The sequence below is a fragment of the Myxine glutinosa genome, chromosome 8 (genome assembly GCF_964187855.1).
Source record: "Myxine glutinosa chromosome 8, kmMyxGlut1.1, whole genome shotgun sequence".
NCBI lineage: Eukaryota > Metazoa > Chordata > Myxini > Myxiniformes > Myxinidae > Myxine > Myxine glutinosa.
This window is the reverse complement of record NC_136268.1, coordinates 1,581,011-1,653,099: the sequence shown is the minus strand read 5'-3', so window position 1 is coordinate 1,653,099 and position 72,089 is coordinate 1,581,011. Positions and strand designations below refer to the sequence as shown.

Sequence of the window (72,089 nt, the reverse complement as noted above, 5' to 3'; positions counted from 1 at the left end):
GGTTTGGCCGGAGGAAGACCCCGGGTAGTGTAAAGTTGTTAAAGTCATTTAGGAAATAGTTAGGATTGATGAACCTGTCGCACCATACGCAGCCACTTGCCTGTGGTGATGATGATGACTCCACACCTGTGTTTTCTTTGTTTGTGTGCAGGAAATGAGAATTGCTGTGAGGATTTGTGAGACGCATCACGACGTGGATGAGACATTGGGGTGATTCCATCTCTCCCTCCCTAGGAGGGACTGATGATGAGTTGGAGATGGCAAATTTTGATGAAAGTTGAAGATGGCAAATTTGATTGGTTAGGAGGGAGAGAAGACGAATTTGGTTTATGGGAGGAACGGGGAAGACAGTAGGGATGTTTGTTGATTTGTAAAGTAGATGTTTATGGGTAGTGTTGTGTTTTGTGGATACAGTAAGGGGTAAGGGAGGGGCCATGTAGGTTACCTGGTGGGGGGGGGGGGCGTACGGTAGGAACGTACCTGTCTCACCTGGTTCCCATGTGCCCCCAGTGTGCATTACCTTATATTGCGTGCACTTTTGCGCCCTTACCACCTTACTCACTTGTCTTCTTCTTTTGTCTCCCACCTCCGAGGATCTGGCTTTGGGGTAGCGAGAGAGGAGAGAGAGGTGCTGGCTACGCAGTTGTGGGCCTGCACTTTCGCTGCTTGCTGCCGGGATCGATACACCATATGGACCGCAATTTTGGTGGCCACCCACAATGGACCGCAGTTCTTTTGCGGCCAAGCACCACCCATGGATGGACCTATGGGTCAACGTGGCACCTATGCCATACAAGGTGAACCACTAACAGTTGGCCCCCTGACGGCCACAATAAAGAAATGGATGCGGTTGGCGCCTTTCTTTATTTTTCTAAGGAAGTAAGAAGGCCAAGTGCACCACACGAAGGCAAGACCAGCGGCAGAACATCGGCCGGCTGCGACACCACACAATAATCACTAAACACTTTATTGGTGCACCGGATGGTGCTGACTGTGTGATGGGGTGGTGCTTTTGGTGCTGGGAAGGGGTGCTCTGCACATTATTAAAGGCCGTAGGCCACAGAGCACTCGTGGGTTGGTGTATCGATGCTGGCATGCGTGCTCTCTCTATGCATAACATCTGCATGTGTTCCTCCAGAAACAGGTCCTGGATCGTAGTGTAAATAGCAGCGTAGTCGTGTAAATAATGCTCCCTACCGGCTGTATGTTTAGTTTGCGAATTCTTTCCGGATTCGGTTATCCTGTGGGGGTGTTTCTGTGAGGAGAAGGGTGCAACGTCGCAGGGGGACATATTTACTCATTTGTGAATATCTGTAAAACTGTCGCACTCAGGGTAGAGTTAATAGTAGAGGGAACTACATCTGCGTGCCACACTAAAATAGGTAAAAATTTATCGGGTCGGGACGCCCCGAGGGTAGAGAAGGGTGCAATGTTGCGAATATGGAATTTGGCCTCCATATCCGCTTGTAAATATTCCCCTATTTCCCCAATACTCCCCAACTATCCCCAATCCCCCATTCCCTAGTCCCATTGTCTGTAAACAACACTCTGTAGAACCGACCTTCCCCTCTTTCCCCCATTAAATGTCGTGCCCAGGTCCACCGCATCTCACGTAGACAACTTTCGGACATCTTGCTAGTTATTCTTAGTCTATGTCAGTTAAGGACTCGTTTCCATTAATTCTGACTCTTCGTTGCACCAGAATGTGATTATATGGCACCAGTAGTGAGTTTAGGACCTTCCCATACCTCCTCCCATCTTCTTCCCCAAACAACAACAACAACTACAACTACAACAACAACTACAACAACAACTACAACAACGGCGCGCGCGGGGAGTGTGCGTCCTCACTCCGGCTCGGTTAGCCGCCATTACCCATGCGCTCCACGGGGTTACCACGAAGGGGCTGGCTGTCAGCTCCTCGTCAAGGGCGGAGCCTGGTAAACCCCCCGCACCCAATAAGAAGGGCGGACCGATTCCATCTGGGGCGGAGCTAACGAGCCGAGGGCGTGTCACTCCCCGCCGGATATACGCAGCGACTTACCGGATGTGACGTCAGATGCGCCCCCAGCTTGAGAAGACAATCACCACATCCGAGCGCTGCGACCTCCCCGCATCTCTAGACCGGACCGGGTCGATCCTGCCCTGAGCCCAGGTGCACCTGGAGCCATCGATTCTGCCTTTCCTTGCCATCAATCCCCGTGTGAGTCAGTTTTGTCCTGTTTATCTGTCGTCTGTCAGGGAATAAGATAAGTGTGTCTAAGTGCCTGTCTTTCTATGCTGTCCCTCTCATTCCTGTAATCTAACCTTCCGCCCTAATATAACCTCCTCCGGAGGTCTTGAGAACCGTATCCCTGGTGTCGTGTCATTTTAATCCCAGCCGTTGTGTCCTTTTCCTCAATTGATCTAGCGTAGCGCGATTAGTCAACGTTCGGGTGGAATCGGGTAAACTGTGCAGACGTGGTCATACCAAACCGCTCGGTAAACCAACATCCACAACCGCGTCTGTAACACTATTATTACTTGCAAAATCGAAGATTTTTCAAGTGTATTGGTTGGTTTCGTTTGTTATTCTGTCTGTCTGTTTGTTTGTTTGTTTGTCACCAGTCTGCATGTCACAATTCTAAACCAATCATCACAAAACTTCACCAAGCTGTGAGAAGCCATACACGAGCCTCGATCTTGTATACAAAAAGAAAACCACTCTTCCTGTCCTCTCCCTCCAACTCCCACTCCACACCTTCCTCATCCCAAACCTTCTCCTCCTACTTCCTCCCACCACACCTCCCCCCTCCAAACTCTCTCTTCTCATCCGACACACCCCACCCATCCCTTGTCCCCCCTCCCTCTCATCTGCTCCCTCATCTCACCCACCCCACCCCCACCCCTCCTTCCTCCCACCCCTTCCCCTCCCTCCTTCCCCCTACGCCCAGGCACGGACAGTGAATAAAGCGTTTTTGAGCATGTTTGGGAAAAAATAAGTAATTAAAATAAGATCCACTTCGGATTCCTACCAACCCGTGTTTCGGCATTGCCACCTATTGTGTCAAAATCTTCCCCTTGAGGGACAAACTCATCGATATGGCTGAAACAAGTCATGGTATAGATGTTTATCCTCATCACCATGAAATGAATCTGGAGTTTGTTCATTTACCAAGTTTATTGTAGAGCACTCCCCAAGTTGCTTAAGCACTCAAGCCAGCACTCCATTCAAAACCGTTGATAAGGAACGGCTGGCTTGGCAAGCGCAAGCTGGCTGCTTTGTAACTGAACACGACCCTGGACATCTCGACGGCATACAGTATGCATACAAAGCACCACCAAAAGGACTTTGTAATGAAAGACTTCAAATATAAATCACAAGCATCACAAGTCCCAGTGGAGCAGTGAGTGGTTCGGAATCTTCGGTTCTCAGAATATTCTCTCACACCCCTTGTCAAAAATCATTGAACATGTCTTATAATTAAAGACAAATTAAAGATTCTTCGCACTCCTTTATTTTCAAAGGAAAACCACAAATACAGCACGTTTCGCACCCCCTGAAATGATGTTCTGCTCCTCCAAGAGATGCGTGCACCCCAGATGAAGAACCGCTGCAGTAGGGTGATACCCCATCTTATGGAGCTACGAATGAAGATGACAGTGCAGAATGAGGGATGACAGCGTTACTTAAATAATATACACTTCGTTTTAAGAATCGATAATTTCATACATTTTTCAGATTTCACAACAGATTTTGACACTCGATTAGTCCGAGGAATCAGATCCTCAAATCCAAAGCCAGATTGTTATTACCTCCACCACCGAAGGTGGATGGAGGTTATGTTTTCACCCCTGTCTGTTTGTTTGTTGTTTGTTACTTGCGAAAATCGAAGATTTTTCAAGTATATTGGTTGGTCTTGTGCGTTATTACTTGGCAAAAATACAAACAATTTCGACAAGTATGTTGATCACTCCGGTTTGTGTGTTTGTTTGTCGGCTCACTTATACTTGCATACAGGTCACAGTTTTAAACCGATCTTCACGAGACTTCATCAAATGGTAGAGTTTGTGGTCCGACAAAAATCCTATATATTTTTGAGGTCAAACGGTCAACATCGGCCAAAGGTCAACCACTTTTTTCAAATTTCTAAAATCCTCAATTTTCATCCGATTGGCTTGAAATTTGAATTGGATATACATGTCGACGAATTTAATTCAACCAACTATTTTTGGGATCAACATAGGCCAAAAGGTCAACATAGGCCAGATTTCTAAAATCCACAATTTTTATCTGATTGGCTTGAAATTTGAATTCGATATACATGTCGACGAATTTAATTCAGCCAACTATTTTTGGGATCAACATAGGCCAAAAGGTCAACATAGGCCAGATTTCTAAAATCCTCAATTTTTATCCGATTAACTTGAAATTTGAGGAGAACTTGCACGATGGTCACTGAATTCAACCACCAAGTATATTGGTTGGTCTTGTGCGTTATTACTTGGCAAAAATACAAACAATTTCGACAAGTATGTTGATCACTCCGGTTTGTGTGTTTGTTTGTCTGTCGGCTCACTTATACTAGTATACAGGTCACAATTTTAAACCGATCTTCACGAGACTTCACCAAATGGTAGAGTTTGTGGTCCGACAAAAATCCTATATATTTTTGAGGTCAAACGGTCAACATCGGCCAAAGGTCAACCACTTTTTTCAAATTTCTAAAATCCTCAATTTTCATCTGATTGGCTTGAAATTTGAATTCGATATACATGTCGACGAATTTAATTCAACCAACTATTTTTGGGATCAACATAGGCCAAAAGGTCAACATAGGCCAGATTTCTAAAATCCTCAATTTTTATCCGATTGGCTTGAAATTTGAGGAGAACTTGCATGATGGTCACTGAATTCAACCACCAAGTATTTTTGAGGTCAACATAGGCCAAAAGGTCAATAACCTTAACAAATGTCTAAAATCCTCAATTTTCATCCGACTGACTTGACATTTGACTCGGATTTTCATATCAGCGAACTGAATTCAACCACCAACTATTTTTGAGATCAACATAGGTCACAAGTCAACATAGGCCAAAGGTCAACAACCATTTCAAATTGCTAAAATCCTCAATTTTCATCTGATTGACTTGAAATTTGAATAGGATTTGCATATCAGCCAACTGAATTCAACCACCAACTATTTTGGAGATCAATATAGGCCAAAAGGTCAACTTAGGCCAAAAGGTCAATAACTTTTACATTTTCTAAAATCCTCAATTTTCATCCGATTGACTTGACATTTGACTCGGATTTTCATATCAGCGAACTGAATTCAACCGCCAATTATTTTTGAGAACAACATAGGTCACAAGGTCAACCACTTTTTTTCAAATTGCTAAAACCCTCAATTTTCATCCAATTGACTTGAAATTTGAATAGGATTTTCATATCTCGTGAATAAAGTCAAGCCTGAACTATTTTTGAGCTCAACATAGGCCAAAAGGTCAACATAGGCCAGATTTCTATAATCCTCAATTTTTATCCGATTAACTTGAAATTTGAGGAGAACTTGCACGATGGTCACTGAATTCAACCACCAAGTATTTTTGAGGTCAACATAGGCCAAATTTCTAAAATCCTTAATTTTCAACTGATTGACTTGATATTTTAAGAGTCACAAACATACAAGGTCACTGAATTCAACCACTAATTATTTTTGAGGTCATCATAGGCCAACAAATTATTTTAGGGATTTCGCAAGTATCGTGCTATGCACGACATATTTCTTGTTTGTTTGTTTGTCTGTGAACAGGATATCTCAAAAAGTTGTGGACAGATTTGGCAGAAAGGTACTGAATGTGACAAGAACAAAATGATTAGATTTTGGTGAAGATCCTGATTCGGCCCTGGCTAGTAGAATTTTTTAAAAGTGATTCTTCACCATTGGGAGATAGGGCCAAAATCAATACATAGCACGATATCTCAAAAAGTTAGGAACCGATTTGGACGAAACTTGGTGGAGAGGTTGGGTGTGTAACAAGGATGAATTGATTAGATTTTGGTGAATATCTGAATATGGATTCGGGTACGATAATTATTTAATCTCTAAGTGATTCTTCACCCTTGAGGGATCGGGCGAAAAGCGATATATAACATGATATTTAAAAAAGTTATGGATGATTTATGACTCAACTTGGTAGATGAGTTGGTTCGGTGACAAGAACAAGCAGATTAGATTTTGGTTCGGCTCTGAATCCAGATCCGGCCTATCATTGGGATACAAAACAAAATGTTCAGCCTGGCGGACGTATGCGCTCTACCGAGTGCCATTCTATTTATATACTTTAATTAGCAAGGCAAGGCATTTATGTGCAGGCCGAACAAAATGGCAGCTTAAGAACCCAGCAATGTGACAGGGGGCTGACCAAGACGGCATGCTACCATTTTGGGAAGGCTTATTACCGCTGCCACCAAAGTTGGATGGAAGTTATGTTTTCAAAACTGTCTGTTTGTCTGTCTGTCTGTCTGTTTGCAAGCAGGATGTCTCAAAAAGTTGTGGATGGATTTGGACGAAACCTGGTGGACAGGTTGGATGTGTGGCCTAGACAAATTTATTCGATTTTGGTGAAGGTCTGAATACGGATCCAGATACTAGAATTTTTCATTTTTAAAGCAATTCTTCGCCATTGAGTGGTGGGGCCAAAAACAATATGTAGCATGAGATTTCAAAAAGGTGTGGATGACTTATGACGAAACATGGTGGATGAGTTGTGCAAGTGACAAGAACAAGCCGATTATATTTCGGTTCAGGTCCGAATCCAGATCCAGCCCATCAGTGGAATACAAAATGTAAACTGTTCAGCCTGGTATGCTCTCCACCAAGTTCCGTTATAGTTTTGTTTTTTATGATGACCACCCCCTTAAAAAAAACAAAAAAACACACACACACACACACACACACACACACACACACACACACACACACACACACACACACACACACACACACACACACACACACACACACACACACACACACACACACACACACACACACACACACACTTAATTAATGGTACAGTATCAGTTGTTCCTAAACTTAAATATAAATAATTTAAAGGATTGCTGTAAATGATGTTAATTTCACCATATCCCATATTCAACTTTATTTAAATTGCAAATCTCAAACATAGTTTCCCCACCTAAAGCAAGAACGTTAACCCGTAAGCAATTGACTCGTTTCCCGACTGCACGGATCATCAGCTGGGCACCGTTCTTCCTCGAGGTTTCGATCCTTTCAACCCACACACGTACACACACACACCGTTTTATTTTGACGGGCTAATGATGTCAGTCTATCTGTCTTTTTCTTTTGTCTGTCCCACCATGAAACACGGAGACAAAAAAATCCATCTCCGCATCGGAGAAAAAAAAAAAATTCTCAAGTCAAACTTGCTTCAAATTAATCCAAACCTACGGGAAAATTATAATTTTTTCAATCAGACAGGAAATTGAACCCAAGCGTGGTATAAGCAATACAAGGGTGGTGTCCCAGAAGACTGGTCTGCTTGATCCTCCCAAATATATATTTTATTTGCTATTAATAAATATGATGATTTTGGAATTTGACTCAACTCCATACAGTGTGTGTATATATATATATATATATATATATATATATATATATATATATATATATATATATATATATATACATGTCTGTTTGTGTGTGTATATACAACTTCCGTTGAACTTGGGGCCGACTCAGAAGAAGACCTTTGTTGGTCGAAAGCTTGTCGACAATTAAAGATCGACGTCCTGAAGCTACGTCCGCGTCTTATTTAATCTAACGATTATTTATTCAATGCAAATGAAACGCCCTGCTCGTACTGTGGAGTTTCTACTATTTCTTACAGTTATATACTACTGTGTTCAAAAAGTATCCGACCTTTATTTTTCGTGCGTAAAAAAAAAGAAGCTAGGGAGGCGTTGATTGGTGCACGTATGTAGGCGATCCTAATGCACACGCGTGAATTTTTTCCCACCTGCAGAAGCTGTCATTCGATGGCAGGCCGCCGATGAGTGAGGACATGTAAGTGAGCGCCGTCGGATTTTCGTTTTTGACAAAAAGACAGAAAAACTTGAACAACGCTACTGCATCAAATTTTGTGTAAAGCTTGGCGATTCCCAAGTGGAAACGATCCGCAAGATTCAACACTGTTCATTCCATTATGAAGGAGGATTTGGGCTTCAGGAGAATCTCAGCGAAGTTCGTACCAAAGCTGCTAACGATTGAGCTGAAGCAACTCCGTTTGGAGATCGCACAGGACATGCTGGAGACTGTGAACAGCGATCCCAGCTTCCTCAACACAGTGATCACTGGCGATGAGTCCTGGGTTTATGGGTACGACCCAGAAACCAAGTTGCAGTTTTGATGCAAGTTTGATGAAACACAAAATTTGATGCAGTGGCGTTGTTCAAGTTTTTCCGTCTTTTTGTCAAAAACGAAAATCCGACGGCGCTCACTTACATGTCCTCACTCATCAGCGGTCTGCAGTCGAATGACAGCTTCTCAGCAGGTGGAAAAAAATTCACGCGTGTGCATTAGGATCGCCTACATACGTGCACCAATCAACGCCTCCGTAGCTTCTTTTTTTTTACGCACGAAAAATAAAAGTCGGATACTTTTTGAACACACTACGTATATATATATATATATATATATATAATAATTCATTTATTTTGTATAGCGCTTTTCCAGAAGCCCAAAGGCGCTTTGACAGAGTGGAAAACATAATGCATAACAATACATGAAAACAACAATTGCAAAAAGACAAGAATCAATAGGGAAATATTTAAAGCAAAAGGAGGGAGAAGGAGAAGAGATAGTCAGGGGTTAAATGCTGTGGGTATATATATGTGTGTGTGTGTATATATATATATATATATATATATATATATATATATATATATATATATATATAAATATAAATATAATGTATATATATATATATATTATATATAATGTATATATATATATGTATATATGTAAATGTATATATATATGTATATGTATATATGTAAATGTATATATATATGTATATGTATAATGTATATATGTAAATATATATATATATATGTATATATGTAAATGTATATATATATATGTATATGTATAATTGTATATGTATATATGTAAATGTATATATATATATGTATATATGTAAATGTATATATATATGTATATGTAAATGTATGTGTATATATATATATATATATATATATATATATATATATATATATATATATTGTTGCGGATATGAGGATTGCATTTTTTTGATTGTGTGTATTGTATTGGAAATTGCTGTGTAACATTGATGATTATGGCCCCTCCTGCCTCCAGAGTTGTGTAAAGGTAAAAAGGGCGTCCCGGTAGTTAATTCCATGAAACACCACATTGAAGGACACGATAAAACCCTTGTTCAGTAGCTTATATCTTTATTATGTGTTTTAGAGTAAGGCCTTGTCTTCCAGTAACATGACACTCCATTGCACCAAGTAAAAGAGATAGATTCCCTTCATTCCCATTCCCAAAAACCTCCATTTCCCCTTTCGTAATGGCCAAGCCTCAATTTGGCAATTACATCCCCTCCAATTGCCGCCATTGAACACGAGGCAGGGTTGGGGAAGAAAGGCGGGTCCCCACCTCGTCATAGAGGGGAGGAGTGAGTCAGCCCCACTCAACCAACCACAAACAAGGGGTTGGACTTGGAGAGGGTGTGGAGAGAAATATCAAGGAGGTTCGAAAAGGTTGAGGGGCGGGGCCTATATAACCCGCCGCGGGACGTTCCCCAAAGAGAGAGTTGCAAAAAGATCCAAGGCTGAGCTGAGCTGCGTGGTGAGGTGCAAAGGAGATGAGAAGAGGGATGAGCTTTTACAAGATGAGCAATGACAAGAGCTGAGTGTGTGGTTTTTGGTCAGAGCTGGGTTGGTCGTCAGTGGTGGTCAGTGGTTGCGTAGAGTGGAGGGGTTGCGTTGAGTTGTCGGTGGTGAGGAAGAGTTGGACTAAGACAGAGTCCTGGAGTTAGTGAGAGAGGGAGAGAGAACCCGTCACGCCAGACCCCCCACCAGCAGCGTTGGCTTGGCTCCACCAAGCAGCTCCGACCCGTTACCCCGCGCACACGACAGGATCGGTGGCATCGGTGGCATCGGCGGCCGTCGAGGTCCAGCCCGACGTCCCGTGCGGGATCAAACTCCAGCCAGCTCCGTGCCTTCCTCCAGCCACCCACCTCCAGCCATTCCTGCCTGCAAGTTCCCCATTTGCGTACGTGAGTTTGTTTTGTTTGTTCTGTCCTGGGTAGGTAATTAAGTCTGTATAAGCTAGTATTTTCCCTGTGTCTCTAAAAGCTTCTGTATATTATTTTATTATCTTTCCTTCTCCTTGGTTATTTTGAGCCTGTAAATAGTAAATAAATTTAGTAGTATTTTCAACCTTTGTTTCGTCTTCTTATTCCTTTTCTTCACATCCGTCGTCTTTGTCTTTTCCCTGATTGAATAGCTGTGGCGCGATACGGCCAACGTCTGGGTGAATCGGGTTTAGTCGGGGAAAAACTGTTCGGCCGCGGCGCCTCTGCTCGGTAAATAACATCTAATCCGCGGACCGTAACAATTGGTGTCAGAAGTGTCGGATTCGGACCTGAAGCGCGCGTAACGCACTCAAAATTACAAGCTGCTGAAATTGTTTTAAAGAAAAAAAACCCCGAATTTTGAAATCGCGCCATGGCTGGTCAAGGCGACGGGATGCCGGTGGGAGAGATAGACGGGGTAGAATCAACCCAGGACCTCGGGGAAATGTATATGGAGGATGTGGTTGACGAGGTTTTGGGCGCGCAAAATGGCGCTCTCGCGCACGAGGTTATGGGCGCGCAAAATGGCGCCTCGCACATGGCAGCGAGGGCCGCGCCCGCTGCGCAAATGGCTGTGATAGATGTGCAAATGTCGCAGCAAATGGCTGCGCAAATGGACGCCTGTATAACGCGATTATTAGCGACGATGGGGGTGTCAAGGCAGGAACTGAACGAAGATATGGATCGAATGGCCAGATTGAAAAAGGCGGAAGGGAACAGAGACCGCAGGTTGGGCGAGAGGGTCCCAAGGGTGCACGACAAGGTAACGCGGGTCGAGAAGCGCTGGTTGAGCGAAGCGGAGGAAAGCGCGGGTACAATGACGGGGGTAGAAATCGCGACACGGGGTTTGGAAAAGCCGGCGACCGATGAGGTAGAGGGAATTTTATTAAAGCCAACGGTCGTCGAGGGGAACAAAGACAAAGCAGTAGTGCGTACAATTAAAATTGAAGAGACGACGGAGGTAGCCCGGGAATTGCAGGGAGAAATGGAAAATGTGCAAAGTCCCTGCTCACATCACGATGCTGTGCTTAACCCGAATGGAAGTTTGCAGGTGCGCATGGAGAAAAGGATCCCCCAGGTGAGTCGTGCTGTGTATTGTGCGGGGAGATTTTGTAAGAGGATGTTTGGCGACAAAAGAATTTTCGCGCGCTTGGGATCGAGGAAGCATCCGGGCGTTGGTGAAGGGTCCCGTGTGAGTGGAAATGGCACGCGTGTGAAAAAAAAGTGTGCGTCAAGGGGTGAGCGTGTTACGAAGCGCGAGTGTGATACCGAGTGCGAGCGAGAATGCACGTCGGGGTGTACGGAGTGTGACACAGGGAGTGAGAGCAATAAGGAGTGTACATGCGAGGGTGAGTGTGACACGGAGAGTAAGGTGGTGGTGGAACGTGTGCAAGGAAGCACACCTGAGTTGGTGGTAGCGCGAGTGTGGGAGAGCCCATCTGAGCGCGTTAGTGGGTGGCTGCCAGAGTGCACGCCCATGGTGAGTGCTACGGAGGACGTAACGGAGGAGAGGTGTGGACCGAGGGGCGCGAACGGCGAGTGTGCGCAAGAGTGTGCGCGAGAGGTGTGGTGTGTAACAGGGAGAGCATTGGTGGAATGTACGGACGGCGTTGGAACGCCGGGTTTTGGGAGTGTGAAAGGGGTAGCGTATGCGTGTGAGCATGCAGGTGAAGCATCGACGGTAACCGGGTTAGCGGTTAGGGCGACGGATAGCCGATGCGAGCACTTGGGGCGCGGTGTGCTTTGTTGGATGCGAGGCCAGGCGCGGATCGAAGCTGCGTTGTTTCTCTTCGAAGCGTCGTTGCCGATTCGGGCTTGGCCCCGCCCCGCACGGTCGAGTCCGGGCTTCGTCGGGGGAGGCGACCGGTCCGGTTCAAGGGCGAGAGGGAGGAAGCGGACCGGTGCCCCCTTGTGGGGACGGGTTTCCGACCGGGGGAGATTGAGCCATCGGGCCCGGGACCGCAAGGTACCACGCCGAGATGGTGCGTGGAATCTCGGCCCGACCAAACCACCTCCCTTGAACCGAAAGCCGGACGGATTCAACCTGCAGGCGACCAAACCACCCGAATTCACTGCTCGGCTTTACGAAGCCAAGTTTAATGATGTCATGACGCACCGAGGCTAGGATATAGCGGACTGTGATGATGGTGATAGTGATAGTGATTTGATACGAAATTTCGAAAAGTGAATAGAATTGGCAGTAATTGGAAAATTTTTGATTTGTGGAAATTGGACGAGCAAAATTTATAGTAAGAGATGCCCCATGTGATGGGATGGCCAATCCACCATCCCTCACATCGGGGGCAAAGGAGCACTAGTTTATGGGGTTTATGGCAGTGTAAGCTCGCCGAGGGAGGGTTTGGATAATGTGTAGGGCCCTAGAGATTGACATTAGGTAACGGTAAGGTTAGGTAACTACATTGGACAGGTAGCTGGGGACATAGAGAGGGTAGCTTGGATGATAATGATGAGGGAGCGCAATAGTTTAAAGGGATGACTGGGAAGCACAAGTTTCAGAGGGGAGTAGTTAGATGAGATGATGCCGTGTGTTTGAGGATTGAAAAGTTTGTAAGGAACAGGTGTGATTGCACAGGTGTGCAACTGAACAGGTGTATGGAGCAGTGTTTGAGTGAGTAATGGTGATGTGTGTTGTGTTGACCAACTGGTCCAGGAAGAGGAGGAGGGTGCAGGTGGCACCAGGTGTGAGTGCACAGGTGTGCAACAACAGGTATGAGGAACAGGTGTATGGAATAAATGGTAGTGTGGAATATATGGAGTATTGGAATGGATGGTCGTGGAGTGAGTATGGTGGAAACAATGGAGTGGAGTGGATGGTGCGAAGGTGTGAATGGGGGAAGAGTGGACCCCCATCACGAATACCCGGGGCGGGTAGTGTAAGTGTTAGGTAGAGGGTATAGGTAAATTGTGGTTGGATATTGGCATCTGTGGTGCGGGTGAGAGAATGGTATTTGGATGGGTGCATTAGTGTTGTGGAAATGGCTGGGCGTGTAGCCTGTTAGTGTGTGTAGTTGGTTTGGACACTCCACCACTGTGAGGATGTCGGCCAGGTGAGGCCGCAGGTGGGCTCTGGGAGCCGGTAGTTGTTGTGGATGGGGCCCGAGGATCCGGAGGACGGACCCGGGTAGCCCAGTGCCAGAGGGCACCGAGTGGGGTGACAGAGCCAGGAGGGGCCTTACTCAGTTAGTTAGGTTAGGGTGAGGAGCTAGGTAAGCTCGGGTGGCAACTGCAGTGGTGGAGGTGTGCAGGTGGGTAGACCTGCTGGGAGAGCTACACGTCTCAGCCCAGAAATTGTGCAAGGGCACCGGGAGATGAATCGGGGGAGTGAGACCCCAAATTGAGAAGCACCACAGTTTGGGCAATGGGAATTGGTTTTTAGAACCCATAGTGTAAGTTGGCCAATGGATTGGCAGGGAAAGACCCCGGGTAGTGTAAAGTGTGTTAATGTCATTTAGAGAATAGTTAGGATGAAGATCTCCTCGCACCATCTGCATCCACTCACCTGAGGTGACGTAACTCGACACCATGCCATGTTTTATTATTTTTGTGCAAATGTTTGGATTGTGAGACGCATCATGACGTGGGTGTGACATTGTGCTTGATGTTCCATCTCTTCCTCCTTATGAGGATTGATGATGAATTGGGTGATGGCAAAATTTGGATAGAGGGATTGTGGAGACGAATTTGGTATGGGAAATATGGGGAAGACGTGACGGTAGCGCCGGATTTGTAAATGTGTAGATTTTTGTACATATGGGGTAAGGGCAAGGGTAGTGTAGGTGACGGGGGGGGGGTGACGTACGGTAGGGACGAGCTTTCTCACTTCGCTCTCCGTACGCACTTCGCCTTGCATTGCCTTATTGATGTGTACCCTTGTGACCTTACCCCTCGCTCATCTGTCTCTCCCCCCTTTTGTCTCCCATATGACCTGTGCGCCACTGGGCGCCGAGGGGAGCGTGCGTGAGTCTGCCATTGTGCGCCCGGAACTCCCAGAACCAGCTGTCTGCATCGATGCACCACATTATGGACCACATGTCTGTGGCCGAGCACCACTGATGGACCCCATGGGTTGGGGCATGGCCCCTCTGCTGGAACCGGCCATGAAGGCCCGAAATCTTGCTGGCCACAGGGCACCGATGCCCCACAGGTGAACCACACTAGTCGGCCCTGTGGGCCATAAATAAAATAAATAAAAATGGACACGTTGGGTGCATTTTATTGCAAATAGGCCGCCAGCAAAGGAAAAAGACAATACCTGGAAGAAATAATAATAGCCAGCAGAGGGAGCCAAAGAGCAAGAGACCACCTGCAGGGTTAGGGGTTGTTTGGTTATTTTTATTATTGAACATTGATGAACTGTGGTGACTGCACCGATTGGTGCCTGAGGGTGTATTGCTGCATTTTTGGGTGCTTTCATGGTGCATTGATGCAGAGCAGACTGTCTCCCCCCCCCCCCCCCCCCCAGAAAGAACAATCACAGGTCCTGGGTTGCGTTTTGTAAATAAAGTAGCGTCAATTGTAAATAATGCTCCCCACTGTCAGTGTGTAGTTTGAAGACCATTCCGCAATTCGGTTAACTGTGGGCGTGAGTCTGTTAGGCAGGGTGCAATGGAGCAGCGGGACATATTTATCTATGTTTTAAAACTGTCGCACTCAGGGTCAGGTTAAAAGTAGAGGGAACTACACCTACGTGTCACACTAACTTAAAGTTATAGGCCCGGGACGTGCCTAAGAGGAGGAGGGTGCAGTGTTGCGGATATGAGGATTGCATTTTTTGGATTGTGTGTATTGTATTGGAAATTGCTGTGTAACATTGATGATTATGGCCCCTCCTGCCTCCAGAGTTGTGTAAAGGTAAAAAGGGCGTCCCGGTAGTTAATTCCATGAAACACCACATTGAAGGACACGATAAAACCCTTGTTCAGTAGCTTATATCTTTATTATGTGTTTTAGAGTAAGGCCTTGTCTTCCAGTAACATGACACTCCATTGCACCAAGTAAAAGAGATAGATTCCCTTCATTCCCATTCCCAAAAACCTCCATTTCCCCTTTCGTAATGGCCAAGCCTCAATTTGGCAATTACATCCCCTCCAATTGCCGCCATTGACCACGAGGCAGGGTTGGGGAAGAAAGGCGGGTTCCCACCTCATCATAGAGGGGAGGAGTGAGTCAGCCCCACTCAACCAACCACGAACAAGGGGTTGGACTTGGAGAGGGTGTGGAGAGAAACATCAAGGAGGTTCGAAAAGGTTGAGGGGCGGGGCCTATATAACCCGCCGCGGGACGTTCCCCAAAGAGAGAGTTGCAAAAAGGTCCAAGGCTGAGCTGAGCTGCGTGGTGAGGTGCAAAGGAGATGAGAAGAGGGATGAGCTTTTACGAGATGAGCAATGACAAGAGCTGAGTGTGTGGTTTTTGGTCAGAGCTGGGTTGGTCGTCAGTGGTGGTCAGTGGTTGCGTAGAGTGGAGGGGTTGCGTTGAGTTGTCGGTGGTGAGGAAGAGTTGGACTAAGACAGAGTCCTGGAGTTAGTGAGAGAGGGAGAGAGAACCCGTCACGCCAGACCCCCCACCAGCAGCGTTGGCTTGGCTCCACCAAGCAGCTCCGACCCGTTACCCCACGCACACGACAGGATCGGTGGCATCGGCGGCCGTCGAGGTCCAGCCCGACGTCCCGTGCGGGATCAAACTCCAGCCAGCTCCGTGCCTTCCTCCAGCCACCCACCTCCAGCCATTCCTGCCTGCAAGTTCCCCATTTGCGTACGTGAGTTTGTTTTGTTTGTTCTGTCCTGGGTAGGTAATTAAGTCTGTATAAGCTAGTATTTTCCCTGTGTCTCTAAAAACTTCTGTATATTATTTTATTATCTTTCCTTCTCCTTGGTTATTTTGAGCCTGTAAATAGTAAATAAATTTAGTAGTATTTTCAACCTTTGTTTCGTCTTCTTATTCCTTTTCTTCACATCCGTCGTCTTTGTCTTTTCCCTGATTGAATAGCTGTGGCGCGATACGGCCAACGTCTGGGTGAATCGGGTTTAGTCGGGGAAAAACTGTTCGGCCGCGGCGCCTCCGCTCGGTAAATAACATCTAATCCACGGACCGTAACAATATATATATATATATATATATATATATATATATATATATATATATATATATATATAATAGGTGAATGGTGTCTGTCTGTCGCACCCTGAAATACGAAAATGCTCCTCAAAGAGAAAAGAAACTATTAAGTAAACAGTTTCAAATGAATCCAAACCTACGGGAAAAATATGATATTAAAAACAAAATTGTGTATAAGAGATTGCATCGCCATGCATATGAAGTGGAGATAGTGCAACCTTTAGAACCGAGAACCTCCCCAGTAGATGATGGATTGGATATGGAGGGCAGACCCCTACCTAGACTCCGCGCGGTCTCCCAATGTGATGTCCTTCGACTTCTCCTTGTGAGGGTTTGTCAAGGATTGTTTTTCAAACCTCTGTTTCTGACATTGAAACACTTTGTGCGAGGATAACCGATTGCATCAGCAGTGTGACGATGGATATATTGACAAACATGTAAATTGAAGTGGATTACCGATTGGATGTGCGACGTGCCACTAAAGGTGCACATTTTGAGATGTACTGAAGAACATGAGAAAGCTTATAAATTACGTGACAAAATTTAAAAACCGCATAATAGTGGGGCAACTTAGCATAACAATTGTGCATTTTGTGAGGAAAGCACCAAATTTGGCACACTAGTAGAATATCATATTATGAAAAGATCTGGATATTGGGCCATGTCAGATTCAGAGATTTGATTTTTGCAAGATTTCGATTCGATTGGGATCGAAGAGAACACCTTCTTCATCTTCTGTACAGTGAAGTTTCCAGGCCTGAATTCTCTGGCTACATCTGGGTGCTTCATTGGGAGTGCGACCATGTCCCTCAGGTGAACAGGGACCCACCTGGCATAGTGTGTGTGGTCTAAGGCATGGAACCATGGGACCAGTTCCGTCAGGGCATCAAGGTACGTCGTGAATGAAGCCTGCCGCAGAGAACGCACGTAGACCAGTACCAACATCTCTAGTTCCAGCACAGTTGCCCAGTACTGAAAGTTGGGAATGTCTTCTCCTCTCTGGTGACACCAGTCTTCGAACTCAGGCAGGTCTTCTGCATCATCAGCATACGTCATACAGTGGCGCTCATACGCACGGTGTTGCAGGACGTGCGGTGCCGCTGCAGTGATTTGATGAGCTCTTCTTGTGCGGGTGACGTGGGCAGCTCGCAGGAAGGAGTCGGCCGTCCCTGGCGTTGCAATCTCAGCTTGCAAATCTGCAAAATCTGCAAATCTTGCAAAAATCAAATCTCTGAATCTGAGATGGCCCAATATCCAGATCTTTTCATAATATGATAGTCTACTAGTGTGCCAAATTTGGTGCTTTCCTCACAAAATGCACAATTGTTATGCTATATTTAGCTTAGCTGCCGGACTATGAGTGTACATCTTTTGTTTTGGCAGTAATAAAACTTTAAAACTGGAACAAGACTGTGTGGACAGCCTGTACTTCAGCCTAAAATATCTTCATGTAATCCATGATAAGTTTACCAAATGGAATGTTTGAATGAATCAGTGAGCTGTTAAAAACTCATTTTACCCTTTTCTTAAGTCTCAGGTACATACAACAACTGAAGACGTTCCTTGTATAACTTCCCAGTGTTTAGCTCTTTCCACCAGTGTAAGAATAACTTCTTTTTTTTTTTTTTTCGATCGTGGCATTTTTACCATGGCCTTCCACTAGTCCGTTACTAAAAGGAGAAGCGCATGCCGACCTCCACGTGTGCATTGTGCACCCATCATTATTTATTCCAAAGAGTTCCTGTTATCGTAAAATAAAAACTAAACAGTACCGTTTAAACGTAATAATGAATTTACTTAGAAAAAAAAATTGTCTGTTGAACGAACAAAATGCCATCAGATGGCAGCGCCTACATTTTGGAGCTCATGGTTTCCGATCCGCTCAATTGGTTCATTTGGAGGATCTCGCATCAATAAAATATCAATTTTGACACATTTTTCATGGCTTAATCACACATTATTGCATTGAAATATTTTCAAAAGGTTATTAGCTGCTATTACTCCCGCCAGGGAGTAATGCATTCGATCGTGTCCGTGTGTGTGTGTGTGTGTGTGTGTGTGAACAAGATATCTGGAAAAGTTCTGAACGGATTTGGATGAAAGTTGGTGGGATGATTGCTCTTGGGATAAGGAAGAATTGATTAGTTTTTGGTGAAGCTCAGGATATTATTCCGGATCCAAGAATTTTTTGAAGGATTGTTTACCATTGGAAGATAGAGCTCATTTTTTTTTTAACATTATCTTCTATATATTCTATATTTAACATTGTGATATGAAAATAGTTTTCATATTTGTTGTAAATGTAGTTTAAACTCGTGGTTATGCGTTAGAGCGGTGTATTTTATTAGCAGCGTCGTCTTCAAGGTTCTTTTTTTTTCTTCTAATAAACACATTCTGTCATATTAAAACCACAAAAGTATGTATTAGGTTGCCCCGTTTCATAAAATGTATCGTTTGATACGTATAATGCTTTAAAACTGTTTTTTTTAACCTCAGAAGAGGCGGCACGTCAAATTATTTGGTAATCGGACTCATCAGAGCCAAAAGTAATGGGATTATATTTGAGATTTTAGAAATTAAATGTTTTTAAACTTTTTTTTTTTTACTTGTTTGTTTATAATTTTTAAACTCTTTCATTCCCCTTTTCTTCCGCCTCTGGAACAAACTCCCACACTCCCTTCAATCCCACTCCTCCCTCCAGGTCTTTAAAACAGCTGTTCACCACCAATACCATCTCTTATCTTCCCCCATCCAAAAGCTTGATCTTTTCTATCCCCGTTAATTCACCCAAAAATCCACTTTTTTGAAATTCCGACTTTTTTCCTGGAAATCCTTGCAGTGTCCATATGTTTTATACCTCCCCCACCTCTCCCAAAGCCCTCTCCCTCCCACAGTTCTCTCGATGTCCCTGCTCTCAAATGTTGTGCTTGTGTCCGTGCGTCCTCCTCTCTCCCCATCTTGTCTACCGCTCCCCTTATTATATGTTTTATGTGTCGGTTTGACTTTTTGTGTGATTAATGTTCGCTCTTTCACGAGCCTCGATCTTGTATACAAAAAAGAAAAAAAGAAAAAAAAGAAGATATTGTGGATGCTGCGCACACACAACTCGATTGCCAGAGAGGTAGGCCAAAATGCGTTGGTAATAAAGAGTCTTTATTCAAAGCTCGTACTGCAGCACTGAGCGGGCTCTAACTTAGAGCCCGCATATATATCCCGAGGCCACGCCTAGTCCCCGGGCGTGGCCGATCGGTCGATAGGCGGGGCATGCATTCCAGTTCTCCGCCTGGACGTTCGCGCCACCTGCTGGTGCGCTGAATTAGTGTCCCTTGTGTCCGCCACACGCGCCCCCCCAGAATTCCCGCGTACCTGAAGGGTGAGTTTGCAGGGAAGCCGGATGACCCGGCCGAAACGCCCCCTGGCGATGGGTGCCGGTCTGGGGGGTGGCGGGACGGCGGGGCTGGGGGGTGCCGGGGGTCCGACCGCCGGGGGGCGGCCTCGACGCGGAGGCAGAGCTGCTTGCGGGGGGTGGTCCGGATCGAGGTGGGCCGGCTTGAGGCGGTCCACGGAGATGCGATCCGGGGCACCGCCGATGTCGATGGTGAAAAATTTGTCCCCGGTCTCCAGCACGTGGAAGGGCCCGTCGTACGGGGGCCGTAGCAGTGCCCGGTGGGCGGTGGGCGTCGTGCCGGACGAAGACGTACCTCGCCGTGCGAAGCTCCGGGGCGACGTGGGAAGGCGGGCAACCGTGGTGTGCCGTCGGCACCGGGGCGAACCTCCGGGCGGTCTCCTGAAGGGCGGAGCGCTGTTGCGCCGCGGACCAAGGAGCCGTGGAGTCGGGGATAAATTCACCCGGTACCCGCAGTGGTTGCCCGAAGACCAGCTCCGCAGAGGACGCGCGCAGGTCGTCCTTGGGCGCCGTCCTGAGGCCCAGCAGGACCCAGGGGAGTCTGTCGACCCAGCCGCCGTTGCGGAGGCTGGCCCGGAGCGGGGCCTTCATTGATCGATGAAAGCGCTCGCACAGGCCATTGGCCTGGGGGTGGGAGGCCGTGGTGCGGTGTAGTGTCACCCCGAGCCCTTGCGCCACCGCGGCCCAGAGCTCCGAGGTGAACTGGGGGCCGCGGTCGGACGAGATGTCCGAGGGGGCACCGAACCGGGCAACCCAAGTGGCGATGAAGGCCTGCGCCACATCAGCTGCAGACGTCGCCGCCAATGGGACGGCCTCCGGCCACCGTGTGGTGCGGTCCACCATGGTGAGGAGGTGGGTGAGCCCCCGCGAGGGGGCAGAGGTCCCACCAAGTCGACGTGCACATGGTCGAACCGATGCTCGGGCACCGCAAACGGGGGCAACGGGGCCTGGGTGTGGCGGTGGACCTTTGCGCGCTGGCACGCGAGGCACATCCTGGCCCAGTCGCGGACGTCCTTGCAGAGGCCGTGCCAGATGAACTTCGCCGCGACGAGCTTCTGGGATGCCTTCGTGCCCGGGTTGGACAGGCCGTGGATGGCGTCGAAAACTGGGCGCCGCCAGCCAGCGGGCACGATGGGGCGAGGCCGGCCGAGGGAGACGTCGCATAGGAGGGCCGCGCCCGTGGTGTCGAACGGCACCTCGGTGACGCGGAGGCCCGTGATGGCGGTCCGCAAGGCCTGGACGCCGGGTTCGGCGGTCTGGTCCTCCGCCATCCGGGCATAGTCGACCCCGAGTTGGACCGCGAGCACGACGGACCAGGAAAGGCAATCCGCCACCGGGTTGTCTTTACCCACCACGTGACGGATGTCCGTCGTGTACTCTGACATGGCAGAGAGGTGACGCTGCTGCCATGCCGACCATGGCTCGGCGACCTTGGCCATCGCGAACACAAGGGGCTTGTGGTCGACGAAAGCCATGAACGGGCAGCTCTCCAGCAGATGGCGGAAGTGTCGCACCGCCAGGTGGAGCCCGAGCAGCTCGCGGTCGAAGGTGCTATAGCGGCGTTCGTGCGGGCGAAGCTGCCGGCTAAAAAACGCCAGCGGTTGCCAAGCACCACGCACCCACTGCTCGTGCACCGCGCCCACCGCGTAGTCCGAAGCGTCAGTGGTGAGGGCGATCGGTGCATCGGGCGCCGGGTGCGCCAGCATGGTGGCGTCGGCCAGGGCCAGCTTTGCGTCCGCAAATGCCGCGGTCATCGGCGCCGACCAGGCGATGTCACCTTTGCCCGGCTTGCCCCGGAGGGCCTCGTGCAAGGGGCGGAGGAGCTGGGCGACATGGGGCACGAAGCGGTGGTAAAAATTTACCATGCCCAGGAACTCCTGGAGCCCCTTGATCGTGCAGGGCCGCGGGAAATCCCTGACCGCCTCCACCTTGGCCGGAAAAGGGACGGCCCCGTGCCTGGTGATGCGGTGCCCCAAGAAGTCGATGGTGGCGACGCCGAAACGGCACTTGGCGGGGTTGATGATTAGGCCATGCTGGCCCAGGCGTTCGAAGAGCGTGCGGAGGTGGAGCAGGTGCTCCTCCTGGGACGTGCTCGCGACCAGGATGTCGTCCAGGTAGACAAACAGGAAAGGTAGGTCGCGCAAGACGCTGTCCATAAGCCGTTGGAATGCCTGGGCCGCATTCTTCAACCCGAAAGGCATCCTCAGGAACTCAAAGAGGCCGAAAGGGGTAATGACGGCCGTCTTCGGGACGTCGTCCGGTTGGTCGGGGACCTGGTGGTAGCCCTGGGTGAGGTCCACCTTGGAAAACACGGTCGTGTTTGCCAACCGGGCGGAAAAGTCCTGGATGTGCGGGACCGGGTAGCAGTCGGGGGTGGTGGCATCATTGAGCCGGCGGTAGTCCCCGCACGGCCGCCATCCTCCGCCGGGCTTCGGCACAATGTGCAGAGGAGAAGCCCAAGCGCTGTTGGAGCGCCGTACGATCCCCAGCCGCTCCAGCGTGGCGAACTCCGCTTTCGCCACCGCGAGCTTCGTGGGCCCGAGTTGGTGTGCCCGGGCATAGACCGGCGGCCCGACCGTGGGGATATGGTGCTCCACCCTGTGTTTAATGGCCACCGCTGAGAAGGTGGGCCGCGTGAGGGCCGGGAAACTGGCGAGGAGGCGGGTAAAGTCGTCCGCTGCCGGAAGCGTGCAAACTAAACACGCTGGGACGGAACCCTCCAGCAAGCCGCTTGGCAAGCCGCTCGGTGAGCCGCTCAGTGAGCTGCTCAACGAGCCGCTCAGCGAACAAGCGAGCGAGCTGAAGGTCTCGGCCTGGACGAGCCGTCTGCGCTTCACGTCGACCAACAGCCCATTCGCACATAGAAAGTCCGCACCGAGCAGTGCCATTGGCACGCTGGCGGTCACGAACGACCATTGAAAGCGCTGCCCTCTGAACCGCAGGGAGAGGCAACACTTCCCGAATGTGCGGATGGGTGTACCGTTGGCGGCAAGCAAAGCGGGGCCCCGGCCCGCGGTTTGCTTGTCGGACATGGAGGCTGGGAGGACGCTTACCTGCGCTCCTGTGTCACAAAGAAAACGGCGCCCGGACAAGGTGTCCATGATGAACAGGAGGCTGCCGGAATGGCCGACGCTCAGGGCCGCTAATGAGCACCGGCCCGGTCGTTTCCCGACCTGTCAAAAGAGCACGGCGGGCGACACGTTTTAGCCTTGCGGCCGAACCTGGTGTGGTAGTAGCACCAGGTTTGCGGCGGCGGCGGCCATGGTGATGGCGGCGGCGGTGGTGGGCGGGGCGCAGCAGCGGCCACGAGGTAAGCCGAGGGCACTGTAGCCGCTGCCCCGGGATCCACGACGGCAGCACCGTACACCGACCGCGTGTCGCAAGCCGCGAAAAACTTGTCGGCCTCTACGGCCAGAGCGCGGGGTTCCTTTATCTTGGAACTGGCCAGCGCGAGGCGTACCTGTGCGGGTAGCTGGCGAAGGAAAAGCGCCCGGAATAAGAAATCCGGGGGTTGGTCACCAAGCAGCGACAGCATAAAATCCATCTGCACGGATGGTCGTGTGTCGCCGAGTTCGGGAAGGTCCAGGAGCCGGTCGGCAAGTTCGATCTCCGTGAGCCCGAACGTGGCGAGCAGGAGACGTTTGAGCGCCTCGTATTTGTTGTCGCCCGGCGGGCGCCGAAGGATGGACACGACTCGGGCGGCAGTGCCGGGCCCGAGGGCGGAGACCACGTGGTAGTACCGAGTCTCGTCCGCCGTTATGCCTCGGAGCTGAAATTGAGCTTTGGCCTGGACGAACCAAACGTCAGCTTGTGCCTCCCAAAACTCCGGGAGTTTAACTGCGACGGCGTTGGTGGCCATGGCGCGTTCGGTGGTCAGCAACGGCTGGACCAATCGGGGTCACCAGTGTGGATGCTGCGCACACACAACTCGATTGCCAGAGAGGTAGGCCACAACGCGTTGGTAATAAAGAGTCTTTATTCAAATCTCGTACTGCAGCACTGAGCGGGCTCGAGCTTAGAGCCCGCATATATATCCCGAGGCCACGTCTAGTCCCCGGGCGTGACCGATCGGTCGATAGGCGGGGCATGCATTCCAGTTCCCCGCCTGGACGTTCGCGCCACCTGCTGGTGCGCTGAATTAGTGTCCCTTGTGTCCGCCACAATATCAACATTTACCTCAGCGAATGTCAATCGCGGTGTCAGTATTTGATGAACTTATAAAGACTTAGGTGACTTATAAGTGTGACAAGCATGTGCATGGAATTCTTCCCAGAAGAATGAGTGGTCGCATTAGCTTGTACGACTTAAAATGAGCGAGTTTTGTTTTGACGTTTGGGCCAGTTTTACATGTTTTATCCCTAAGGAATGAAACGAACGTTTTCCTGGCTTACAATTTTATTTGAAGTCACACATGCCTCAAAATACACTCACTTATATAGAATTGAACGCTGAATCCGAAAATGTAGGTGAAATTGCCTTGTTTTTTTTTACATTATCTTCTATATATTCTAAATATATATCTGTGCAGTGTCTGTCTTGTGTTGTCTTGTCTTGTGTTGTCACTGAACTACTTGAAACAAGAATAAAATAGTCATTAATGGCGTTCGTTATGGCCAACTCATCTTCTATGTCTATTCCAGGCACAAATATTGGCACGTGATCCGGTTGGTTTCCGGTTAAAACACGGATTTCACGATACCATGCCGAGGGGTGGGAACATTTCAAACGCTGGACACACGTGAAATAACACTCTGTTTTAGCTTTCATGATACTTGACTTGACCTTGCTTATCTTTTCCAATCTATCTATATAATTATAAAATTGAAATCTTGCGTGTTTGTGTGTAACATTCGATCGGTCCGGGGGCGTGGCTTACCCCTTTGAGAGAGTAGTAATATCCACCATTTTATTAACTCGCATAGCTTTGAGGCCTGTTTTGTAGGCCCGTGGTGTCTTGCTCTCTCTCCCAGCTTTATTTCAAATCAAATTCGATATATCGTTTCATTTTTCACAGTCGCTTACATAGTTTTAGACTCGGTTGAAAAAAAACGGGAAGAAAATCGCGCCACGTTGATATACGAAAATACACCGCCTAAAATAACAGGCATACAGTATATATCTTCGTTATTTCATTCAACATTATTACCCGGAAGTAAAATATGTTTCAGGAAATTACCGAGAGATATTTCTTCGATTTTTTTTATTATTTATATGCGCATACACTTTAAATAGGTTTATTTGAAATCTTTAATTTTCACAATGTAATTTATTTGTCATTTGATGATCGGCAAAAATATGTTTCAGGAAATTACCGAGAGATATTTCTTCGATTTTTTTTATTATTACCGCTTCCATCTGATTTCATTTTCATCGATGGTTTTAGACTCGGTAAAAGAAATAATTGAGAACATTCACGCACACACGGGAAATTGCAGAGATATATTTTAAAAATCGCGCAACGTTGATATACGAAAATACACCGCCTAAAATAACAGGCATACAGTATATATCTTCGTTATTTCATTCAACATTATTACCCGGAAGTAAAATGTTTCAGGAAATTACCGAGAGATATTTCTTCGATTTTTTTTTATTATTTATATGCGCATACACTTTAAATAGGTTTATTTGAAATCTTTAATTGTCACAATGTAATTTATTTGTCATTTGATGATCGGCAAAACGATAGCACAAAAACAATACTATTTGCAGGAAGAATGTCGTATCAACCCTCCGACGGCGCTACGGACGCGGACAACGAATCACACCTCACGTCTATGGACGGGAATAGCAACATTCCTTCAAGTTCTCGTGCGGAAGCAGTATCTCCGAGGGGTGCTGAAACAGACGATGGGAGATCACGACGTCTTCAGCAGCAACGAGAAAGCCAAAGGAAGAGACGACATGCTGAAACGCCTGAGCAAAGGTCACAGCGCCTTCAGCTGCAAAGACAAAGGGCAAGGATGAGAAGGAGTGCTGAGACGGAGGAGGTGAGAGCACAGCGTCTTCAGGAGGAACGAGAGAGAGTCAGCTTGCGAAGGGATGCGGAATCTGCAGAGGAGACGTCACAGCGCCATCAAGAGCAGCAAGAAAGAGATCGTATGAGGAGAGATGCGGAATCTGCAGAGGAGACGGCACAGCGTCTTCAGGAGCAGCGAGAAAGAGATAGGATAAGGGAAGTTCTTGAGACAAGGCAGAGAAACACGCAGAATGCAAGAAATTTCACTTCTGCTGACGTCGGTGCGATGGACAAGATTTGTCCACATTGTAGAGCGCTTCTTTTCCAAGGTGAAACAGCTCATTTTTGCTGCACGAATGGAAAGGTGTCCTTGGGAAATCTAGGACCTTTACCCCATCAATTACACAATCTGTTTGCCGGCGATGGACCCACAGCGAACGAATTCCGCAGGAACATCAGACAATACAACTGTCTATTTCAAATGACATCATTTGGAGGAAGCCAAGTTTCTCCTCGGCATGGTGCATGGAGCCCATCGGTCATAATTCAGGGTCAAATACATCATCGTATCGGTTCCTTCTTGCCAAATGCGGATGAACAACCGAAATTCCTCCAAATTTATTTCTTAGATCCACATGACAGCGTACAGTTGAGGATGCGGATACTCACCAATGCTGGTATTCACCGTGATGTAGTTGGAGCATTAGAGACCGTGCTGAGACAAGTGAATCCTTACGTTCACTCGTTCCGCATGGCACGCGAGGAAATAGGCAATTTGCCAGAGGCGTTCGTTCTTATTGATCCCAACAGGAGACCAGCTGGTGAACATGAGAGGAGGTTCAATGGTCAAATCGCTGATGAAGTGGGTGTCGTTGTGAAGAATACTGTCAATCCTCAAGCTACAGCGCGTCACATTGTATTGAAAGCAAGAGGAGGAGCGCTGCAAAGTATTTCTGAGTTGCACCGTTCTTACGACGCACTCCAGTATGTTCTCTTCTTCCCATTCGGAGATGACGGATGGCAGCCCGAAATGAACATGACCAATGGCAGGAGATTGACTGCCATGAAATACTACTCCTACCGAATAATGAACCACGAGGATGAGTTCAACTACCTCCTCAGAGGGGGGCGTCTGTTCCAGCAGTATCTTGTTGATATGGCAGCCAAAATGGAAGGCACAAGATTGGCGTTTATAAGACTGAACCAGGCATCGCTGAGGTCTGCTACATACAGTGGCTTCACTGATGCTCTCAATGACAATGACGATTTGTCCAACATCGGACGCCGCGTACTACTGTCATCGACATTTGTAGGGGGGCCGAGGTATATGATGGAGCGATGTCAAGATGCCATGATGTACGTAAGAAAATATGGTAACGCGACCTACTTCATCACTATGACGTGTAATCCAAAGTGGCCTGAAATCTCCAATAACCTGTTTCCTCACCAAAGTGAGAACGACAGACCGGATCTCATTGCGAGAGTGTTCGAGTTGAAGAAAACGGTGTTCACTAAATACCTCACTGGATCAGAAGGCTTCTTCGGGAACTGTATCGCTCACGTTGTGTGTGTGGAGTACCAAAAGCGAGGTCTCCCTCTCATACACTGTTTGCTGTGGCTCGATGAAGCTTCAAAGCCGAGACCACAAGACTATGATCGATTTGTACAAGCTGAAATACCAGATCCCGATGAAGATCCAGAGGGACACAGACTGGTGTTGAAGCACATGATCCATGGTCCATATTGTTCCACAGCAACTGGATGCTGGAAGAATGGAGCATGCAGACACAGATACCCGCGGTCATATGCTCCGTACACACGGTGCGGAGACGATTCGTACCCCATATATAGAAGAAGATCCCCAGAAATGGGAGGATTTGAAGGGCACCAAGAAGGGAGGCAACGACGACCTGTTACAAATCAGTGGGTTGTTCCCCATAATCTCTATCTCCTGAAAACGTTTGATTGCCACATCAACGTTGAAATATGCTGCTCTATAAAGTCGATCAAGTATGTTATTAAGTATGCCATGAAAGGTAGCGATCAAGCTACGTATGCACTGCGCACAAACGACGAGATAACGGAGTTCTTGACGGGTAGATACATTGGACCTTCAGAGGCTGTTGCCTCCATTCTTGGATTCTCAGTCCATGACAGGAAGCCGGCCGTTATCCGTTTAGGAGTACATCTGCCAAATGAACAACAGGTATTTTTTGCTGGGAACGTTCGTGAACAAAGAAATAATCCCAATATGGCCAAAACCACGTTGACAGAGTTTATGGATCTTTGCAGACGTGACCATTTCGCTAAGACACTGTTGTACGTGGATGTTCCGAGATTCTATACATGGACCAAGAAGAGATGGCAACGAAGAAAACAGGGCAGACCGGTGGAGGGCAACCCTGGAATGTTTGAGGATGACATATTGGGACGAGTTTACACTGTTTCGCCGCGTACTGGTGACCTGTACTATTTCCGACTACTCCTCCACCACGTGAGAGGGCCGACTTCGTTCGAAGTCCTGAGAACGTGTGATAATGTCATTCTACCCACATTCAAAGACGCTTGCAGAGAAATGGGTTTGCTGCAAGGAGATGCTGTCTGGCGCGAGACTCTGGAGGATGCTGAGAGGACACGCCTTCCCAGACCCATGAGGGATTTGTTCGTTGTGCTCCTCACACAAAGTGAAGTCGACAATCCATTGGATCTATGGGAACGTTTCAAGGACGCTATGGCTGAAGATTATCTTCTAGCTCATCGACGATCTGCAAATGATCCCAATATTGCCATCAACGAGCGCCATCATGACTTGGCTCTATCGTATTTGCAGCAGAAACTGCAATTGTTGAACAGAACTGTTGCACATTTTCACTTGCCGACTCCAACGACTGTTCTTCGTCATGAAGGGATTGCCAACATTCACCTACTGAGAGAACTCCAATACGACACGGAGGAACAACAGCGAATCGTAGACGAAAGGCAGCTTCTGCTCAATGATGAGCAGAGAGTTGTCTATGACTTTGTGTGCGGTTGCATCCGCACGAATCAGTCATCAATGATTTTCATTGACGCGCCTGGAGGCACAGGGAAGACGTTTCTTATTAACCTGATTCTCTCTAAAGTGAGAGCGAGTGGAGAAGTTGCCCTTGCGGTGGCCTCATCTGGCATAGCTGCTACCCTCATGCCTGGTGGAAGAACAGCGCACTCAAGGTTCCAAATCCCTCTGACACCGAGGGAAGATGGCGTATGCAACATCGATAAAAATTCCACTATCGCAGACCTCTTTCGAAGTACAAAACTCATCGTGTGGGATGAGTGTCCTATGATCAGGAGAGAGAGTTTCGAGGCTGTGGATCGCACGTTGCGTGATGTATGTGACAAAGACGAGCCTTTTGGAGGGATCTTGACGATATGCTGTGGTGATTTCCATCAACTTCTGCCCGTGGTGAAAAGAGGGTGTGATGCTGACGTTGAGAATGCGTGCATAAAGAAGTCCTACTTATGGCAGAGCTTTGGAATGTTTCACTTGAGAACTAATATGTGACTGACCGACGGAAGTGGGCAGTTTTCAAGATTTTTGCTCGACATCGGCGAGGATAGAATCGAGAAAAATGCGGATGATGAGATAGATTTGCCAGAGGTTATACTGCTGACAGCGAGTGGGCTCGATGAGTGCATCGATACCATATATCCATTATTCGCCAATCCGATGGAGGTTTTTTCAGCAAGGTCTATATTAGTGCCCCTCAACGATATGATGTGAAACATCAATTCAAGATGCATCACAAGGTTCCCTGGTGCTAGCAAGGAGTATGCTGCGTTCAACAGTGTGACTGAGGGTACTGATGCGACGCACTTCCCAACGGAATTCCTAGATTCCGTTGAAGTCTCGGGATTGCCGCCGCACAACCTCGAGCTCAAAAAAGGATCCCCTATCATTTTGATGCGGAACTTGGACCCTCCGAAACTTTGCAACGGGACGCGCATGATTGTTGAGGACATGCTTCGAAATATTATAGTTGCGAGGATCATAAGTTCAACGTTTGAAGGCGAAACTGTAATGCTCCCTCGGATCCGACTAAATCTGTCGGAAGCTGAGGATATCCCTTTGCAGCGCTGCCAGTTCCCCATACAATCCTGCTTCGCAATGACGATCCATAAGGCGCAAGGGCAAACTATGGAGAATGTGCTGGTCTACCTGGAGAAACCGGTCTTCCAGCATGGTCAGCTGTATGTGGCGCTCAGTCGAGGGAAGAGGAAAGAGAACGTGTGAGTTTATGTAAATGGAGGATCGTCGACAAAGAACATCGTCATCAGAAGTGTCCTCTGACAACAAAATCGTGGTAGTCCACGGGTCGCGTGTTTTTTCTAAAAAACAAAAAAAACAAAAAAAAAAACACGTGATCGGAGATAAGGGCCGAAATCACGTGTCACAGATAAGTGATTTAGAACGCTGGAGAGGTGAGCCTTATGGCTTGCTGGCCCAAATAATCTCCCTGATGATGTCCAGCGTTCGCTTTAGTTCTATTCTCATATCTATTCAAACTGACTGACCCAACGGGTCATGGGTCGTCTAGTAATTCAGAATATCTTCATAGTGAAATGCTTCTCACAGCAATAGGAAAATCTATATATATAAAACACAGTTTGTGTGTGTGTGTGTGTGTGTGTGTGTGTGTAATGTTACCGATAGACTCCTAAACGGAGAGGCTCACGTACTTGATATTTGGCACAGACATGGCCATTGAGCCTGGGAATAACATGGCCGACCTAAAAAAAACATTATTTCATAATATATTTTTACCATATTTTTACCTCAGCGCATTTCAGCGAGGAATATTATGCACGGGATCTGACCGGTGGCAGAGCAGCGCGCTGATTCGCTCAGAGCGATCACGTGATGTTCCTTGCCGCCATTAACTCAGTTACGCGTTCGCACGTATTTCAGAGCGAAAAGCGATTGTGTTTTTTCACATTTCAGCAAGGAACATTGCCATTCACACCACATACGTTTTTTTTCCTTTCATCTTTAGATCCATATTTTTTTTCAGCGAGGAATATTATACACGGAATCTGAATCGGTGGCAGAGCAGCGCGCTGATTCGCTCATTCGCGCTCATTGATGACGATCACGTGATGACGTGATCACGAATGATGTTCGTGACGCGATCACGTGATGTTCCTTGCCGCCATAAACTCACAGCAAGTAGCATAGATTTTAGCATGATTAGCATTTAGCATGATTTAGCATGATTTAGTATAGATAGTAGCATGTTTCACATAGATCTTTTTCAGCAAGGAATATTATACACGGATTCTGACCGGTGGCAGAGCAGCGTGCTGATTCGCTCAGAGCGATCACGTGATGTTCCATCCCCGCCGCCAGTTGGCTTCACTTTTCACGGAGTATGAGCGTTCTATATATTTTCAATTCAGTGCGCCCGACTCGCTCACATACTTGATTTGTGGCATAGACATGGCCATTGGGCCTTCACGGTGTAATTTGTGCGAGGCTTTTGTCCGAGTGAGCTTGAGTTGAGAGGGCGAATGTACGGGTTGGGAATATACGGGTCTCCCTTCCCCCACCCGGCAACGCCGGTACTGGAGGGCGTCACAGGATCGGTGAGTCTCCAAAATCCGCTTCGTGCTGTTGCGAAGATTCAGGACGATGTCGTGATTGTTGTGCTGCTCTCCGACCATGAGAACTGCAACGTCATTGTTGACTGGCCCTCCCCTTCCCTCCCCCTTCCCTCTCCCCCCTCCGTCCTCCCCTCCCTTCCCCCTACCCCCTCCCCTTCTCCCCTCCCGCTCCCTTTTCCCCCTCCCCCTCCCTTTTCCCCCTCCCTTTTCCCCCTCCCCTCCCCCTCCCTTTTCCCCCTCCCTTTTCCCCCTCCCCTCCCCCTCCCTTTTCCCCCTCCCCCTCCCTTTTCCCCCTCCCCCTCCCTTTTCCCCCTCCCTTTCCCCATCCCTTTTCCCCCTCCCTTTCCCCCTCCCCCTCCCTTTTCCCCCTCCCCCTTCCCCTCCCCCTACCCCTTCCCCTCCCCCTACCCCTTCCCCATTTCCCCCTCCCCCTACACTCCCCCATTCCCCCCCAACCCTCCCCCCTTCCCCCCCAACCCTCCCCCTCCCTCTCCCCTCTCCCCCCCCCCCCCTCCCCTCCCCTCCCCCGCCCGGCAATGCCGGGTACTTCTGCTAGTATATAATAACACATGGAAGTGGAACACAAAGACCAACCACAACCACAACCACCACAGCTAGATGATAGCAGCAAAAACAACAACGACTTGTTATGAACCTGTTTCCGCATGGCTCTCTTCATATTACATCCTCATTGAGACTCACAGATATATATATTTAAAAAGTCATACCAAAGACTCATAAATAGCTCCGTGGGGGGCTGGTGGTATTTACCCACAATTTCTGAGAAGGTTTTAAAATAAATTACCTGAATTTGAGGTAAACCCCCTCGTTGAAGCAAACCCCCCCCCCCCCCCCCTTTTACCCTCTCTAAATGGATGAAACCATGGTCCAGGTATGGTGAGTTTGGTCTGGATCTGTCTGGCGGTTCCTAAGAGGATTTTTGAATGAAATACCGATAATTGTGGCAGAACCCCCCTTTCATTCCCTTTATAGGGGGTGCATCTGCAGGGGAGCACAACCCCATGAGGTATTGCTGTCCTGATGCATCGTACCAAATTTGGTCCACAATCGGTCGGGTAGTTTGAGAGGTTTTAGTCAAATGTTAACGGACGTACAGCAGGACAGCCGGACACCGAGACCCATTATATGAGGTTATTTCGGAGAAAACAATGCTGGGAAGGCAATGGCAAACCACCCAGTATAACCCTGGGCATAATCTAAAACATATAATACAAGAGTGGCTATAACCTGTCTTCTTTGTAATTTGGTTGGCCGGTTTGGTGTTCCCACCTGAGCACTTGGCTCACGTTGCTAGAATCTCAGGTTAATATCCCATACTATATATGTCCTCACCATATTGCCAAGCTCCTTCATGAGCCTTAGGTCACTTTAGAAATTAAATAAAAATGGATACCATGGTAAAAGTGCTCGAGCTTAGCTTTGGAGCTAAACCATAGCCATCAATGCCCTTTCTGGTTTTAACCCCCGACAATGCTAGAGTTCCAAACGGTTAAAGATCTACTGCGTAGCCTGTAGGGCAATGCCGTCTGGAACAGTTTGTCTGTCCGTCTGGTGTATGTGTGTATGTCCATCACAAATGTCCACCAATAAGAGCTGATGATCTGGTCACATGACAGGGGACAGCAGATCCGCCACTCAGCAGATCCAAGCTCGGCTACGCCGTTGTTGGACCATCTGTCTTGTTTTCCCTAGACTAACATGCCGCACTCATTGTGGAAGCATGCACTCCTGGTAAATGTAGAAACATCTTTAACAGTTTCGTGTGCATCAACTTGCTCTCACCGATCACGCAGAACGGTTTTCGAGCAAAGCGAAGGCGGCCACGCCATCCTCGGTACCGGGAACAGCAGCCAGCGGCCCAAATCCTCACCATGTATTCGACACCGAAGACCACTATCATGATGTACTCCTGTATGACATGTGCGTGCAGAACATTATTCAGAGAGCAGCAATTACATGGTGTAATGACAAGTGCTACACAGTGAAATAAATTGAGAGGATGCGCAGTTGCGCACTCTTACTCAACCCTTTCCGTGGAAGTGTTCATCTACCTGAAGCAAAGGTGAACATATGAGGCTGGTAGATTCATTTGTTAACAGGTTCTGTCATTTTTAACCTCTGTCATAAAGGGATTGAAGGTTCTGTCATAAAGGGACAGGGAAATGTGGTGTGTGTGTGTGTGTGTGTGTGTGTGTGTGTGTGTGTGTGTGTGTGTGTGTGTGTGTGTGTGTGTGTGTGTGTGTGTGTGTGTGTGTGTACAGCAGGTTCGATTCCCGGTTTGTAATTCTTCCCTCTCTGAAATCTCTATCACTTCTAATCTCTTTCCCTATCCCTCTTCACCTTCACCCCTCCTCTTCCCCGCACTTTCCTACAGAGCAGTCATGCACACAGAACAACATGCACACAGTAGATTACAAGACACATACGCATTGCAATACCAATCAATGCCATTTCCACACTGCCATCGCCGCCACACACGCCATTCCAGCGCCAACCACACTGTGCCAGTTCAGCACTACAATCACTGCCTTGCGAAGCCATTCAACACCGAGTATGCTGCAGTGACGTGAAGTGACGGAAACTGTGAAGGAAGTAAGGACTGGGGTGCACTGCAGCGCTGGGAATGTGCATGTCCAATGGAAGCAAGAACTGGGTGTGAGCCAATGAGAAAGCTTCGCTCCCAAAGGCCACGCTCCACCCGGGAGGAATAAAAGCCAGAGATTTATAGGATTTCCCAGTTGAATGAGGCACACCGTATTGTGTTTTAGTGTTGAGGCAAAATGTGCAAGGGGTTCTTTACGTGCTAAGTGTTAAGACCTTTTTGTGTGACACTGCATCTTTGTAAATACGTACTTGCTTGTAAACACGTGCCTTTGTTAACTCATTATAGACTTTCCAAATCTGCTCGGTCGTCTTTTTCCTCCATTGGTTAGACATATTGCGTCATAAGTATACGGGAGGTCGTACCCCACTGATTCCCTATGGTAGACCAGCCAACGTCCCACTTGGTTCTGCTCGGCCGTACCTAGTTAATAAATGAAGGTGGGGCATCGAGACCATGGTTCCCCATCTGGGATAACTAAACCACCGGGAAGGTTAACGCGAGATTTAGGCGAAGGGACCCGACCAGATTTAGTTGGTCAGATGGCGGTGTCTGTGGTTGCTTAGCAATCCATTATGCCACGGCTTCAGGTCATCATCAAATACATCATCTGTGGCCTGTCGGCTTCAGGGTCAAAGGTTGGGCAGCTCTTAGAGAGGCCACTAGCGGCCCAGCCGGTAACCCCGTAAAAATATATTTATTTTATTTAGGTGTTGTTTTTGTCAAGTTTAGTTCTCATACGAGCGGATGAGGACGGACTTGGCATTTTGAAATGTTTTCTAGGTTGTATTTTTGTACCAAAAAGGGGTTACTCAATAAATAACCTGTACTGTACAAACATGGAGTTGATATAAACTTTTGAAAGTGCAGGTGATGACTTCTTACTATCCCTTATGAGTTGAAATCCATTGTAATGCCAATATATGATCCCAGAGCACAATCTGCTTCTTATTTCCAATGCTGACCTATACCAATTCTAACCACCCCTCCTCCCCCACACACCTTCCCCAAACCAAACCCCAACCAGACCAGTATGAGTAGGCATTCTGCAGCAAGCTCTTCATACAGTGGGATGGTGGAGAATACCGACAAAATGAGGCAGCACGATACCAGCAGGAACCTGTGGGAAGTAAACACACCAGTGGAGAATCTTAGGCCATAACAATGTTGCCTAAAGATCTTTCAAAGGTTTCTCATTCATGGATACTCATGGGGCCTTACCAAAAACAAACAACAGGCATTTTAAGGCCATTTTCCCTGCTAGAGCGGGGGTTAGCCTTGCGGTCCCCATGATAATCTTCTCCATTTTGCCCTATTTTCTGCATGGGGCCTTACCAATGGTATTAAATCAGGAACAGTTCTAATAAGACAAGATGGTTAAACAGAAATTGTTCAACCTACATGTGGAATTTCATCAAAAGGTACTCCTGTGAAACATACCTCGAGATCTTTAATGTTTATATGATGGGACATCGAAAGGATGTGAACCTCTACAGTGCAGACCGCTCCCATCCGCATACCAAAGGTATAGCTCAGAACTGGGCAAGGAAGGTGCTATCATGGCAGTCCAGGTGAGGAAATCAGAAAAATAAACCATCAATGCAGGATGGTAGTTTGAATTATTAAAATATCTGCAATTATATTGTCGCGTAGATGGGGCCACTAACGAGGTGCCGCAGTCACAAAGCAATATGCTTTGTGAATGGCCGAAATAATGGAGGCTGCTCCCGAATGGAGAACACAGCTCCTTCTCCCGGATGGGATCTGTATCCTCTATAAACGAGTTTCTTATCATAATTTATACCTCTTCCGGGGATTTCCAAAGGAGCCGAAACACTTTGCGGGTGCATGGAAGGTGGGAATCAGGCTGACATGTACTCTTAAAGAAAGAAAAATGGTTTATTCTCATGAGATAACATACAAGGAGAATCCCGTAGAAAATATAGACGAACGATTGAATAAATAAATCCACAACGATACAGAAATGGAAGTTCAAGAGCAATATGAGCGCTAAATCATTCACGCACAAGAGGGGTGCAGGCAAGGTCTTAAAACATACAGGTGGACAGGTCTCCAGAGCACAGGATAGCACGGGGGGAATAATCTGGGAGGGACGAGCACATTCCCTGACCACACTATCAGCTGGCACTACAATAACGACAACGACTAACCAGTCTCTGACTGAATTGATCTGGTCTGAACTCCTGCCAGCATCCGTGTGCAGCCTTTTATCCCCTCCCCGGGACACAGCCACTTCATAGCCCGACACTGGCCAATGAGGTGGAACATCGCCGCGGGAAAGTCACGCAGAGCGATGCCAACAGCATCGCCCGAACAAATGGCACGCCAGCTTTCAGACCGCCAATGGTGTCATACCTTCCAGCTCCTTGTGATGGCTGGTGCCATGCCAGTCTCCTTACAATCAGAGTGCAGACCATGAGGGGGGTTGCATCAGCCCGCATATGAACTGCCAACACATCGACATCGGCCCCTCCCCTCAGATGGCTATACAGAGACAACGCATACAAACTACACTTGACTACCTCATCTGTCAACTCTACTGCCTCTCAAGGCATACACGATAACAGGACAACTTCACTCCAACTAGCCCTTGGCAAAATAAAATAATCTAACCTACGCGAAAACACGGACCATGCTAACATAGCATCCGAGCTCGTACGTACCCCTCCAGTGTAACAATATGTTACATTTGCCATGTGCCCACATTTGCATGTAAATTTAATTATTTACCCTTCCGCCATCATTGCCATCTCACTTGCACCATCTTGCCTTTCTGCACATGCATTAAAGTAGGAACCATGTGATTATTGGTCACAAACGATATAAAAGAGAATTCCCCTCAAAAACTAGAGTTCACAGAACACCTTACCCCACGCAATCTTGAGATAAACATAATAATATAACTAGAGGAAAAATATTATATGACTAAAACATGGGCCTATGGGCGGCAAATTTGATTGGTGGAGATTATGTAAAATGCTGTAATATTTTATCCAAAAACTTCTAAACGGAAGGCTTTTCAAAATGCCGAAAAGGGAATTTGTGTTCTAGTGTCAAAGTATATAATTCAATTGAAATAACATATTTTAAAGCTTGTAAGAAAAAAAAAAATCCGAAGTTTACCACCGTTGATTCATCGACTTTTACACCACCTTATTTAAGTTAGTTCATTACGTTAGTTTGTCGTGCCTGCTGCTTATGTCCTTTATGTTGTCACTAAAAACAGTAAGTTTCCTGTTTGGAATTCAATATTTTTTGACTGTCATCCACGAAGACAGAGTAAACTAGAACAATGTGACTGTGTCGGCAATATGCCTCGGCATAGTCCCACAACAGGTAGATGCCATCGTTCACTGTCCTAAAAATAAACAAGTTTGATTTAAATCCCTTCAGCTGTTCTCAAGTATCACATTTTTACCCGACATGACAGGTTTCACATCGATCGGCGAAGCAGTTTCAGAGAAGGGATTTTTTAAAATATCGGCTTTCAAGCTAATATGGCTGCCATACTACATGGCATATGACCTTAAAATGTACACTCTGCATATGTATGGGTAGGAGATCACGTTTGTGAAGTTTCGTGTTGATCGGACAAGGTTCCTTTTTCTATCCAATATGGCTGGCAAACCACGTGACCTATGACACCATTTTCAAACTATATGCAACAGTGCTGTTAGATGATATTTGTAAAATTTTGCATCGATGGGGTGAGCGGTTTCAGAGATGATTATTTAATTTTTTTCCTTCAATCCAATATGGCTGCCAAACCATGTGACCTATGATGTCATAAATTTAATATTTCAATACAAATGGGTCATAGATCATGCGCTTGCAATTTCAGATTTTTAGGACAAGGAATTCGATTAAAACATTTTTGGCTGGTATACCACTTCACCTATGATGTCATCATTATCAAGCTTTTGTTCCCCCTTGGGAGTACTTGACAATGTGCCAAGTTTTAAATTTTTCCATTCAGCAGTTTCCGAGAAATATTTTTTTAATTATTTGCTTTTAATCCAAGATGGCTGCCATACCACGTGACCTATGACATCTCAACTATCATAAAAACATTCTGCATGGGTGTCAGTCCTACCCTGAAAGTTTCGTCTCAATCGGACATGTGGTTGCTGAGAAAAACGAGATTTAGCCCGTATGAACGGACGGACAATTTGAAAACATAATGTCTCCGGCGACTTCGTTGGCGGAGGCATAAAAATTATCTCGCTCCTCTCTGCGCATCCGGACAAATTCAGAGCCAAAGTACTGCTAAACTACAGGTTTGTTTTCCGATTCATGTTCAAAATATTACATTCAATTGAAATCAAGTTGTTCCTCGATCGTAAAGCGATGTTTGTAAGAGCACAGAGGCAAAGACCGACAAAAATTTTTTATTTAATTTAATTTAATTATTTACAAATTTAATTGCATCGATCAGCAAAGAGGCACAGACCGACAGAAGTAAACAAATTGCTTAACCCCGCTTTTGGGTTCACCTGCGCAGGGTAATTATGAATCTACACACATTAAGTCTACACAATTATTAATCTACACAAATTTGAACAACCATGGTGTTTCAGGTGAGATTTATTCTCGTTAGCAAACAAAGTTCACCAAATGCGAGTGAGATCTGAACAAGGGAGAGTAGAAATATGTAAGTGATCTACTGAATTAACAAATAACTACGCAAATGGTATATCAGTAAGACCAGTGCTCGGTAGAACATATCCTGTGGGGATTATGTCAACAGACTTTCCACTCCAAGTTGCCCCCAGGTCTGGTATCACATGATGAACTGCCTGAGGGGATGCCCACAAATATTCCCATCTGCCATTCTTATCTTGGGAATAGCAAGTCCAAAATGTCTGAGAAAATACACTCCTCAATCCTCTTTATGCCATTTAGCCAGGCTCCAAGTCTGTACAAGTAAAGCCTCTATCTTTGGGGTCGAAGCTCTTTCAACAAACTCCAAAAAATTTGAACTCCAAAGGGATCCGTGGAGGATTTAAAAACAAAACTGTTTTGGTGTTCCACATTCCCTACTGCGAGGGCTGCTGCCAACCGGCAACACAATACCCTCTTTGCTGCCGGTGATATTTCGGGCTTATGGAAAGACAGCAGAGAAGTCTCAACCCCATATGCAGTCATTCACCCGGTCACGCACCAACCAAGTGGAATGTGCTCAAAACGACTGCTCAATCTCTGTGTGTGATCGGTGAAGAGCAAACGAGCTTTTTCAACTTAACTTGGCTCATGTGGAGCACGACAATTCTCCAAGCTGTGGAAAAGGTTAAAAATAAAAAGATGGAACCTTTTATCTCTACATTAACAAAGTTCACAACTCACCTCCTCCAATACCCAAACACCCCACTGTGTATCCTCAGGAGGACCACGCTTTCCTTCTCTTCCTTCTAAAACTCCCAACCTTGATGGCATTTCATATGGCTGCCTGCTCATCCTCCGAGAAGAGTTATACCCTTCCAAGCATAAGAGTTTGACAAAAACATTTTGCATTTTGATAGTTTAATTTCCCTGGCACAGAAACTGTGTTAATACAAACATTATTTGTATATATATATATATTGTTACGGATTCGTCACTTCCGCTGGGGTGGTTTTCACCCACTCGACATGTTTCTGATATTATGTATTATTATTATTATTCTCAAAAGGTTTACTATTCAGGAACAGCTATCTAAAGTTAAAAAAGGTGAACGTAAAATGAGACAGGAAATCTGATCGTGACCCGGAAGAAAAAGGTGGAAGGAGAAGAAGTCGTGAAGAAAAGGTGGAAGACGAAACGTGGCTTGAAGCTCCGTTGCGAGCGTGGTTGAGCAAACGTCGCGAGTGGACTTTGAGTCCTTGAAAGGAAGTTCGTGCGATAGGTGATATCGCCGGAGTATTGTGGAGCCTGCGTAGTCGGGTATTGGCATTGAGATTCCGGAGAATCCTTGCCTAGAAGCTCTGGCTCGAGTGAGAGCCGTCCGCCATTTCGCCCAGCGTGCTACCTTCATCGGAAAAGGTTTTTGTCGCGTCGGTTGGGCTTATCCTCCGGTGGTTTGCCGGGGACAGCTGTGCAATAAAGCGGCGTTTGAGGAGTACATGGTGATTCGCTGATTGAACGGCAAACGCGTACGTCGGCGCGCGTCTTTGGAGATTTTCCATTCCACCGTGAGTTTGCTGGGTGTTGGACCACGTGACTTCGGTGTCGCGTCGACTGCCTACGCCTCACTTGATCTGGATCGGACATGGTTCCAACGATCGCTGGAGTGAAGCAACCTTGGAGGGTTATAGAGACATTGAGGAGGGCTCGGTTCCATTTCCTGGGAGTGCCGTGAGTTTGGGGTTAAGTTACTAGATAAGGTGGTACCATCTTAAGATATTGATTGTAGGGTTGATTACTATTATTGTTGTATCGTGATTCTTGTGTGCTCTTTAATATATTATTTGGTTGTGGATAACTCATGGTGTGGTTTCCTTATTGATTTCGACACGGAGTAGTATATATTTTTCTGCCGTGATTCCTCCCGGGGTTCGGAGGTATACCGAGACCAGGAGGTCGGGGATGAACACGTAACAAAATATATATATATATCTAAAGCATAAATAAATAAATATATATATATATATATATATATATATATATATATATATATATATATATATATATATATATATATATATATATATATTTGCGGTTGGGAGTATATAATATATATATCTAAAGCTTTGCATATATATATATATATATATATATATATATATATATATATATGCAAAGATTTGCGGTTGGGTGTAAATCCAAATGACTCCATGGTAAGATCTCCAACCTTTAATTGAACAAACAATGACAACGTTTCGATTAACAACATGTGACAAAGCCACACGCCTCCGTTAATCTTCCTCAAGAGTGATAAAATCATCTCAACATCCCCTTATATGCAAAGTGGGCGGGGTATATGCAAAGTGGGGTGGGCAAAGCTGGACAGCCAATTAAACCGTATCACACCGCTCTCGTGAACGGAGACGTTACTGACCAAATTTAAAAATAAACCGCATATTAATACATGAGGTGGGCATCATACATGAGACCATAAATAAAACTTTTTCCTCCATTAATTTCACCATTGAAGAGGAGAAAAATGGAGCCCTTCCCTTCCTGGATACACTCGTAGCAAGGGATCCCAAAGGAGCCTTAAAGGTAACGGTGTACAGAAAAGCAACACACACTGATCGCTACCTTGATTTCAATTCTTGCCATCCAATGGAACACAAAAGATCGGTGGTGCACACCCTCTCAAAAAGAGCACGTGATTTACCATCTACCTTTGAAAACAAGATGAGTGAGGTGGACCATCTTCAAAATGTGTTAAGGGCAAATGGTTATCCTGACAGCTTGCTACCCAACAGGAAAACGATAAGGGCTTCCCCACACAACAGTCTGAGACCGAGAGAACAACCAAAGGGTTTGTATGTTCTGCCTTTTGTACCAGGGGTTTCACAGAGGGTCGGCAGAATTTTGAAATCGGCAGGAGTGAGGGTTAGTTTCACACCAGTTTTCACCCTTCGCCAAGCTCTTATGAGGGTCAAGGACAAGCTTCTGAGGAAGGATAGGTCAGGGGTGGTATACGTAGTGCCCTGTGGGTGTGGAGCTGAGTATGTGGGTGAAACCAGGAGGACCTTAGGTCAATGTATTGCTGAACACCAAAAAGCATTTGAATGTAATTATCCCGGCAGATCTGCTATTGCCAAACACGGCCTTAAGGAAGGCCACACACCTTTATCGGATATGGTTAATATTTTGGGTTCCACACCCAACAGAAACAGAAGACGTGTTTTGGAGGCTTGGCACACAAAAGAAACTGTTACCTCGATCACACAAGAGGTCGTTGACTTACCGGTAGCGTTTGACCCACTCTTGTGTAAACGAAGCAGGCATTCCGTACTTTGAGCAACGAGTCCACATAATATGTCACACAAGTTTTTTATTCGGACAATTTGCCCCCTCACCCTCCTCCCTCCCTCCAAACCACCCCTCTCCCAAACCCCCCCTCTGCTTCCGCCCCCCTCTGGTTCCCCCCCCCCATTGTATCCCCCCTATTACCCCCCCCCCCCCTTCCCGCATTCCCCTTTACCGCATAGGGCCACATGTGATGATCTTGATATTATGGCAATTTTATTTTATCTTTAAAATTTTTGCTTTAATATTGTTGCGGATATGGGATTTGGCCTCCATATCCGCTTGTAAATATTCCCCTATTTCCCCAATACTCCCCAACTATCCCCAATCCCCCATTCCCTAGTCCCATTGTCTGTAAACAACACTCTGTAGAACCGACCTTCCCCTTTTTCCCCCATTAAATGTCGTGCCCAGGTCCACCGCATCTCACGTAGACAACTTTCGGACATCTTGCTAGTTATTCTTAGTCTATGTCAGTTAAGGACTCGTTTCCATTAATTCTGACTCTTCGTTGCACCAGAATGTGATTGTATGGCACCAGTAGTGAGTTTAGGACCTCCCAATACCTCCCCCCAACCTCATCTCCGCATCCTCCCATCATCTCATGGAACAACAACAACTACAACCAAAGCGGGGGCGGCGCGGCCGCGGTGCGGGGAGTGGGCGTCCTCACTCCGGCTCGGTTAGCCGCCATGGCCCATGTGCTCCAGGTTACGGGGTTACCACGAAGGGGCTGGCTGTCAGCTCCTCGTCAGGGGTGGAGCCCGGTAACCCCCCGCAGCCAGTGAGAAGCGGCGGGCCGATTCCATCTGGGGCGGAGCTAACGAGCCGAGGGCGTGTCACTCCCCGCCGGATATGCGCAGCCACTTACCGGACGTGAGGTCAGATGCGCCCCCAGCTTGGAAAGACAAGTCGCGACCTCCGAGCGCTGAGCGACCTCCCCGCATCTTTGGACCGGACCGGGTCGATTTTGCCCCTGAGCCAAGGTGCACCTTGAGCCATCGAATACCTGCCCCTCCTTGCCATCAATCCCCGTGTGAGTCAGTTTTGTCCCGTTTATCTGTGGTCTGTCGGGAATAAGATAAGTGTGTCTAAGTGCCTATCTTCCTATGCTGTCTCTCTCATCCCTGTAATCTAACCTTCCGCAATATTATAACCTCTCCGGAGGCCTTGAGAACTGTACCCCTGGTGTCGTGTCATTTAACCTAGCCGTTGTGTCCTTTCCTTCATTGATCTAGCGTAGCGCGACTCGGCCAACGTTCGAGTATAATCGGGTAACTTGTGCGAACACGGCGGCCATTCCGCTCGGCCCATCATAACATCTAAGTCGTGTCCGTAACAATTGGTGTCAGGAGTGTCGGATTCGGACCTGGGACTAAATTCATTTAGCCCAAATTTTGGAACACCAATTGTACCATTAGGGTAACAATTGGTGTCGAGGAGTGAGATTCGATCCGGAGCGCGTTTTACGCGCTCGAAATTATAACGGCGAAATTTGATTGTGTTTTACAAAATATAAAAACCCGAATTTTGAAAGTCGCGCTATGGCAGACCAAGTCGGCTGGGGTCCGGTAGAGGAGAGTGAGGCAGGGTCGATCCAGGACCAAATTGAGGGACATGAGGAGAGCGAAGCAGTGAGGGTAGCAGACGCACAAAATAGCGTCGTTGCGCCCGACGTTGCGGGCGCGCAAAATGGCGCCTCGCAAGAGCGCGCGGTAGCCGAGCCCGCTGTATCAACGGGCTTTAACATGCAGCCGATTGACATGCAGGCCCTCATTGCGCAGCTACAGGCAGCTGTACAGATGAGTATGGGGAGCCAAATTGAGCGATTGGGTGAGCGGTTGGGAAACCAAATTGTGGGAATGAGGGCTGATAGTGAGCGATTGGAGGGCCAAATGGGGGTAATGGGAAACCAAATGGGGGCAATGAGGGACGAAGCGAGGGGTACCGGTGAGGGGTTAGACAAGAAATTTGGGAAGTTAGACAATAATTTTGAGGAGTTAGACAAGAAATTTGGGAAGTTAGACAATAATTTTGAGGGGTTAGACAACGGGATAAAAGAGGTAAAGAATGGGTTAATGGGGGTAGAAAACAGAATGGCCGCTCAAGAGAATCAAATGGAAGGGATGCAAAAGGGGTTAGACGGGTTAGAAAACAGAATGGAAGGCAAATTGAGGGACATGAGGGACCAAGCGGAAAGGGAAGTTAAACAAATGGGGCAGCAGATAGAGGGGGTCAGAATGGGGGTAGAAACCAAACTGGATGCTCACAGGGAGGAAATGGAGCAGATGAGGGTGGCATCTGGGCAGGAGATGCAAGTGATGGGAGAGGAGATCAGAAGAGGTGTGAGTGAGGAGGTCGGAGGAGTGCGCGAGGAGGTGAGGCACTGTAAGGAGCGCATGGAGAAGGAGGTGAGAAAGGGGACTGTAAAACTGCAAGGGGGTATAGAGGAGTTGACGCTGGGAGTAGAGCAGCTGACGGAGGGACAAAAAGGACTAACGGAGCAGGTTCAAAGGAACACTGCGGTATTAGGAGGTTTAAAAGCGACACAAAATGACCTAAAAAATGACTTGGTAGCGACGAAGAGGGAATGTCAGATGGTACGTGAGGGACTGACAACGAGGTTGGACGAGGTGATAGAGGTAATGGAGACGAAGGACCGGCAGGTGAGGACGCACATGGAAACGGTCAAGGTAGCCTTGGAGGATGAGCTTGAGGAGACGTACCGGGGAATAAAAGAGGTGAAGCAGAAATTAGAAGAAGTGGAAGAAGGGGTGAGCGAAATTAAGAAGCGACGGAGAGGGGATAAGAAAGAGATAAAAGAGGAGATGAAAGAATTGGTCCAAAGTCTGTGTTTGGATCGTGATGATGTGCTCATTAACCGGATGAGGGATTCGCAGGTGATGGAGGAGAAGCGAAGAGGAAGAGGACCCGGTGTAAGTGGTGACCAATATGGTCGTGCGTATGATGCGCCAGGTGATTTAAGAAGCTTGGGGGTCGAGATGGACCCGGGTGTTCGTGAGAGGCCGTTGGTGAAGTGTGCGACAGGTCTGGTGTGCGAAAAAGGAGGTGTGCGGGAAAGTCCGACTCTGGGGTGTGTGAGGAAAAAGTGCGTGCCAAGGAGTGAGGGTGCTGGCGAGAGTGAGTCGGTCGTAGCGCGTGTGCGAGGGAGCACATGGAAGCGCGGTGTGGTAAGTGTTACAGAGGGTGTGACGGGAGAGTGTGCGCGAGAAAGGTGTGTGACAGACAGGTGCATGGGGAAAGAGTGCGCTGTCAAAGGCAAGGAAGAATGCACGCCTGTGGTGAGTGTTACAGAGGGTGTGACGGGAGAGTGTGCGCAAGAGTGTGCGCGAGAGAGGTGTGTAACGGACGGGTGCATGAGGAAAGAGTGCGCTGTCAAGAGTAAGGGTGAGTGCGCTGTCAAGAATGGAGGTGAGAGTAGTGAAAGTGACAAGGAGCGTGAGTTGGTTGTGACAGGTGAGAAAGGAAGCACACCTGGAATGGTAGAGCGTGAGTGGGAATGCACGCTGGAATTGGTAGTGAGGCACGTGGTTGGGTGTGCGAATGAGAGCACACCTGTGATTGTCACAGTGGAGGTGACCGAGGAGGGGGCGCGAAGAGGTGTGTTGGTGAGGTGTGCGACCAACGAATGTGTGCCAAAGTGTTCGGTGGTCAGGTGTGTGACCAAGGCTGTGAGTGGAATGAGGGTACCTGGGTGTGTAAGGAAAGGTACGAGGAGCATGGGAACGGCTGGATGTGTGAGCAAGGAACGGGCTGCGGGGTGTAAGCATGCAGGTGAAGCATCGACGTTAAACGGAGCAGCGGTTAGGTCGACTTTTAGCCGAATCGGGCCCTCGGTGCGTGCCGGGCCTCGCTTTGAACGGCCGCGTCCGTGCTCCACTAGGCGGAGCTGGCAGCCCGATAGAAAGGGTCGTCATGGCGACCACTTTTTGTTGAGGCAGTCCGGCAGGTCGAGATCGGGACATTGGATGGCTCCACGCCGAGATGGTGCGTGGGATCTCGGCCCGGGTAAGCCCCCGTCCCTGCACCGAGTGCCGGACGCATCCAGCCGCTGGCACAGAACAACCCGCATTCATGGCTTGGCTTTACGAAGCCGGGCTTTGGACAGGAATTGGCGCACCGAGAGGCATTAGTGAGTAGACTGGGTGATGAGGTTAGTGTTTTGGACCCAAAATTAGAGAAAAACAAAATTTGATGATTGGCAAGGGATTGGCAGTAGTGATTGGCAGATGATGGGTAGTGATTGGCAAATTTTTGATTTGTTGAAATTTGATGTGCAAAATTGGTAGTGAGCGATGGGCCCGATGTGGTGGGATGGCAAATCCACCATCCTTCCCATGGTGGGGGCAAAGGAGCAATAGTTTATGGGGTGTATGGCAGTGAAAACTAGCCCGGGTGGGTTAGGATATTGATAGGGCCCTAGAAGATGACATTAGGTGACGTTAAGGTTAGTTAGTGACTGATACCTGTGGTGGGGACGCAGGTAGATTAGTGTGGATTATAATGACGAGGGAGCGCAATAGTTTAAAGGGACGACTGGGAAGCGCAAGTTTCAGAAGGGAGTAGTTAGCTGAGATGATGCCGTGTGTGTGAGAATTGAACAGGTGTGATTGCACAGGTGTGCAACTGGACAGGTGTGTGGAGCAGTGTATGAGTAGTGAGTGTTGTGGATCAGCGCGAATGCGCTTGGGGAGAGAAGGGTGCAGGTGGCACCAGGTGTGAGAGCACAGGTGTGCAAGTAAAGGTGGTGTGGAGAGAGTTGGAGTAAGTGGTATGGAGTGGTGTGCATGGTGCGAAGGTGTGAATGGGGGAAGAGTGGACCCCCATCACGGATACCCGGGGCGGGTAGTGTAAGTGTAGAGGGTATAGGTAAATTGTGGTTGGATATTGGCATTTGTGGTGCGGATGCAGAATGGTGTTGTGGATGGGTGCATTAGTGTTGTGGAAATGGCTGGGCGTGTAGCCTGTTAGTGTGTGTAGTTGGTTGGGCACTCCACCACTGTGAGGATGTCGGCCAGGTGAGGCCGCAGGTGGGCGCTGGGAGCCGGTAGTTGTGGATGGGGCCCGAGGATCCGGAGGACGGACCCGGGTAGCCCAGTGCCAGAGAGGGCACCGAGTGGGGAGAGCGCCAGAGGGCCTTCCCCAGGTAGAGAGGTTAGGGTAAGGAGCAGGCAAGCTCGGAGGCAACTGCAGTGGTGGAGGTGTACAGGTGGGTAGACCCGCTGGGAGAGGTACACGCCACAGCCCAGAAATTGTGCGAAGGCACCGGGAGATGAATCGGGGGAGTGAGACCCCAAATTGAAAAGCACCACAGTTTGGTCAATGGGAATTGGTTTTTAGAACCCATAGTGTAAGAGGGCCAATGGTTTGGCAGGAGAAAGACCCCGGGTAATGTAAAGTTGTTAAAGTCATTTAGGAAATAGTTAGGATTGATGAACCTGTCGCACCATACGCAGCCACTTGCCTGAGGTGGTGATGATGACTCCACACCTGTGTTTTCTTTGTTCTGTTGCAGGAAATGAGAATTGCTGTGAGGATTTGTGAGACGCCTCACGACGTGGATGAGACATTGGGGTGATTCCATCTCTCCCTTCTTAGGAGGGACTGATGATGAATTGGTGATGGCAAATTATGATGTTGAGTTGGAGATGGCAAATTTTGATGAGAGTTGAAAATGGCAAATTTGATTGGTTAGGAGGGAGAGAAGACGAATTTGGTTTATGGGAGGAACGGGGAAGACAGTAGGGACGTTTGTTGATTGGTAAAGTAGATGTTTATGGGTAGTGTTGTGTTTTGTGGATACAGTAAGGGGTAAGGGAGGGGCCATGTAGGTTACCTGGTGGGGGGGGGGGCGTACGGTAGGAACGTACCTGTCTCACCTGGTTCCCATGTGCCCCCAGTGTGCATTACCTTGCATTGCGTGCACTTTTGCGCCCTTACCACCTTACTCACTTGTCTGCTTCTTTTGTCTCCCACCTCCGAGGATCTGGCTTTGGGGCAGAGAGAGAGGAGAGAGAGGTGCTGGCTCCGCAGTTGTGGGCCTGCACTTTCGCTGCTTGCTGCCTGGATCGATACACCATATGGACCGCAATTTTGGTGGCCACCCACAATGGACCGCAGTTCTTTTGCGGCCAAGCACCACCCATTGATGGACCTCTGGGTCAACGTGGCACCTATGCCAAACAGGTGAACCACTAATAGTTGGCCCCCTTGACGGCCACAATAAAGAAATGGACGCGGTTGGCGCCTTTCTTTATTTTGAAAGAAGTAAGAAGGCCAAGTGCACCACACGAAGGCAAGACCAGCGGCAGAACATCGGCCGGCTGCGACACCACCGGTGATTTATAAACACTTTATTGGTGCACCGGATGGTGCTGATTGTACATGATGGGGTGGTGCTTTTGGTGCTTGGAAGGGGTGCTCTGCACATTATTAAAGGCCGTAAGGCCACAGAGCACTCGTGGGTTGGTGTATCGATGCTGGCATGCGTGCTCTCTCTATGCATAACATCTGCATGTGTTCCTCCAAAAACAGGTCCTGGATCGTAGTGTAAATATCAGCGTAGTCTTGTGTAAATAATGCTCCCTACCGGCTGTATGTTTAGTTTGCGAATTCTTTCCGTGATTCGGTTATCCTGTGGGTGTGTTTCTGTGAGGAGAAGGGTGCAACGTCGCAGGGGGACATATTTACTCATTTGTGAATATCTGTAAAACTGTCGCACTCAGGGTAGAGTTAATAGTAGAGGGAACTACATCTGAGTGCCACACTAAAATAGGTAAAAATTTATCGGGTCGGGACGCCCCGAGGGTAGAGAAGGGTGCAATGTTGCGGATATGGGATTTGGCCTCCATATCCGCTTGTAAATAATCCCCTATTTCCCCAATACTCCCCAACTATCCCCAATCCCCCATTCCCTAGTCCCATTGTCTGTAAACAACACTCTGTAGAACCGACCTTCCCCTTTTTCCCCCATTAAATGTCGTACCCAGGTCCACCGCATCTCACGTAGACAACTTTCGGACATCTTGCTAGTTATTCTTAGTCTATGTCAGTTAAGGACTCGTTTCCATTAATTCTGACTCTTCGTTGCACCAGAATGTGATTGTATGGCACCAGTAGTGAGTTTAGGACCTCCCAATACCTCCCCCCAACCTCATCTCCGCATCCTCCCATCATCTCATGGAACAACAACAACTACAACCAAAGCGGGGGCGGCGCGGCCGCGGTGCGGGGAGTGGGCGTCCTCACTCCGGCTCGGTTAGCCGCCATGGCCCATGTGCTCCAGGTTACGGGGTTACCACGAAGGGGCTGGCTGTCAGCTCCTCGTCAGGGGCGGAGCCCGGTAACCCCCCGCAGCCAGTGAGAAGCGGCGGGCCGATTCCATCTGGGGCGGAGCTAACGAGCCGAGGGCGTGTCACTCCCCGCCGGATATGGGCAGCGACTTACCGGACGTGAGGTCAGATGCGCCCCCAGCTTGGAAAGACAAGTCGCGAACTCCGAGCGCTGAGCGACCTCCCCGCATCTGTGGACCGGACCGGGTCGATTCTGTCCCTGAGCCAAGAGTGCACCTTGAGCCATCGACTACCCGCCTTTCCTTGCCATCAATCCCCGTGTGAGTCAGTCTTGTCCCGTTTATCTGTCGTCTGTCGGGGCTAAGATAAGACCGTGTTTAAGTGCCCACCTTTCTATGCTGTCTCTCTCATCCCTGTAATCTAACCTTCCGCAATATTATAACCTCCTCCGGAGGTCTTGAGAGCCGTACCCCTGGTGTCGTGTCATTTTAATCCAGCCGTTGTGTCCTTTCCTTCATTGATTTAGCATAGCGCGACTCGGCCAAGGTTCGAGTATAATCGGGTAGCTTGTGCGAACACGGCGGCCATTCCGCTCGGCCCAGCATAACATCTTAATAAGTCGTGTCCGTAACAATTGGTGTCAGGAGTGTCGGATTCGGACCTGGGACTAAATTCATTTAGCCCAAATTTTGGAACACCAATTGTACCATTAGGGTAACAATTGGTGTCGAGGAGTGAGATTCGATCCGGAGCGCGTTTTACGCGCTCGAAATTATAACGGCGAAATTTGATTGTGTTTTACAAAATATAAAAACCCGAATTTTGAAAGTCGCGCTATGGCAGACCAAGTCGGCTGGGGTCCGGTAGAGGAGAGTGAGGCAGGGTCGATCCAGGACCAAATTGAGGGACATGAGGAGAGCGAAGCAGTGAGGGTAGCAGACGCACAAAATAGCGTCGTTGCGCCCGACGTTGCGGGCGCGCAAAATGGCGCCTCGCAAGAGCGCGCGGTAGCCGAGCCCGCTGTATCAACGGGCTTTAACATGCAGCCGATTGACATGCAGGCCCTCATTGCGCAGCTACAGGCAGCTGTACAGATGAGTATGGGGAGCCAAATTGAGCGATTGGGTGAGCGGTTGGGAAACCAAATTGTGGGAATGAGGGCTGATAGTGAGCGGTTGGGGAACCGGATGGATGCTCAGGGTGAGCGATTGGAGGGCCAAATGGGGGTAATGAGGGACGAAGCGAGGGGTACCGGTGAGGAGTTAGACAAGAAATTTGGGAAGTTCGACAATAATTTTGAGGGGTTAGACAACGGGATAAAAGAAGTAAAGAATGGGTTAACGGGGGTGGAAAACAGAATGGCTGCCCAGGAGAATCAGTTAGAGGGGGTGAAAAATGGGTTAATGGGGTTAGAAAATAGGATGGAGGACAAATTGCGGGAAATAGGGGAACAATCTGCCAGGGAAATCAAACAAATGGGAGAGCAAATAGAGGAGGTGAAAATCGGGGTAGAAACCAAACTGGATGCTCACAGGGAGGAAATGGAGCAGATGAGGGTGGCATCTGGGCAGGAGATGCAAGTGATGGGAGAGGAGATCAGAAGAGGGGTGAGTGAGGAGGTCGGAGGAGTGCGCGAGGAGGTGAGGCACTGTAAGGAGCACATGGAGAAGGAGGTGAGAAAGGGGACTGTAAAATTGCAAGGGGGCATAGAGGACCTGACGCAGGAGGTGGAACAGCTGACGGAGGGACAAAAAGAACTAACGGACCAGGTAAAGAAGAACACAGCGGTAATAGGAGGGTTAAAAGCGACACAAAATGACCTAAAAAATGACTTGGTAGCGACGAAGAGGGAATGTCAGATGGTACGTGAGGGACTGACAACGAGGTTGGACGAGGTGATAGAGGTAATGGAGACGAAGGACCGGCAGGTGAGGACGCACATGGAAACGGTCAAGGTAGCCTTGGAGGACGAGCTTGAGGAGACGTACCGGGGAATAAAAGAGGTGAAGCAGAAATTAGAAGAGGTGGAAGAAGGGGTGAGCGAAATTAAGAAGCGACGGAGAGAGGATAAGAAAGAGATAAAAGAGGAGATAAAAGAATTGGTCCAAAGTCTGTGTTCGGATCGTGATGATGTGCTCATTAACCGGATGAGGGATTCGCAGGTGATGGAGGAGAAGCGAAGAGAAAGAGGACCCGGTGTAAGTGGTGACCAATATGGTCGTGCGTATGATGCGCCAGGGGATTTAAGAAGCTTGGGGGTCGAGATGGACCCGGGTGTTCGTGAGAGGCCGTTGGTGAAGTGTGCGACAGGTCTGGTGTGCGAAAAAGGAGGTGTGCGAGAAAGTCCGACTCTGGGGTGTGTGAGGAAAAAGTGCGTGCCAAGGAGTGAGGGTGCTGGCGAGAGTGAGTCGGTCGTAGCGCGTGTGCGAGGGAGCACATGGAAGCGCGGTGTGGTGAGTGTTACAGAGGGTGTGACGGGAGAGTGTGCGCAAGGGTGTGCGCGAGAGAGGTGTGTAACGGACGGGTGCATGAGGAAAGAGTGCGCTGTCAAGAATGGAGGTGAGAGTAGTGAGAGTGACAAGGAGCGTGAGTTGGTTGTGACAGGTGAGCGAGGATGCACACCTGGAATGGTAGAGCGTGAGTGGGAATGCACGCTGGAATTGGTAGTGAGGCACGTGGTTGGGTGTGCGAATGAGAGCACACCTGTGATTGTCACAGAGGAGGTGACCGAGGAGGGGGCGTGAAGAGGTGTGTTGGTGAGGTGTGCGACCAACGAATGTGTGCCAAAGTGTTCGGTGGTCAGGTGTGTGACCAAGGCTGTGAGTGGAATGAGGGTACCTGGGTGTGTAAGGAAAGGTACGAGGAGCATGGAGACGGCTGGATGTGTGAGCAAGGAACGGGCTGCGGGGTGTAAGCATGCAGGTGAGGCATCGAAGGTAACCGGGGTAGAGGTTAGAGCGACTTTTAGCTGAATCGGGCCCTCGGTGCGTGCCGGGCCTTGCGTTGAACGGCCGCGTCCGTGCTCCACTAGGCGGAGCGGGCAGCTGGATAGGAAGGGTCGTCATGGCGACCACGTTTTGTTGAGACGTGCCGGCAGGTCGAGATCGGGACATTGGATGGCTCCACGCCGAGATGGTGCGTGGGATCTCGGCCCGGGTAAGCCCCCGTCCCTGCACCGAGTGCCGGACGCATCCAGCCGCTGGCACGGAACAACCCGCATTCATGGCTTGGCTTTACGAAGCCGGGCTTTGGACGGGAATTGGCGCACCGAGAGGCAGTAGTGAGTAGACTGGGTGATGAGGTTAGTGTTTTGGCCCCAAAATTAGAGAAAAACAAAATTTGATGATTGGCAAAGGATTGGCAGTAATGATTGGCAGATGATGGATAGTGATTGGCAAATTTTTAATTTGTTGAAATTTGATGTGCAAAATTGGTAGTGAGCGATGGGCCCGGTGGGTAAGGCTGGCATCCCTGCCACCCTTCCCATGTGGGGGCAAAGGAGCAATAGTTTATGGGGTGTATGGCAGTGAAAACTAGCCCGGGTGGGTTAGGATATTGATAGGGATCTAGCGAAGATGACATTAGGTAACGTTAAGGTTTAGTTAGTGACTGATACCTGTAGTGGGGACGCAGGTAGATTAGTATGGATGATAATGACGAGGGAGCGCAATAGTTTAAAGGGACGACTGGGAAGCGCAAGTTTCAGAGGGGAGTAGTTAGATGAGATGATGCTGTGTGAGGATTGAACAGGTGTGATTGCACAGGTGTGCAACTGGACAGGTGTGTGGAGCAGTGTATGAGTAGAGAGTGTGTGGATCAGCGCGAATGCACTTGGGGAGAGAAGGGTGCAGGTGGCACCAAGTGTGAGAGCACAGGTGTGCAGGTACAGGTGTGTGGAGAGAGTTGGAGTAAGTGGTACGGAGTGGTGTGCATGGTGCGAAGGTGTGGATGGGGGAAGAGTGGACCCCTTTCACGAGTACCCGGGGCGGGTAGTGTAAGTGTTAGGTAGAGGGAATAGGTAAATTGTGGTTGGATATTGGCATTTGTGGTGCGGTTGCAGAATGGTGTTGTGGATGGGTGCATTAGTGTTGTGGAAATGGCTGGGCGTGTAGCCTGTTAGTGTGTGTAGTTGGTTGGGCACTCCACCACTGTGAGGATGTCGGCCAGGTGAGGCCGCAGGTGGGCTCTGGGAGCCGTTAGTGTCAGTGGGGCCCGAGGATCCGGAGGACGGACCCGGGTAGCCCAGTGCCAGAGAGGGCACCGAGTGGGGAGAGCGCCAGAGGGCCTTCCCCAGGTAGTTAGGTTAGGGTAAGGAGCAGGTAAGCTCGGAGGCAACTGCAGTGGTGGAGGTGTGCAGGTGGGTAGACCCGCTGGGAGAGGTACACGCCACAGCCCAGAAATTGTGCGAGGGCACCGGGAGATGAATCGGGGGAGTGAGACCCCAAATTGAAAAGCACCACAGTTTGCTCAATGGGAATTGGTTTTTAGAACCCATAGTGTAAGAGGGCCAATGGTTTGGCAGGAGAAAGACCCCGGGTAATGTAAAGTTGTTAAAGTCATTTAGGAAATAGTTAGGATTGAGGAACATGTCGCACCATACGCAGCCACTTACCTGAGGTGATGATGATGACTCCACACCTGTGTTTTCTTTGTTCTGTTGCAGGAAATGAGAATTGCTGTGAGGATTTGTGAGACGCATCACGACGTGGATGAGACATTGGGGTGATTCCATCTCTCCCTCCCTAGGAGGGACTGATGATGAATTGGTGAGAGCAAATTATGATGTTGAATTGGAGATGGCAAATTTTGATGAGAGTTGAAAATGGCAAATTTGATTGGTTAGGAGGGAGAGAAGACGAATTTGGTTTATGGGAGGAACGGGGAAGACAGTAGGGACGTTTGTTGATTTGTAAAGTAGATGTTTATGGGTAGTGTTGTGTTTTGTGGATACAGTAAGGGGTAAGGGAGGGGCCATGTAGGTTACCTGGTGGGGGGGGGGGGCGTACGGTAGGAACGTACCTGTCTCACCTGGTTCCCATGTGCCCCCAGTGTGCATTACCTTACATTGCGTGCACTTTTGCGCCCTTACCACCTTACTCACTTGTCTGTTTCTTTTGTCTCCCACCTCCGAGGATCTGGCTTTGGGGCAGAGAGAGAGGAGAGAGAGGTGCTGGCTCCGCAGTTGTGGGCCTGCACTTTCGCTGCTTGCTGCCTGGATCGATACACCATATGGACCGCAATTTTGGTGGCCACCCACAATGGACCGCAGTTCTTTTGCGGCCAAGCACCACCCGTGGATGGACCTATGGGTCAACGTGGCACCTATGCCATACAGGTGAACCACTAATAGTTGGCACCCTGATGGCCACAATAAGGAAATGGACGCGGTTGGCGCCTTTCTTTATTTTCTAAGGAAGCCAGAACACCAAGTGCACCACACGAAGAGCAAGAGACACCTGCAGGGTTAGGGGTTGTTGTTTTTATTTTAATGAACAATGGTGACTGCACCGGATGGTGCTGACTGTGTTATGGGGTGGTGCTTTTGGTGCTTGGAAGGGGTGCTCTGCACATTATTAAAGGCCGTAAGGCCACAGAGCACTCGTGGGTTGGTGTATCGATGCTGGCATGCGTGCTCTCTCTATGCATAACATCTGCATGTGTTCCTCCAAAAACAGGTCCTGGATCGTAGTGTAAATATCAGCGTAGTCTTGTAAATAATGCTCCCTACCGGCTGTATGTTTAGTTTGCGAATTCTTTGCGCGATTCGGTTATCCTGTGGGTGTGTTTCTGTGAGGAGAAGGGTGCAACGTCGCAGGGGGACATATTTACTCGTTTGTGAATATCTGTAAAACTGTCGCACTCAGGGTAGAGTTAATAGTAGAGGGAACTACATCTGAGTGCCACACTAAAATAGGTAAAATTTATCGGGTCGGGACGCCCCGAGGGTAGAGAAGGGTGCAATGTTGCGGATATGGGATTTGGCCTCCATATCCGCTTGTAAATATTCCCCTATTTCCCCAATACTCCCCAACTATCCCCAATCCCCCATTCCCTAGTCCCATTGTCTGTAAACAACACTCTGTAGAACCGACCTTCCCCTTTTTCCCCCATTAAATGTCGTACCCAGGTCCACCGCATCTCACGTAGACAACTTTCGGACATCTTGCTAGTTATTCTTAGTCTATGTCAGTTAAGGACTCGTTTCCATAAATTCTGACTCTTCGTTGCACCAGAATGTGATTGTATGGCACCAGTAGTGAGTTTAGGACCTCCCCATACCTCCTCCCATCTTCCCCATGAAACAACAACAACAACAACTACAACAACAGAGGGGGGCGGCGCGGCGCGGCGCGGGGAGTGTGCGTCCTCACTCCGGCTTGGTTAGCCGCCATTGCCCATGCGCTCCACGGGGTTACCACGAAGGGGCTGGCTGTCAGCTCCTCGTCAGGGGCGGAGCCCGGTAACCCCCCGCAGCCAGTGAGAAGCGGCGGGCCGATTCCATCTGGGGCGGAGCTAACGAGCCGAGGGCGTGTCACTCCCCGCCGGATATGGGCAGCGACTTACCGGACGTGAGGTCAGATGCGCCCCCAGCTTGGAAAGACAAGTCGCGACCTCCGAGCGCTGAGCGACCTCCCCGCATCTCTGGACCGGACCGGGTCGATTCTGTCCCTGAGCCAAGAGTGCACCTTGAGCCATCGACTACCCGCCTTTCCTTGCCATCAATCCCCGTGTGAGTCAGTCTTGTCCCGTTTATCTGTCGTCTGTCGGGGCTAAGATAAGACCGTGTTTAAGTGCCCACCTTTCTATGCTGTCTCTCTCATCCCTGTAATCTAACCTTCCGCAATATTATAACCTCCTCCGGAGGTCTTGAGAGCCGTACCCCTGGTGTCGTGTCATTTTAATCCAGCCGTTGTGTCCTTTCCTTCATTGATTTAGCATAGCGCGACTCGGCCAAGGTTCGAGTATAATCGGGTAGCTTGTGCGAACACGGCGGCCATTCCGCTCGGCCCAGCATAACATCTTAATAAGTCGTGTCCGTAACAATATTGTTTATTTATAGAAGTGATGTGACATTGTTTATTCGTCGCAATGACGTGATATTATTTAATAGTCACAATGATGTGATATTATTTATTAGTCACAGTGATTTGATGTTGTTTATTAGTCACAATGATGAGATATTATTTATTAATCGCAATGATGTGATATTGTTTATTAGTCACAATGATGTGATTTTGTTTATTAGTCACAATGATGTGATATTATTTATTAGTCACAATGATGTGATTTTGTTTATTAGTCACAATGATGTGATATTGTTTATTAGTCACAATGATGTGATTTTGTTTATTAGTCACAATGATGTGATATTATTTATTAATCACAATGATTTGATATTGTTTATTAATATAAGTGATGTGATATTGTTTATTGGTCGCAATGATGTGACATTGTTTATTCGTCGCAATGATGTGATATTATTTATTAGTCGCAATCATTTGATATTGTTTATTAGTAGAAGTGATGTGATATTGTTTGTTCGTTGCAATGACATGATATTGTTTATTAATAGCAGTGATGTGACATTGTTTATTCGTCACAATGATGTGATGTTATTTATTAGTCGAAATGATGTGACATTGTTTATTAGTCACAATGATGTGATATTATTTATTAGTCGCAATGATGTGATATTGTTTATTAATTGCAAGGATTTGATGTTGTTTATTAATAGCAGTGATGTGATATATTTTATTAATCGCAATGATGTGATATTGTTTATTCGTCGCAATGACGTGATATTGTTTTTTAATAGGAGTGATTTGATATTGTTTATTGGTCACAATGATAATAATAATAATAATAATGCATTTATTTTATATAGCGCTTTTCAGGAAGCCCAAAGACGCTTTGACAGAGTGCAAAACATAATGCATAGCAAAACATAAAGACAATTGCAAAACAAAAGAAGAATCAATAGGGAAATATTCAAAGCACAAAGGAGGGAGAAGGAGAGGAGATAGTCAGGGGTTAGATGCTGTGGGTTAAATGTTGAATGCAGTGTTGAATGATGTGATATTGTTTATTTGTCACAATGATGTGATATTATTTATTAATCGCAATGATGTGATATTGTTTATTCGTCGCAATGATGTGATATTATTTATTAGTCACAATGATTTTATATTGTTTATTAATAGCAGTGATGTGATATTGTATATTCGTCACAATGATGTGATATTATTTATTAATCGCAATGACGTGATATTGTTTATTAGTCACGATGATATGATATTATTTAATAGTCACAATGATGTGATATTGTTTATTAGTCGCAATGATGCGATATTGTTTAATAGTCGCAATAATGTGATATTGTTTATTAGTCGCAATGATGTGATATTGTTTATTAGTCGCAATGATGCGATATTGTTTAATAGTCGCAATAATGTGATATTGTTTATTAGTCGCAATGATGTGATATTGTTTAATAGTCGCAATGATGTGATATTGTTTAATAGTCGGAATGATGTGATATTGTTTATTAGTCGCAATGATTTGATATTGTTTATTAATAGCAGTGATGTGATATTGTTTAATAGTCGCAATGATGTGATATTGTTTAATAGGCGCAATGATGTGATATTGTTTAATAGTCGCAATGATGTGATATTGTTTAATAGTAGCAATGATGTGATATTGTTTATTAGTCACAATGATGTGATATTGTTTAATAGTCGCAATGATGTGATATTTTTTATTAGTCGCAATGATGTGATATTGTTTAATAGTCGCAATGATGTGATGTTGTTTATTAGTCGCAATGATGTGATATTGTTTAATCGTCGCAATGATGTGATATTGTTTATTAGTCGCAATGATGTGATATTGTTTAATAGTCGCAATGATGTGATATTGTTTATTAGTCGCAATGATGCGATATTGTTTATTAGTCGCAATGATTTGATATTGTTTATTAATAGCAGTGATGTGATATTGTTTAATAGTCGCAATGATGTGATATTGTTTATTAGTCGCAATGATTTGATATTGTTTATTAATAGCAGTGATGTGATATTGTTTAATAGTCGCAATGATGTGATGTTGTTTATTAGTCACAATGATGTGATATCATTTATTAGTCGCAATGATGTGATATTGTTTATTAGTCGCAATGATGTGATATTGTTTATTCGTCGCAATGATGTGATATTGTTTATTAGGCGCAATGATGTGATATCATTTATTAGTCGCAATGATGTGATATTGTTTATTAGTCGCAATGATGTGATATTGTTTATTAGTCGCAATGATGTGATATTGTTTATTAGTCGCAATGATGTGATATTGTTTATTAGTCACAATGATGTGATATTGTTTATTAGTCGCAATGATGTGATATTGTTTATTAGTCGCAATGATGTGATATTGTTTATTAGTCGCAATGATGTGATATTGTTTATTAGTTGCAATGATGTGATATCATTTATTAGTCGCAATGATGTGATCTTCTTTATTATAATGTTTATCTGATTAGATGTGATCTTCTTTATATACCTGGAGGTGGCGCTACACGATACACATTTACATAGAGAATTATTTTGTGAATCCCCCTCCTCCCTCCCCCCACCCCAGGACCACCCAAAAAGATAAAACACTCTTTCATATACACTAATTTGGGTCATGCTGATCCGATGTAGCAAGTCTGGATGTAATCTTGCCAGAATTGTCGGAGGAGTAGCACGACAAGCAAACACAAAAAACAAACAAAGAAACACTGGTCCGTGAATTATAGTAAGGATTCGCATTCTCCATTGATAAAACACCAAAGGTACTTAACAAACTAGAAGCAATAACACCTTGGATCAAAGACAACAACAACAACAACAACAACAACAACAACAACAACAACAACATGCATTTTAAGGCCATTTTCCCTGCTAGAGCGGGGCTTAGCCTAAACCTTGGATCAAAGACTGATACAAAAAGAACCAAGATGGCTGGCCGGATGGCCTAGAGGTACACACACTCACCTCAAAGCGGCTTGGTCTGGGTTTGAATCTCGACAAAGCCATAAACTGTCATCCTGGTGTCTCACAGGCAGGGTGAGGAATTAATGTGTGCCGTCCCCCAGATGGACGTTATACTCGGCATCCAGTCTGCCGGAATTAATTTGTGGATGTTAAAGATCCCAAGGTGTCCTTCACGAAGAGTTGGTAAATCATCACAGGCACCGTGAGTACATGGGGAACTGCATGAGCGACACAGGCGTGCCCTCGGGCAATGAGGGTTGTGGATGAAGAAGAAGAAGAAGCAAAAAAAGAAGCAGAAGAAGAGGTAGCAGTAGAAGTAGCAGAAGAAGTAGAGGTAGCAGAAGAGGTAGCAGTAGAAGTAGCAGAAGAAGTAGAGGTAGCAGTAGAAGTAGCAGAGGAAGTAGAAGAAGAAGTATAAGTAGCAGAAGAGGAAGAAGTAGCAGAAGCAGAAGGAGAAGAAGTAGTGGTAGAGATAGAAGTAGATGTAGAAGGAGAAGAAGTAGAATAAGTAGAAGAAGTAGAGGAAGTAGAGAGGTAGAAGAAGTCGAAGACATAGAAAAAGAAGCAAAATAAGTAGAAGAGGAAGAAGTAGCAGAGGAAGAAGAGGTAAAGGAAGAATAAGAAGAGGTTAAAGAAGAAGAGGAAGAGGAAGAAGAACCAAAATGCTATCAACAATATGAAACTTTATATTTCTTTAAAAAGTAGTCTTTGGTTTCCATTAGCAGCCAACATTTGGGAATTCTTGCTCCATTTCAATTTGCTGTCGATCAGCGTCCAAATACTTTTGCTCATAAACTTGTTCTGTCCCATAGTCCATGAATTATAATCAAAGGGTCATGGCCGTCTGCTAAGCGGTAAAAGAAACATCAAAAATAATTTCCTTTGTCTTATTGACATAAAGAACTAAATTATGACGTCACAGCATTCCAGAAACTTCTGGACTTCATTCACATATTCATGCTCATCGTTCAGTCGGAACTCGGAATCCACTAATTACTCGATCAATTGAATATTTGATAAAACTACAATTATGACTTGAACTACTGCAGTCACGCACATAGAGATTACAAGGGTAACAAAACAGGTGAGAGAACATAACCACGTGGTGCACCTAGACACAAACACCCAACGCGTGACACCGCGTTATTACCCATCACCTGCTGTGGTCTATCCGCCCAAGAAAACTGTGAATTAATTTGACGAGTGCGGTACCTGTGCTATGCACGGGCGGGAGGCCAGAAGCAAACAGACAATGCAGAAACGGCAAATGCAAAAGCATGAAACCTTTAAATTCCACATACCTGTAGCACCTTCAGTCGCACGTCAGACACCTTCAGTCGCACGTCAGACACCTTCAGTCGCAACAACTTTCGGTGGACAGCAAGTTCGTGAAAGACTTCCATGAAAAACGTACCCGTTCGCAAACAAACGGGTACGGTTGTTCCATACCGTCAATGGCGAATCTGCATATGGCGATCCGCAAATATCACGCTCAGAACGTAAAACCGTCACGGCATTTCGTCATTCACTTGAACTCCATATCTCTTTTTTTCATTCCAAACAGCATAACTCCAATCACAAATTAAACTAGAACGCCACTCAGTAGAGCGCATACTCCCGCCATGGGTCAAGTTGGAATAGTACGATTTCACAAAAGTTTGAGGGAGTAGTTCAGTGACAACACAAGACAAGACAATACAAGACAGACACTGCACAGATATATATTTAGAATATATAGAAGATAATGTTAAAAAAAACAAGGCAATTTCACTTACATTTTCGGATTCAGCGTTCAATTCTGTATAAGTGAGTGTATTTTGAGGCATGTGCGACTTCAAATAAAATTGTAAGCCAGGAAAAACGTTCGTTTCATTCCTTCGGGATACAACATGTAAAACTGGCCCAAACGTCAAAACAAAACTCGCTCATTTCAAGTCGTACAAGCTAATGCGACCACTCATTCTTCTGGGAAGAATCCCGTGCACATGCTGGTCACACTTATAACTCACCTAAGTCTTTATAAGTTCATCAAATACTGACACCGCGATTGACATTCGCTGAGGTAAATGTTGATATCTCTTCTGGGGTTAAAAAAACAACAAAAAAAAACAGTTTTAAAGCATTATACGTATCAAACGATACATTTTAAGAAACGGGGAAACCTAATATACACTTTGGTGGTTTTAAAATGACAGAATATGTCTTCATTAGAAAAAAAAAATGAACATTGAAGACGACGCTGCTAAAAAAAATACACCGCTCTAGCGCATAACCACGAGTTTAAACTACATTTTCAACAAATATGAAAACTATTTTCATATCACAATGTTCATTAAAAACACCTCACAGCCATGTGATTTAAAAACACCTCACCACCACGTCATTTTACACCTCACCACCACATAATTCAAAATACCTCACCACCACGTGATTCAAAACCACCACCACATTATTAAAAACACTTCACAACCACGGAAACAAAAGTTTCAGGGAGCAGTTCAGTGACAACAGACACTGCCCAGATATGTAGATATATAGATAAATAAACCTGAAAATCGCAGAGCCAGAATTATTTTTTGGTCTGGGAAGCCCATGCGAGGTTTCTTTTTCTTCAGCCTCTCACAACCCTAGGTGAATATGCGATCTTTTTTTTAAAAGTTCGAATTTTGCCAAATCTGTTTCATTCGTTTGTTAATATACCTCAGTGTTACGGATTCGTCACTTCCGTTGTTGTGGTTTTCATCCACTGTAAACATTTTTGATTCCACACTATTATTATTGTCATTTAAGGGAGATAGAGATTACTGTTTCCAGAAGTTAAAAAAGTTAATTTTTTTAAAGAAACAGGAAACCGGATCGGGAACCGGACGACGAAGAGGAAGAGCAAGTAAAGAAGGCTGAGCGAGTGATTCGGAGAAGAAGCATAGTTGCTTTGCGGTCTGGAGCGAACGTTGGCGAGCAAGAGTCACGAGTGAACTTTGGGTTTCCCAGGAAAGGGATTCCTGCGACAGAGTTTTTTTATCGCTGTGACAGATCAACCTGCATGTCAGGTTTTGCGGTCGATTTCGAGGAGAATCATCGTCGTGCCGTTACGCCTCGAGAACGGGCTGTCGGCCATTTTGACTCGCGTGCTTTGCGCATCGCGCAAGGTCTTTGCTTCGCTTCAACCGTTTTCACCGCATTCAGACGTTTATCTGGTGTGGGTGTGTATAACGTGGATTTTGAAGGTTAATCGGCGATTCGCCGATTTGGAGCCGTGAAACGTCCATACCCGAGGGTGTGATTTCCCAGTCGCCTGGAGGGCGCCTTTGGATTTCCCAGTCGCCTTTGCGCAGCTTTGGCCGCGTGACTGTGACTGTCATCCGAACGGGATTCTGGTCTCAATTAGACATCGTTCTGACGATCGCTGGAGCGGATCGACTTTGGCTTGAAGCCGCAATCAACTTTGGTTTGAAGCAGGGAAAGAGACATTGGGAATGTTCTTGTTTCTCTCACTTGGAGCACAGTGAGTTATATATTATGAAACTGATGGTACCATCATAGGATATATATTGATTGTACTTTTGTTTACTATTATTGTTGTACAGTTATTATTGTGTGATCTTAATACAATATTTGTTTGTTGGTAACAATTGGTGTGGCTTCACCATTGATCTTTGACATACAGAATAACATATTTTTCTGCCGTGACTCCTCTAGGGGCTCGGAGGTACACCGCGACCAGGGGGTTGGGGAGGAGCACGTAACATCAGCCATTGACAAATCTGGAATTATAATTTTATTTGAGGTTCAAATTAACCTGGGACATTGTGTCAAACGATGCCTGCAAGTCTGTACATGTGATAAATTAATTAATCGTCCACAATCGAAGACTCTTCTTCTTCACGCAATAACAACTTCCAGCTTCCAGACCGTACATCCAATCATCTTCAAATTTTGCACACTTGTTACTCTTCATGACTTCTATTACAGTGTGGTTTCATGTCGATCAATGAAGTGGTTCAAGAGATATAAATGTTTTTATTATTTGCGTTTAATTAACGATATCTGCCAAACCACGTGACCTATCGCAAATTCCAAAAGAGCATTTTAGTAGACTGATATGCTGAACAGATTTGTGAAGTTTCCCCTCGATTGGATCATAAATGAGGGAGGAGCTAGGTTTTAAATGTTTGTGATTAAAAACGTCATAACTCTGAAACCATGTGATGCATGACGTCATGCTCACTGACTTTTTTGTTCGTCATGGGTATGCGATTCTGCCTGCAAAGTTTGGCCTCGATCTGTTCAGGCGTTTTGGAGAAAATTGGATTTTAGTGTTTTTCACTCAAAACAATATGGCGGCCGAACCACGTGACCTGTGATGTCATAATTACCATTAAAATATTCTGCAGACCGAGTCCCTCCTATGGTAAAAATTTGCTCTCAGCCGGTCCAAATATTGCAGAGAAAATGGTTTTTAAAGGAAAACAGAAAAAAAATTCCCCAAAAAACTTCCCCAAAAAACTTCCTGGATCCGGAATAATTTCCTGAGCTTCACCAAAAACTAATCAATTCTTCCTTATCCCAAGTGCAATCTTCCCACCAACTTTCATCCAAATCCGTTCAGAACTTTTCTAGATATCTTGTTCACAAACACACGAACACATACACGCACGCACACACGCAGTAATAACATTAATATAAAAATAAACTTTTAACAACATTCGTGACATAAACAAATATTTAAATCCTGATGTGAAGTTCCCTACGGTTGGGTGAATACAATTACGAATTCAAAATCGTAATTGTATTCACTCAATTCCAATCATCAATTGATACTTTAACAAAATACTGTTTTAAATGACGGTTGTGTTGGGATATTATCAGACCAGATCATTGCCGTAATCTGTCCACTTCCACATTCGCGGCAGGTTCGTTGCGGTACCCGTGACAATAACGTTATGCGGGAGTCCAAACCTGAAAATGCTGGAGACCAAAGCTGAAATTGGAAAAACGTTATAGCCTATTTTACTTTAGGGGGTCCCAGGATTACCCACCCAAAATTTCGTTGCGAGCGGTTCAGCTGTTTTTGCGGTACCTGGGAACAGACGGACAGACGGACAGATGGACAGACAGACATTTGGTGAATTATAGTAAGATGTGTTTCATTATTTGTCCACACTATCTCAATCTTGAACTCTGAACCTGCCTGACCTTTATCGAAGGCCAGGTGAATATTGAAGAGAAAGAAACCTGTAATGGAATCTTTTCGGTGGACGCGGACACACCGGAGGTAGGTCGGTATGTAGGTATGTAGATATATAGATATGTAGGTATGTAGTGTACTCACACAAACGCGTGGTACATGAAAGCCCATTCCCGTGGTCGTTCCAGCACGTTGTAGAGCATGTTCTGCACAAGTCGGTATCTTGCACTTCTTCTTGCGGCTCTCCGGGACGATGGCTCCAGCAGTAGTGTGCTGGGACGGTGGAGACGATCCTTCGCCTGGACCTCGCCGTGCTCTCCAGACAATCCCGTGCCATTGTGCGCCTTCTCGATGTCATTTTCCGCCGGATCCTCAGACATGTCTAACAGAGGGAGCAGGAACAGGCATGACAACGCTGAGTGACCTTCAGGCCTTTCCAGTGTCCCGGGTTCGACTTCGGGAACATGTGGCTTCGTCAAATCATAATCCACACACAACACGGGTTAATATTCCCCAACAGGCAAACTTTTCCAACACTTGCTCTTCCAAATTTGCTGCAGCGGCTTGTCGCTTTCACTCCACTACTTTCCCCGCCTGCTGCAGATTCTCCCCACAATCCCTCCCACCTGTTCCTGATTCTCCCGGCAATCCCTCCTGCCTACTCCAGAATAGCCCCCACAATCCCTCCCACCTGCCCCAGTTTCTCCTCACAATCCCTCCCACCTGCTCCTGATTATCCCCACAATCCCTCCTGCCTGCTCCAGAATATCCCCCACAATCACTCCCACCTGCTCCTGATTTTCCCCACAATTCCTCCTGCCTGCTCCAGATAATCTCCACAATCCCTCCCACCTCCGCCAGATTCTCCCCACAATCCCTCCCACCTGCGCCAGATTCTCCCCACAATCCCTCCCCCTGCTCCAGATTCTCCCCACAATCCCTCCCCCTGCTCCAGATTCTCCCCACAATCCCTCCCCCTGCTCCAGATTCTCCCCACAATCCCTCCCCCTGCTCCAGATTCTCCCCACAATCCCTCCCCCTGCTCCAGATTCTCCCCACAATCCCTCCCATCTGCGCCAGATTCTCCCCATAATCCCTCCCACCTGCGCCAGATTCTCCCCACAATCCCTTCCCCCTGCTCCAGATTCTCCCCATAATCCCTCCCACCTGCGCCAGATTCTCCCCATAATCCCTCCCACCTGCGCCAGATTCTCCCCACAATCCCTCCCCCTGCTCCAGATTCTCCCCACAATCCCTCCCACCTGCGCCAGATTCTCCCCACAATCCCTCCCCCTGCTCCAGATTCTCCCCACAATCCCTCCCCCTGCTCCAGATTCTCCCCCCAATCTCTCCCCCTGCTCCAGATTCTCCCCACAATCCCTCCCACCTGCGCCAGATTCTCCCCACAATCCCTCCCCCTGCTCCAGATTCTCCCCACAATCCCTCCCCCTGCTCCAGATTCTCCCCACAATCCCTCCCACCTGCGCCAGATTCTCCCCACAATCCCTCCCCCTGCTCCAGATTCTCCCCACAATCCCTCCCCCTGCTCCAGATTCTCCCCACAATCCCTCCCCCTGCTCCAGATTCTCCCCACAATCCCTCCCACCTGCGCCAGATTCTCCCCACAATCCCTCCCCCTGCTCCAGATTCTCCCCACAATCCCTCCCCCTGCTCCAGATTCTCCCCACAATCCCTCCCCCTGCTCCAGATTCTCCCCACAATCCCTCCCACCTGCGCCAGATTCTCCCCATAATCCCTCCCACCTGCGCCAGATTCTCCCCATAATCCTTCCCATCTGCGCCAGATTCTCCCCACAATCCCTCCCACCTGCGCCAGATTCTCCCCATAATCCCTCCCCCTGCTCCAGATTCTCCCCACAATCCCTCCCCCTGCTCCAGATTCTCCCCACAATCCCTCCCCCTGCTCCAGATTCTCCCCACAATCCCTCTCACCTGCGCCAGATTCTCCCCACAATCCCTCTCACCTGCGCCAGATTCTCCCCATAATCCCTCCCATCTGCGCCAGATGTTTGATGCGTGAAACACGCGGGGAAAGGGAGACGGGTCAAAATGCTTGTTTTCGCTTGCCAAGCCGGACGTTCCTTATCACCGGTTTCGAATGGAGTGCTTGCTTGAATGCTTAAGCCAATCGGCGAGAACTCTGCAAGAAACTGGGTAACTGAACACAGCCCTGGGGTGTTTGTCGTTGCAATGTACGGATGGATGTGTCATGGATCGTGAATAAATCAAGGAAGAGTATGTGAGTATGTGAGTATGTGAGTATGTGAGCAGCCGAGCATGTATGTATGTATAGTATATAGTATATACATAGACATATACACACATACATACGTATGACGTTGATGGAGCACGTGTTGAGCCATGAATGGTACAGGATGTACAAATTAAAGGATCAGGTCCGGTTGTCGTTATTAAATAAATTTATTCAAGAAGCAAAATCAGAATAAAGCGAATTACAAATCTCTTCGTCCTGGCAAGAGGTACGGGTGTGTTCTTGTCGGCCGGGTGTGTTCTTGTCGGCCGGGTGTGTTCTTGTCGGCCGGGTGTGTTCTGTTACCAAGTTTCACGACGATCTACATAGTACGTACTCAAAGGTTAATATATTATCTCTAGAAAAGCTCCGTTTGTGCTTTATAGTCTAATCACAGGTGTACTGTTACAGGTTACAGGTTACATTTTGATTGATCCTCGAGTGAAAATGTGCAAGATCAGGAGATCTTTGGCCTACACCAGTTGGTTGCGCCACCTCATGATGAAAGTGCAACGAACGAAACGACTCAATAAAAGGTTCAAATCTGAACAAAACTGGACGATAAGAGTGTGAGGCAGTTTTTACAATATAACACACAAACACACACAATTAAATAATGCCAGAGCTATAAAGAGAGAGAGCGAGTTTACAACAAACGCCGAGCACACCAACCGTGGGCCAAAGATGGTGCTGCCCCATCACTCACCCCGGATGGAAGCGACCGAGTTCAAGTCCCTCAATTCAAGGGGATCTCTTAAACCCCAAATGTCGCACCCCATGGTCGCTGCCTGCTTGTCACGCTTCCTAACGGCCATGGGTCCAGGGTGTTCTTGATCGCCATGAGCAGTACAGGAGGCCTCACACGATCATCATGACAACACAACCGAATGTTCTTCTCTTCGCAAAAAGCAGCTGTGCGACACCAGCAGGGGCGTTCACCAACAAACAAGCCTGCACGCACTAACACTCCCTATGTACATCCAGGCATGCACGAACACTCCCTAGGTTCCTCCTGGTGTGCACTAACCCTCCATATGTACATCCTGGCACACACGAACACTCCTTATGTACCTCCTGGCATGCACTAACACTCCCTATTTTCCTACTGCCACACACGAACACTCCATATGTTCATCCTGCCTTGCACTAACACTCCCTATGTTCCTCCTGCCATGCACTAACACTCCATATGTTCCTCCAGGCATACACGAACACTCCCTATGTTCCTCCTGCCACGCACTAACACTCTGTATGTTCCTCCTGGCATGTACTAGCACTCCATATGTTCCACCTGGCATGTACTAACACTCTCAATGTTCCTCCTGGCATGCACTAACACTCCCTATGTTCCTCCAGCCACACACTAACACTCCATATGTTCATTCAGGCATACACGAACACTCCCTATGTTCCTCCTGCCATGCACTAACACTCCCTATGTTCCTCCTGCCATGCACTAACACTCCATATGTTCATTCAGGCATACACGAACACTCCCTATGTTCGTCCTGCCATGCACTAACACTCCCTATGTTCCTCCTGCCATGCACTAACACTCTGTATGTTCCTCCTGGCATGCACTTGCGCTCCCCGTGTTCCTCCTGCCATGCACTAACACTCCCTATGTTCCTCCTGCCATGCACTAACACTCTGTATGTTCCTCCTGGCATGCACTTGCACTCCCCATGTTCCTCCTGCCATGCACTAACACTCCCTATGTTCCTCCTGCCATGCACTAACACTCTGTATGTTCCTCCTGGCATGCACTTGCACTCCCCATGTTCCACCTGGCATGTACTAACACTCTCAATGTTCCTCCTGGCATGCATGAACACTCCCTATGTTCCTCCTGCCATGCACTAACACTCCCTATGTTCCTCCTGCCATGCACGAACACTCCCTATGTTCCACCAGGCATACACGAACACTCCATATGTTCCTCCTGCCATGCACTAAAATTCCATATGGTCCACCTGGCATGTACTAACACTCTCAATGTTTCTCTTGGCATGCACTAACACTCCCTATGCTCCTCCTGCCACGCACTAACACTCCCTATGTTCCTCCTGCAACGCTCAAAAAAGCAGATCCACAAGAGCTTGTTTATAAACCCACGCCGATTGTGTGCGTGACCTTCCATGACCTCTGGCATCCATTCAGATATTCCCAGGGAAAGAATGGATGATCTGTGTGTATAGTTCTTTATGGAAATTCCTGAATTTCATCCAGGAGCGTCGTTACTGTATAAACTGAAACCTTTGGTGGAATCAATGAGCTGTAAGTTACACTTGTACTATACTCATGCTCCTCAACAGATGTAACACACGACACCTGCTCTCTCATTATACCTATCTTATTATAATAGAGCAAACGTATATATGTCATTATGTTTATATGCGACTAAAACGTCTTCTTCTTCTTCAAGTAAAATGAACACCCTCTTAATTACGTTTAGACTGCTGAGACCCCTCAGACCTTTGACGACCCTTTAATTCCCCCAATACCCTGAAGACCACCAATACCCCTGAAGACCCAAAATACCCAAAAGACCCCAAATACCCCGAAGACCCAAAACACGCCAAAGACCCAAAATACCCATGAAGGCCCTGAGGCTCAAAAAAACCCTGAAGACCCAAATGGTCCCAAAGACCCAAAAAAACCACAGAGACCCAAAAGACCCAGAAGACCCAAAACACCCCGAAAACCCAAAAGACCCAGAAGACCCAAAACACCCTGAAGACCCAAAACACCCTGAAGACCACAAATACCCTTAAAGACCCCAAAGATCCAAAATACCCTTAAAGGCACAGATGATCCAAAAGACCCTGAAGACCCAAATGGTCCCAAAGACCCAAAATACCCCGAAGACCCAAAAGACCCCGAAGACCCAAAATACCCTTAAAGACAACGAAGATCCAATTCGCCCCAAAGACCCAAAATACCCTTAAAGGCCCAGAGGATCCAAAAGTCCCTGAAGACCCAAAACACCATGAAGACCCAAAGCACCCCGAAGACCCAAAAGACACCGAAATGGTCAAAAAAGCCTATCCCTCCAAAACGACGTGTGGCGAGTCATGCTAGTAATAATAATAATTATAATACACATGACACCTGCTCTCTCATTATAAGTATAATAATAATAATAACACTACACTCATGCTCCTCAACAGATGTAACACACGACACTTGTTCTCTCATTATACTTACGAGCAATGGTACCGGCCCTATGGGCGGGGCTTCAATTGGGAGGCCCAAATGAAAAGGCAAAATACCAGAAATTGAAGGCTTTTTTTTGTTTTAAACGATTCATATAAACATCCGTTAAATCATATCACACGCAAATCATCAAAATCTAAACAGTACATGGTGCCCATTTTGAAAAAAGATTGAATTCTGCAAAACGGAAGCGGCCGCTGCACGTCTTTCTCAGTCGCACGTTTATGTGTGAAGAGTGCGCGCCGAATCTGTAACACGGAAGCGGCCGCTACACCTGTTTCTCAGTCGCTTTGCACACGCTGCCATGTTAATTCGGAGCCGCATGTTTATATAGGAAGAGTTCGTCAGGAGTCGATCTACTCTCTCCTGGTATGTAGAATAAACAGAATTTATAGAATTTCAACAAAAGCCGGTTCGTCGATTGCGCTGCAATTACTTTCGTTCCCTGTTTTTTGTCCCAGTCTTTCACCCCATACTTCCTTGTTTAAAATCTCAACTCAGAAAAAAAAAAAGCCCCAAAAAAATATTTCCTTCTCTGCTCTAATTCGTTTATTCGTTGTTCTTATTTGTTCGTTCGTTCTTCGACCACGTTGTTCGTGATCACGTTGTTAAAAATGTTTAAACTTTCCCCTGAAGAACTGTATTCTGTCGTATATTATAACACCTTTTTCTTCTTCCTCTATAAAAGGATGCTTTCGACTTATTCACCAAATCTATTCATTCCAAAAAAAAATTCCATCTCTTACAGTGCCTCTTTCATACATTCCCTAAACTCTCCAGCACTCCACCCCTCCTCCAGCGTCCTCATACGTATTTTTGACTTGAAGGTCTCAAGAAACACTTTTTGCAATAAATGTTCGTTTCCCATTAATCGTACACTTTTCAAAATCCAATGTCACCCCTCCCTTCCAAATCTCCCATCACCCCTTCCCTCCAAAACTTCCCCATCACCCCTCCCCTCCAAAACGTCCCCATCACCCCCCCCCCAAATCTACCCCTTGCCCCTCCCCTCCAAATCTTCCCCATCACCCATCTCTTTCAAATCTTCCCCCTTGCCCCTCCCCTCCAAATCTTCCCCATCACCCCTTCCCTCCAAAACTTCCCCATCACCCCTCCCCCCAAAAACTTCCTCATCACCCCTCCCCTCCAAATCTACCCCCTTGCCCCCCCTCCAAATCTTCCCCATCACCCATCTCTTTCAAATATTCGCCCTTGCCCCTCCCCTCCAAATCTTCCCCATCACCCATCCCTTTCAAATCTTCCCCCTTGCCCCTCCCCTCCAAATCTTCCCCATCCCCCCTTCCCTCCAAAACTTCCCCATCACCCCTCCCCTCCAAAACTTCCCCATCACCCCTCCCCTCCAAATCTAACCCCTTGCCCCTCCCCTCCAAATCTTCCCCATCACCCATCTCTTTCAAATCTTCCCCCTTGCCCCTCCCCTCCAAATCTTCCCCATCACCCATCCCTTTCAAATCTCCCCCCTTTCCCCTTCCCTCCTAATCTCCCCCCACACCCCTCCCCTCCGAGACTCTCCCCCGCTCCTCCCCTCCTAGACTCCCCTCTCACCCCTCCTCCTCAAAGCGTCCTCCCCGCATCTTCCCCCTTCCAACTTTCACCTTCATCTCCCCCAACCTTCTGCCTCGCTCTTCCCCCTCCTCAAATAACACCTCACTGTGCCTCACCCAATCACCATCAAACCTTTTGTCCACCCCATTCTTCCCTTTCTCCAAGCTATTCTGAAATCTCTGACACACCTTCAACAGCTCTCCCTACCTCTTCCTCCTCTTCCACACCTTACCCTACCCCTCCCCCCCCCCCTGTTCTGTATCCGATGCTCCCCCTTCCTCTTCATTAACGGTATGGACCTCAAACATCCGGGGCATTCGCTCAAACTTGACTGATCTCTCCATACAGGTTGCTTCTGACAAACCAGACGTG

At 47.3% G+C, this 72,089-nt stretch overlaps 1 protein-coding gene across 2 annotated transcripts; it reads right to left on the bottom strand.

Annotated features, from left to right (window-relative positions):
- Positions 1–32,597: 32,597 nt before the first annotated feature.
- LOC144893133 (potassium voltage-gated channel subfamily KQT member 5-like) lies at positions 32,598–68,081 on the bottom strand. Of its 2 annotated transcripts, none has more exons than XM_078782774.1 (4): positions 67,642–68,081; positions 64,809–65,046; positions 35,155–35,272; positions 32,598–33,459 (listed from the first exon to the last, which is right to left on the bottom strand). In XM_078782774.1, the coding sequence occupies exons 1-4, from the start codon at positions 67,748–67,750 to the stop codon at positions 33,244–33,246; spliced, it is 681 nt and encodes a 226-aa protein (XP_078638900.1). In that variant the 5' UTR covers positions 67,751–68,081; the 3' UTR covers positions 32,598–33,243. The 2 variants fall into 2 exon arrangements, with proteins under 2 accessions (XP_078638900.1, XP_078638901.1); XM_078782775.1 differs by having other exon boundaries at positions 35,182–35,272; positions 67,642–68,075.
- Positions 68,082–72,089: the final 4,008 nt, after the last annotated feature.

Bases quoted from the DNA above. Each gene is read 5' to 3' on its own strand.
- LOC144893133 (XM_078782774.1), bottom strand. From the start codon at position 67,750: ATGGCCGTTAGGAAGCGTGACAAGCAGGCAGCGACCATGGGGTGCGAC. The intron at 35,273-64,808 runs GTGAGTACACTA...TACTTCCCACAG, and splicing joins TTCATGTACCACGCGTTTGT to GTTCCTGCTGGTATCGTGCT. The intron at 33,460-35,154 runs GTGTGTGGGGGA...CATGTCATACAG, and splicing joins TGGGGTTTGGTTTGGGGAAG to GAGTACATCATGATAGTGGT.